This window comes from Phalaenopsis equestris, unplaced genomic scaffold (genome assembly GCF_001263595.1).
Source record: "Phalaenopsis equestris unplaced genomic scaffold, ASM126359v1 Scaffold001321, whole genome shotgun sequence".
Classification (NCBI taxonomy): Eukaryota; Viridiplantae; Streptophyta; class Magnoliopsida; order Asparagales; family Orchidaceae; genus Phalaenopsis; species Phalaenopsis equestris.
In genome coordinates this window covers 31,383-82,448 of record NW_018165760.1, presented here as the reverse complement: position 1 = coordinate 82,448, position 51,066 = coordinate 31,383, and the positions used below count along the sequence as shown (strand labels likewise).

The following is a 51,066-nucleotide window of genomic DNA, read 5'->3' as shown; positions in this document are numbered from 1 at the left end:
GAAGTGAGAGCTGATATCCTCCCAGCCTAGCCACAGATTTAGTAAACAAACGTAGGATTAGTCAATGTTCTTTATGCCTGGACCAAAGGGTAAAGAATATGTATGCTCCTATTTGGCATAATACAAATTGAACTGATTCATTTTATCCATTCACTATAATTTCTTGACAAGGAGAAGAATGTTTTCTTATATATTGAATATCACATTAAAAATCTCATTAACATAATTAGTTATTTAAGAGTTATTAAGAAAATTACATATTTATTTCAATTGCATATTAGTGACAGATAAACAAATTGAATTTTGTTGTTGCGATTAAAATATTGCTTTTCTAAAATCTTAGTTCGTAGCTTCTAATCTTACTCCCTGTGGGATCGATATCTAGGACTCCATTAGAGCCATTTATTACTTGAGCGATACATATACTTGCGTTGATAAGTGTGACTTTACAATTATTGAATATTTATTACATCCATATTTATCGAATCTATAACTATTATTATGTTTTGGTACAGTTGCTGAGGAATTAATACTTTTAGCAGCAGTATTAAATACTTGTATTTTTAAGCATATATAAAGTCACGGTGAAATATTATTGCTCCTATTTGACACAACACAATTTGAATACTTCCACAACATAATTTATATACTTGTTACTAACTCATGATAAAGAATAAAATATTTTATTTATATTACCTTAATCTTACAAATATCTAGTTAAATTTAGTTAGTTGTTTATTTTCAGTTATCAAAAATTACCAAAAAAAATCGAACTTTCATTCCTATTGTAGCATTCATAGTTTGCGTAAGAATATTTTGCAAAGTAAAATTTGTTATCTAATTTCTTCTGACTTAATTAAAGATTGAATTTCTCCATGTGGATTTGATATTTGGGGCTTAATCAAAAATTCTAATATTACTTTATAACGATACACATATTTGAGTAGTATCCCATATTTAAATATAATAATTGCATTTTTATTTGCTTCGAAGCCAAGTTTTTGCCTAGTCGTTGCTCAAGACCAAGCTTTTGGCTCCGCGGACCAAGTTTTTGGCTCCGCTGCAAAGTAAGAATTATAAGGAAACATTAAGAATATAACCGCAAACATCATAATATTATCATATAAGATCAGGATCAAGTTTTTGGGTCATTGCCGGGGAGAATAAAAAATTCTGAAGAAATTTTTAGAAAGCAAATTTCTATTTTTATAATGTTTTATTTAAACTTTTAGATTTATTATAGGAATATCGTATTGTTGTTTTTATATAAGTTCTTGTTTGTGTGATTTTATTTTATGTTTTTTTGTAGTAATGTATGTGTAGTTCAGGCTCTAAAGGACTAGAGCCTTACATTCTGAATTAGAAAGAATAATTAAAAAAATAAAAAAAATACAAAATACAGAAAAAGATAAAAAAATTTAAGAAATGACAAACCAAAATAATTAAAATGCTTAAATTAATTAAGAGTTTAGACCTTTAAGAGATTATGCAAATCCTACAGTAGATGAACTTCATTATAATATTCAAAAACATGTTGTAGTGGATAATTCATTTGAACTTAAACCTGTTGTTATCCAATTAATATAAAATAATCAGTTTGAAGATTTAAATTTACGTCCTACCAATTTTTTAGAATTGTGTGCTACATTTAAATATGATAGTGTATTAGATGATGATATTAGACTTAGACTTTTTCCCTTCTTACTGAGGGATAAGGCTAAGATATGGTTGAATTCGTTAACACATGTGTTTATCAGAACATGGAGTGATTTAGCACAGAAATACCTTGCTAAATATTTTCCACCATAAAAAAACTACGAAGTTTAGAAATGATATTACATCTTTGAGTTCCAACTTTGAAGCATAATCTATATATGAAGCATGAGAACGATTTAAAGAACTACTAAGAAAGTGTCCACACCATGTTATACCAGATTGGTTCATAATTCAAACTTTTTAGAATGGATTAGCTGGATCTCTTAGATCTATTATCAATGTTTGTCACTGTTAGTGGTTCAATAATGTTAAAATCATTTCACGACGCTTATACTTTAATTGAAGGGATGACTACTAATAATTTCAATGGCCTTCTGAGAGGGTAAATCCTAAGAAAGTAGCCAATATTTATGAATTTGATACTTATGCAATGTTAGCAAATCAAGTTGTTATAATTTCAAGGAAGTTAGACCAATTTGAAATGAATTTTTCTCAACTAATTTCAATGATTGAAGAGAATTTATTAGGTCAAATGATAGATTTTCAAGCATCATTAGAAATTGCGAATGTCATAAACTAGGTCAAATGATAGATTCTCAAGCATCATTAGAAATTGCGAATGTCATAAAAAATAAGATAAATAACTCATATTCAAACTATTATAACTCAAGTTGGAAGAACCATCCTAATTTTAACTAGAATAATACTTTGGGTGGTAATAATCAGCAACGGGGTAACAACCAAGTAAACTCAATAGGAAACTAGAACAACCAAGGTAATAATAATTATAGACCTACTTATCCTACAAGTTTTAACAATAATTCACAATTCGAGGAAAAAAATTATCTATAGAAAAAGTGGTGTTACAAATGGGAAATCAGTTACAAAGTTAAGGAGCTATAATTAGAAATATTGAGAATCAATTGGGACAAATAACAAATTCATTAAGTAATAAATCTCAAGGAACACTTCATAGTATTACAGAAATAAATCCCCATTAAGTAATAAATCTCAAGGAACACTTCCTAGTATTACAGAAATAAATCCAAAAAACCAGAATAAAGAACAAGTAAAAGTCGTTTTCAACTTAGAAGCGGAAAAGAGTTGAAATGTAGCTTTCAAAAAGAGATTCAAGTGGAGAGAGAAGAAATTGAAGAGCCTGAAGAGGACGCTCCGAAAGGTTTAGAGAGAATTATTTTTTCACAAAGAGGACGCTCCGAAAGGTTTAGAGAGACTTATTTTTTCACTTAAAATTGACTTGGAAAAACCACCACCACCATTTCCTCAGAGACTTTGTCAACAAAAATTGGATAAACAATTTTCAAAAATTTTGGAAATCTTTAAAAAGATTACGATTAATATTTTATTTACTGAAGCTTTAGAAAAAATGTCAAGTTATGTGAAGTTTATGAAGTATATTCTTAACATAAAAAGGAATTTCAAAGATAACGAGACTGTTGCACTTAATGAGGAGTGCAGTGCTATAATTCTGAAAAAGCTTCCTGAAAAACTTTGTAGCTAGCTCACTTTGCAAAATCATAAGATGTTGTAGAATGGGAAAGGCTTCGTAGCTAGTTCATTCCACACATTGTGGAGAGTTTTCTTTTGGAAATCCCAAGGTAATGCTCCCCGCATGCCTCTCCAAAACAAGAGGCAGCTATGCAGCATGTCCATGTGATAAACCCTTGGTGTCTATCTAAGATCGTTAGATGAGTGTGGGTCATTATCGAAAGTCTCTTTCGCCTTCCTTCGGTGACCAATTTATCCCAATTTTATCTTAAAACAATCAAAACTGCCCAAAGTCAATGTCAGGCGCCTAGATGCTAGTTTGAGCACCACCTTTCTTAGTTTGAGTTTCTTGGCTGCCAGTTGAGGTGTTGAGTTTCTATCTTCTTTATTCTTCACATGTTGTCTAGTTAAAGCATTATTGTGTCTCTGTCAAGAGATTGTTTTTCATCTTCTTAATTTCCCTAGTCAATGAAAACAATCTTTTGCTGCCTCAAAGATTGGATTGGACATCAGGGCGCCTGGAAGTGACTTAGGAAATATTTTCTCCAAATGCTCCTCCTTACTAACCTGCAAACTATAACTTGCAAAAACATCCTAGAAAATAATAAAAAGGATACAATTAATAAAGAAAAAATAAAAAAAAATAACACCAAACATTTCTTACACATTAAGTGCCCCAGGAACAGGATTATAGACATCGAGTTATTAGGTTGGGTCGGATCTAGGCAATCACTAACCCATAAAAGTTCAGCACTTCCACCAATTCCTTACATAAAGGGAGCCGAAGGCCCAAACTGAACTAATCATTATATAACTCAGTTCCCCTTCATAGATAGTATTTGATGCCACACAATCTCAGACCAGTCGGAGAAATGTGGAATCATCAAAAACATTTTTCACTTGAAGTTTAGCTAAAGTATAAGCATCCAAAATAGACCCAATCACGTACTTCGTGTTGAGATTTTCCTCCCTTACATCATTTAGATTGATCTTGTCGGACTGGAGTGCCTGACTCAAGCTAGTCTAAATGGTTCAACTCAAGTCGTATTTAAAGGAGAGCAAGTCTGGCCTCAACCTCTTCCAAATGCTATCAGTTTTCCTTAAAGGTCTTCAGATTTTCCCCTAACATCACTTCCAATTCAACAATCAGCTCTTTTGCTTTTGAATCAGTAATATCCTTTAACATTGCCTTCAACCCGGCAATCCACTCTTTAAATATCAAATCAGTAACAACTTTCTGAGCTTCTATATTAGCAATGCACTATTCAGCCTCCTGGAGGCTTGGATGGCCTCCACACCATTGGTTCTCTGCTCAAAGCCATGAATTCATTTCTCTCCTTGTATTTCTGCAAGCAGCAAGAGATCATACTCAACCAGGAAAGAGGATTTAGTTTTATTAAAAAAAAATTATGATTACTTCAGAAGACATATCTACATGAAAATTCCCTTGAACTTCTCGTGTACTCATATGTGTTCACCAGAACTCCCATCTTCAGTGTTGACGAAATCATCGAGGGGAATTGATTGACCAGCTCATTAGTCAACTGATATGTCTGAATATAGAAAAAACATGAGAAGATCACGCTAAGGCCATTTGGTCTTTCTAACCAAGTCTATTTCTAAATTCAAAAAAACAATATCCTCACTGCCCACACTAATAGGCTGACGATGCCAGAAGTTGTAAAACCTATCTGTCCATGACCACTCTCCATAGGGAAGCCAAAGTCCCCAGGCAAAGAACAATCCTACCCTTACTTTGATAATAAGAAATACTACTTCCTAAAGAGAGCTAAGGCCCTTGGGTGAATGACAATCTAAGCTCGATAGTCGAGAAAAGAGACTTCTTCCTACAAAAGAGTTGCAGGTCTGCTAGATGAAAAGTCAGAACTCAATATAGGTATCATCGAGCCTCGTCGAACTTGAGATTGTGAGTTTAAGCAGGGTGAATTTGGAGCATATTCAGTGATCATCATGGTTATGTCAACAACTATTCTACGATCCAGCTCCTGAAGAACATTAGTAAACTGAAAAATATTATAAGAACACCTTAACAAGGTAGACATGTTGATAACTAATAATATCAAAAAAGTGATCAAAGACCAGCCATATTCCCCTGTAACATGTATCAGAAGACACGACTTTCGTCAAAATGACATGTTAAAATGATTCGCCAACCTTATTCATCAATGTGTTAGCAATCAAGTACTAGCTGTCGAGCTAACATATTAAGCAGACCCACCATATTCCCCTGACGAACTGATGAAAGACCAACCCAACACACCAATCTAATAGATTGATTATTCAAACCCCTCTACTGAGCTCACCTTATCAGTGATCTTCAAAATTAACATACCACAAAAGTAAAGACATGCATCAAAATTGGCATGTCACATTCTCATTTATGAACCGCCTAACATTCGCATCACAATCTTTTTATCAAGATATTGTGAACAAATTTTGTACAACACGACTTATATTTTTAAATCTTTTTCAAGAACACATATAAGGAGATAACAAAGAGATTGACATGATCAACACTACAGGATTTTTTTTTTTTTTTTTGAAGGATCTCACGCTATGACTCTCATAAAGCCTCTTTTACCCCTTCTCGTTGAATCTTCTCCACTCCGTCGAAAGAGAATCGAAAAGCAAAACACAATTTAAACTTCAAAAATACATCTATCATCTTCCTTCACCTTACAAAAAATTGTATCAACTCACAAACAATGCAAGACCCGACATCCTAGGAAAAAAAAATTAAACACACAATATTACATGCATGTATATCTTGCTTTTAACTTAATAATTTCCTCGAGGATGACCTAAATTACAAAAACTGTATTTAACTGATAGAAATACCACCATCAGAAATTTGAAAGCTTTTAGTTTTTGCATTTTTCTCATTTGTGTGTGTGTCTATATATATATGTATATAAACTTTTATGACAATGTAGTGGAATTGGCTATCTTCATTTAAAAAAAATCAAAATACCAATTCCTAGGCCATTACAACAACATATAAAACAAAATACTCACATCCGTCAAAATTTCCCCCCACCCCCAATCTCAATATCCGCAAGTTAGCTTTTTTTTTGTTTTCCCGACCCAAGCACAGAAGCAGCAGAACCTAATCCGTACTCCTAGAATATAAACACATTTAAACCCTAAACAAGATTCTCCGAGAAGGCCTCTCTACATTCTTAGAATTAGATTTGCTCATTCTGCGCGTCCTCATCCAATTCCAGATCGATAAAACGGTCGTTATAGCTTGATATGTTGAGATATTCCTGCAAGCATTTTCCACCATTTCCAACCTTAACCACCCTCTTCTTGGATTGAATGCTACTCTCATCAAAGTCGTCATCATTTGCTGCAGATTCTCTGCAAGCGGAGCTTCTTCTCCTCTTTGTTAAATCATTGTCGCTGCTACTGCTGCTGTTCTTGCTTCCTCTATGTCGCTCTCTGATTATGGATTCTATGGTTTCCAAAACGCGATCGCCATACTTGAGCAACTTTGCCCTAGTTATGTTTTACCATTTGATAAGCATGGATTGAAAATTTATGGGAAGATTTACATACATACCACTCAATTCCTATGGATTTACATATTTAACACCTAACTTCAATTTTGACATGCATGCCACCTTGTCTATGCATGAAAAAGGTGTATTTTTGATGTGATGAAAAAGTTTTGGATAGCATACATGTAAAAAATAAAGTTTAGGTGTTCCATATATAAATACATAAGAATTGGGTGGATGTATGTAAATGCCCCAATTTTATATAAAGACATATACATGAATAGCACAAAATTTTTATGTATTTACATTAGTCCCAAGAGTCTATAAAAGTGTCAAGTGAGGACATACTCTTTTAATATGCGCTGAAATAATCTCGATGTCAAACTAATTTAGTTTCAATTAAAAGGTCTAGAAACTAAATTGATACTTTTATACAGTTTGAGGCTTACAATGAACCCCTACAAAGAGTCAAAGACCATTTTGACACTTTTCTCAAAATACACCATTCATGCACAGGCTCACGACACTATGTAAATATGAAAGTTTAGGCGTGAGATGTGTAAATACATAAGAATTGTGTGGTATGTATGTAACTTTCCCGTTAATGTGTGGCTCCAAGATAAAAAAGACTTACTTGCCAATGCCGTTGATCTCAAGGAGTTCTTCCTTGGTTCTTGGTATTCTCTTGCTAATTTGCTGTAGAGTAGCGTTTCTGAGGATAAATAAAGGTATTAGACGCGTTATTGCTGACCAAAACAGTATTACATGGAGGAAGACGTTCAACAAGACTAACCCAAAAATGTGGTAAGCCATGACACCTTCCCCAGCCTCTTTTACAAGCATAGTTCTGAGCGTACGCAAAGCAGCATAAAGTTTGGCTGATAAATTCTGCCCACAAGAATTTGCTATGAGAAGCCAGCAACTTAGGTCAAAGATTTGGAGCATTTACATACATACCAAACAATTCCTATGTATTTACATATGTAACACCTAAACTTTGCTTTTTAGATTCACACCACCCAAATCTTTCATATCAGTCATATGTAACACCTAAACTTTGCTTTTTAGATTCACGCCACCCAAATCTTTCATATATCACATCAAAAGTACCGCCATTTTAATTTTTAAAATTCATGCATAGGTAACGTGGTATGTATGAAAAAATTGAAGTTTAGCCATCAAATATGTAACTACATAAAATTTGAGTGGTATGCATGTAAATATTCCTTTAATTAATTGAAGAGGATCAACGTTTACAAAGTCAACTTCATTTTGTGCTTGAACAGGAATGTTCTGGTGAGAGCTCGTAGTTTCTGTAAAGGATGAAGCCTTAGTAAGAGGCACCTCAGACTTGCTCTTGTATGCCTTTGCAGGTGATGGGAACCTGCAGAGAAAAATTGCTTCAAATCAGTTATGTAATCAATTCACAAAAATAGTCATAGGTATTCTGTAGAAACTGTGCAAAGAAAAAATTTACTGGCGTTTAATGATATAATTAGTCAACCACATGGTCAGTATCCAACCATTTGGGGGAAAAACGTTTAGTGAAGGATGATAAATTCAAGTATTTACAGCAAATCACAACAAAACAATTTGCAGAGACAGAAAGGAAGCAGTAATTAAAAGTTTACAATGTCTTGAACTCTGGTATCTAATTAAGGTAGCAAAATGACAGAAACACCATTAATCTCGATTAGACATTGGATCATAGGAGCGAGAATTTAAAAATTATATGTTCAAAATAAACAAGGGACAATTTGAAAATTTGAACCTCAATATGATCCTTTGTTCACCAGAATAAAGTCTGCTTGCTTTAGACTCATTCACCTGCACAAATATAATAACTGAATGCCAAAATATTCTATGGAAAAAAGACACTGAAACTAAGTAAGAACTTTAAACATTTTACGACTGCAAAAAGCATTTTGCATACCCTCAACACAGACGAAATTGACCCATAAATATCACTTTTCTTGACTTCCTCCACAAGAATGTCCATAATCACTAAATGGCGAATTATTCTGGATGCTTCACCTTTCTGCAGGTGTTTACCAGCTCCATGAAGTCTCAAAGTGTCGTGTTTGTATTTCTTGATCTGCATTGAGAAGAAGTTTAAGCAGTTTGATCCACCAATAAAGCAGAATATATATCAACAGGTATATAAAATTAAATTTGTGTTTCCGACATACATTTAAGCTCATTGAACCTCTGTATACTTCCAAAATATGTGACAGAGAAAACTGCTGATCTGTTTCTTTAATGAGCTCCACCTGCACCAAAATGACTGAGCGTTGGTGCTTAGGAAAGTAACAGACTTAAGAGATGGAGATAGAGGAGAATCATGAAGTAAAGATTAGAATAAAGAAATATCTAACCAGTTGCCTAGAAATATCAGTGACATCTCTCTCAATTGAATCCAACATTTTGGAACAACTATCACATGTCTTCTGGCAGTCTAAAGGGTTGAACTTTTCACCAAAATGAATTAATTGCAATAAGCGTCTACAATCTGAATCATTTTCACAATAATTAACCTGTAATTCATGAATGGTTATCAGAAATTAAGGATTTTTTAATTATTCCAAAAATTAAGGATAGCCCTAAACAAGCAGCCTCTAAAGATACCATGCGCAACAAATTCTCAATATTTGTTTCGAATACTCTATCAGTGCTAGAAGGAAGATAGCGCCTCGACCCAGCAGAGAAGGGACTTTGGTCTATGACTCCTTGAGTAAGCATGTGCTTAACTCTTATCTTCAGTGACCCAAAATGAATAAATGAATGGTTAGAAAGATAAATATAACAAATAATATATAGGTAAAAGTGCCAAAAGAAAAAGGTTCCAGAGATGGCAAGGTCATTCCTAAAGAAAGGTGGGGTTTCTTGTTAATTACATAATCACTATAGTTATAATACAAAACACAAGATGATCGGAGACCATCTCTGCCAGCACGCCCACACTCCTACGAAGCACAAAGAATGATTAACATTAATATCGCAACCAAATAATCTGCATTTGACATTAAGAAACAATGTAAAATTACACTAAAACTTACTTGATGATAACCTTCTATAGACTTGGGTAGAGAATGATGAATCACAAACCTAACATCGGGTTTGTTGATGCCTAAAAAAAAGGTTAGAATATCATGTCTGATTGACGAGTTGAAAGCCCAATCATGAAAGAATATAGAATACCCATGCCAAAGGCTACAGTGGCGCATATTATGTTGATTTCATCTTTACTCCACTGCTTTTGAACATAAGCTCTTTGTTGGGGATCCATACTGCCATGGTAGAAAGAAGCTTTGTGTCCACATTCCTATTAAAAGACCAAAATATTAACTGCAACTGCAGATAGAAACCATGATCTAGCAAATTTGCAAACTACCAATTTATTTAATAATTTCATCCATAAATCTATCAACAAGTCTAGGTATTCTTCCGCAAAGCATTAGGGAATTTCAATAAACAGCAAGCACTTGGTACAAACAAGCAGAAATTTCAAAAAATACAAACCTCAACATGAATTAAAGAAAAAGTGTTTGTCATCTTTTCCGCAAAGAGATGCATAAGACAAATAAAGAGATTAAAAGTTGATACAAAAACAAATATGCCAATCAAAATTTAAAAATTCACTTAAGTTCATTAAATATGCATAAGGACTTCTTAACCCGTAAGATTTTACATCTAGTTAAACTGCTCACTAGATTTGAAATTTAACTACAGGGCCTAACTGCTTAGATGCCTTCATGATCCTTCCAATAATCATATTTTGTAAGGTCTAAAAAATACTGAACAATCCAACATAGAATGTGATTCTTTTCTGACCAAACTCTCGATCCATATAAAACTCGAGAATGCATCAGAAACTCATCTTCTACATGCTATGATAAATAGAGGACAGGGAAATAACTCAATACCAATTAAATTCTAATAAAATTAAACTTAACCCCTTTTAGACTCTGTATACACCTAACTAATCCAAGTGATTCCCAGAGATGGATTATATACTAAAAATTGGAAATTAGTGACCTTAATCAAATAAATGAACGTGATACCAATTTAGGGCTCCTGAAGGTTTGTTGGAGTGGGGTTTAGCGAGGAGGTGGTTATAGAATAATAAGAAAAGAAAATATGGGAGGTTTATGGTGTTGGGAAGGAATTACGGGGAAAATCCTGTTTTAGGGCAGTAGGTCCAACGTCGTCGGCAGCAGTCTTGACAAGAGAAAACTTCGAATAGGCAACATTAGGGCGGCAAGAAGTTCCACCATCTGTTTCTGGGAAAGATATAGGCACACCACTTGTAAAATAAATAGAATAAAACTCTCCATAAGTATAAAACAAGTATTACAATCTCAACTCAAAAAACAAAAGTTTCTCAAACGAGAATAAAACAATACGTAAATAGTCTCCCAAATAAAAACCTTACTTAGAAATAAGAAAAATAGGAACTAAAGAAAAAGAAATAAGTCAAAATAACAAGGTTTCCAACATAAGTTTCCAATCAGGCAAAAGTTGTCCCTTAGATCTACCTTGCAATCGTAGAACTCCCGTTCAATGGAATCGCGTAGCTTTTGTGATCGGCAGTAACGGGATCTCCGTGACAGCAGCGCACAGTGCCCCCATGTCATTCTCCCCGAATAAGAGAGGCTTCTTCCTTTCTCTGGAATGACCTAGGTCCCACTGTCGGATGCTCTTTCCCATAAAACACCTATCAAGATTTTTGAGGTAGCATCTTACTACTCCTACCTAGCTATCTATCTGGGACAACATTCCTAAACTGAACAGAAATTTAACACTCATATTACTCCATATAGCCTTCCAAGAGTAGCTCAAATTTTTTTTATCTGTACATTGGGCATCCCTCAACAATGGAAAGTTAAGAGATAGATTGTATCATCTGTATGTCTGAAAATTATAAAATTATCTTATTTGGATTTGTCACGGTTTGATGCAAACTCAATGAGCTCATGATCTATTTGGACAACCAATGTCAATCTTATTTATGCTTCGTTTAACGCCTGCAAAAGGTAGTTTGTAAACTTTGTTTGAACACATATTACCTCAGACTCACCACCTTCTATAATAATTAATATTAATCCAACTGAAGCCTCTCATGGGCTCAACTTGAATTACCGGCGTCTCTTTCTCATTAACTAAAAGGCGAGACTCCTCTTTGAAGACTTCATCCTCTCCTGTGTTACTATATATTGCTTCAACTGATCCCTAGTTAGCTAAAGAAATCATACACATGTTTGGGCAATTTGATGAACAGTGCTCAAAACTGTGGCACTTGATGCACTTTTTGGCTATGAAGAATTTGGGAGTGTATGTTGGCTCTAGCTATCCTTCACTCTGAACTAATTTATCCTAGTTGGGCCTGCTTGGGATGTTGCATTGGGCGTACTCTTATTGTCTAATCTGATGGTTGAACCCTGTTTTGTAGCGTCCCCTTTCTGTTTAGCCGAAAGATGAATCGAAACGTCGAACAGAGAGAGGGGGTGGGAGGGACGAAACGATGAGTCGAGAAGCCAAAAAGGGGAGAGGTGAAATGAGAGGATCGGAAACTAAGGTGACGAGTTCACCCATAAAATGATACAACCAAAGAAATTTACTTACCTATAAAAACGAGAGAGGCGATGCCACTGTCTAGCATGGGAGTGGCGTCGTCACTCAGAAGAGGCGAGAGCTTTCGGTATCGGTGTCGGTATAAAAACGAGAGAGGCGATGCCACTGTCTAGCATTCGTCACTCAGAAGAGGCGAGAGCTTTCGGTGTCGGTGTCGAGCAGTGGAGGAAGAAACAAAAGGAAGAAGAGGCAAGACAAAGGTGACGTCTGATGCAAATGTCGAATGAGGCGGCGTGATGAAGGAGACGTGCGAGAGAGTCGAATGTCATCCTCTCCCATCTTCAAGAATAAATGACCAACTAACCATGACAAAGATAGATTTTAGAGAAGATCAGAATGTCGAGAGCATACCAAGAGACTATAAGATTTCACGACATTCTAGAAAAAACTAGAAAGAATAATATTTCAAAAAAATTCTAGAAGGTTCCACATAATTTCAGAAATATGTTGAAAGAAACAAGTTTCAAGAAAACTCTAGAATATTCTGCAAAGTTCTAGAAGCATGTATAAAAGAACAATGTAGAACTATCTAGAAATTAGTATATTCTAATGTAATCTATAAATTTGTCTTATTCTTGGAGAGGAATATAAATAGAAGCCCCCTCCTCATTGTATATCCATCCAAGAACCATCCAAGGTCCCCAAGCATTCAAGTGTTGTAATCACTATTTCTTTCACCAATATTTCTCCCTATTATTCTTCCTATAGTGATTCGTGTTTACAATTCCAAGTGTTATGAGGGTTGGGTTGATTTAGTGCAAAGAAAGAGCATTAAATTCGCACGTGTGACTTTAGATAAGTTATTTTGTGAAAGTTGGTATCAGAGCCTCGATTCGAATGTATGACAAAGAAAGTCAAGGGCGCATGAAGAAGTCGAAAGCCACTATTGTGGAATCATCTCTATATCTCTCAGACATCGCTATATTGTAGTGGAGAAGATGGAGAGATATAGAGAAAGGTATGCGCATTGTATCCACCTTTGATAACTTTAAGAAAGAGATAAAGAGACAATTTTATCCCAAAAATAAAGAGGATGAGGCCAGAGCACGATTGCAAAAGCTCAAGCAAACTGAATCGATTCGAGAATATATTAAGGTGTTTATTAACCGGGTCCTTGAAATTCCTGACATGACTGACAAAGATACTCTTTTCAACTTCCTAGATGGACTGTAACAGTGGGCAAAGACTGAGCGTAGGAGGCGTGAAGTGCAGGATCTTGCTACTTTCATTGCAGTTGTCGAAAGATTGATTGACCATGCAAAGGAGTCTACAAAGTCAAAGGATTAGAAGAGTGCCAATTTAAAAGATGATAGAGAGAAGGGCCAAAACAAGAAAGATACTAGCTATGAATTATCCTCATCCAAGGGTAAAAATAAGGGAAAGCAAAATGATAATAAAATCAAGTCACATAACAATTGCTTTCTTTGTGATGGACCACATTGGGCAAGAAATTGACCAAAAAAGAAAGCTCTAAACTCTCTCCTTGCAAGCCATCACAAGGAAGAAGGTGGAGATACAACGGCACAAGTAGGGTCTATAAAACTGTTGAATAGGATGCAGGCTCCAAGAAAACTCCAAGCAAAGGTGTTACTCTGTGGAGATGATAATAGGCGGGAAAACCAGTAGAGCAATGGTGAATAAGAGTATTTTTCACAACTTCATCTCCACCGAAGAAGCAAAAAAGTTGGGTTTGTGAATGACTGAAGGAGGCTCAATCAAGCTAGCCAATTCAGCAGTAAGGTCAATAGATGGAATAGTCAAAGGAGTAACAATGGAGCGTGATTAGTTACCTTAAACTTCTTTGTCATTCCAGTGGATGATTTTAAAGTTTTTTTAGGGATAAAATTCTTCGATCAAGCAAGAACATTCTCAATACCCTTCGCTTATAGCATGTGTATCATTGAAGGGAATCAAGCTTGTCTAATGCCAACAACAAGAACTAGAAAGCAAGAAGCTAAAATGCTATCAGCCATTCAATTCAATAAGGCCATCTGACGAGATAAGGACAATTACTTGGCTATTCTTCATAACTCAAATCAAGAAGGAAAGCCCCGAGAAGACATGCTAAGGGAAGTGGTGCAGTGCTTGAAGAATATAAAGGTGTTTCACCACCAAAATTACCAAGCGAATTAAAGGAAGATAGATCAGCAAACTGGGGAAGGACCAGGGACTGAGCCGCTAACCATGAAGCCTTAATGCATGATGCCCGTCTCCCCTACAACCAGGTAAGAGAGAGAAAGCCCAACCTCTTTCAAATTTGTCAAATTTTTATACGAGCAAAGGGAGTTAGCTCGAACCACATTACATAAGGCTGTAAGAAGAATGAAGTGGCCAGACAAAAAAATGAAAGATGAAGGCACATGGAATAAGAAAAAACTGAAAGTATCAAGTGGATGTCGCAATGAGGGCATTGCGAGCTTAAGTGGGGGAGTGTCACACTCCCCCATCTTTGAGAATAATTGACAAGCTAACCATGGGAAAGAAAGATTCTAGAGAAAACTAGAATGTAGAGAACAATCCAAGGGACTATAAGATTCCACGATATTCTAGCAAATAATAAAAAAAAGGAAAATATTCTAAGAAATTCTAGAAGATTTTACATAATTTCAAAAATATGCTGGAAAAAACAAGCATTAAGAGAACTCTATAATATTATGGAAAGTTCTTAAAGTATGTATATATAAAGAATACTATAGAACTATCTAGAAATTAGTATGTTCTAAAGTAATTTAGAGGATTTCCTTAGTCTTGAAGGACTATAAATAGGAGTTCCCCCTCATTTTGTATCTATCCCTCCAAAGTTCTCAAGCATTCAAGTGTTGTAATCACTCTTTCTTAGTGAAATGTTTCTCTCCAATACTTCTCTCAACTCTTCTTTCTAGATTGTTTTGTGCTTACAAGCCCAAGCATTGTGAGAGTTAGATTGATTTAGTGCCAAGAAAGAGCTTTAAAGCCGCATGGGTGACTTGAAATAAATTATTCCACAACACGAAGCATCGGCTGCGTGTGTGTGGCGTTCAATCGAGGAAGATAAAGTATGTTTTATAATTTTAATTATGTGATTTATGTATAAAAAATAAATATATATTGAATAAAAAAGATTATAAAAAAGTAAAATAATAAAAAATTTATCCTTAATTAATATAAAGTTAATAATTAATTAAAAGAATATAAATTATCATATGTATATATATATATATATATATTTATGTGTGTGTGTAATAAAATAATAAATAATATTAAATTTTAATATGAATATTGCATTTATTTTAGGAATCAAAGTAAAGGCAAATTCAAGCACAAATTAGTCAGCATCGGAGTGAGTAATTGTACTTTTAATCTATATAAATAATTTATTTCTTCTCAATTATTTTACATTTAATGAACTTTCACATGTTTTATTCTGATTGAGATTTTCTTTTGTTTATCGAACATATCGATAAGAAAATTTACCTCGGATCAGGTTTTCTGTCTCTTCTATAAAATATTTTCTCTTATATTGCTCATCTTTTAATTAATTAATTAAATTAAAAGAGTTAATTTAAAATAAGAATGGACAAACCATAGTCATTAAATACTCAATACTCCTAAACTATAGTAACACTATAAAAAGTAAATTATATGCATGTCGACTAAATTTTATGTAAATTAACTTGAAAGCATTTGAACATTTGTATTATCTAATATGATCATTCAATGTGATTATAAATATTAATTGTCTTATCATATCGTTTACATATCAAAATCTTTTTAATTTATATACAATCATTAAAGAAGCAGCATATAAACTTGTAACAACGAAGGTACATCAATATAAATATCATTTGTCATTTACATTCAAGGGTATTTAGTATTCCCCTGCTAATATCATAAATGAGTGAATTTCATCATAGTCAATCTTGCACATACAGTCATTTTATACAGTTCATATCATTCATATGTATATTTCATTCAATTCAATATATTAGGTATACATAATGCATAATATTTATCGCTAAAATGTCAATAATATGTCCAATAAAAAGAAGAGCATATGAATATGAATAAAACTTTACAATCAAATTTATAGGTAGCATTAACTATCAATGTAACTGATTAAGAATAAACAAAAAAGCTACTACATATTAAAATTAAAGAGTACTCATTTTAAATTCACCTTATAAAACAACCCCTTTCAAATCCTTTAATTTTCTCTTTCACAGCTTCACTTTCCTCACCTGTTAAACTTCATAATATTCTAACATTAATATGTAGCAATTTATATTTAAATTTACTATAAATTATTGTTAAATAACCATTAAATTTATCTCAATACCTCTTCTTTTGCACAATATGACTAATATGACCAATATAAACAAGAGCATATGAATCTGTATAACACTTAACAATTAAACTTATAGATAGTAATAACTATCAATGCAACTGATTAAGAAGAAACAAAAAAGCTGCTACACATTAAAAGTAAGAGTACACATTTTGATTTCACCATATAAAACAATCCCTTTCAAATTCTTTAATCTTCTCTTTCACAACTTCACTTTTCTCAACTGGTTATATTTCATATTATTCTAACATTATTATATAACAATTTAAAATTAAAATGACAACAAACTATTATCAAATAAATACTAGATTTATCTCATTCTCTTCTTTTCCACAATAATATATCGATTTTATTGGTCCTTTAATTCAATTGATTATCCAAATTAAATTACTGAAATTAATTCATAAAGTTTAATATAAGTTTAATATATTATAATAACATTTTAATTAAAATAATTTACAGAATTAAAGCATAAAATTATAAACCGTTACCTCTTGATAAACTTTTGGTTTACCCTTCCCCACATTAGAAATTAACAAGCCAGGGCTCGGTCTCACGCACGAATTCCTTCTTCCTATGCACAAAACAGCTCACAGCCCTTTCTTCTACTTTGGCTTGATCACAAGCGGACTATCACGGACAAAAAGTCTTACATCGGCTAGGTGTAGGGCCGAAAAGCAGTATTTAAGTCTTGGGCTGCCCACCACCCCTAAGAGCTCTTTTGGGAGGTGACAGGACGCTCCCTTCTCCCACAAGATGCAAAAAGGCAGGACAGATGATAAGACGATGCATCTTTGTGTATTCTCGTCTGGATATATATATATAGGGGATCGAATGCCTAAGAACCCCCCTCTCTCTTAAAACTTCTGCCTTCAGACTTGCCTTTCTTTCCGGCCTGCTCTTAGTTGAATGCCTTGCTTCGTCCTACAGCTAGTTGGGAAATTGATTTCGTTCCTTCAGTTGCAGCAAGGCGATAGTTTTCTCTTCTTCTGCCGTAATTCTCAAAGTAGGCTATTCCGTCTGCGCCATAGTCATCTGTGCCCTTCCATTTGTCAAGGTACATGTTGAGTTCTTTCCTTTGAAGCATTCCAATCCTAGCCCCTCCCTTAAAGGGTTCGAACTCCTATCTCCCGCAGGAGAAATTTTTTTATGCTCCCGTCCCACACACGGAGAACTTCACATGAAACGCTATCCAACCTTAAGCGCATCAAACCTTCTCCTCGGTTTGAAATCAAAACCACGTCTCTCCTTGCACGCAGCAAAAGTACCCGTAGGCCTCCCTGCTTCGTCGCTACTCTTCACCTTCACAAATGTAGCCTTCGGCGTCGTCTTTTACAAAGTGCGCCCAATATCCGATAAGAGAAACACGAAACATTTTCTAAATATTCCTTCTCCATCTCCAAATCTTGTTCTCTCTTATTTGGTTCACTTCTTTGCATTAATGGGACACTCGCCTCCTTAAAACTAAATTGTCGAGACATTGCTGCCTTCAAAAAGACACTAAACGACTCAAATTTATTTTCTTTTATTTCTTTTGTTATTCTACTTTTCAATTATTACAATATTCCCTTATAAAAATTTAGACCACAAAATTTATAAATATATCACAAATAACTTGGCATTAATTAGGTAAAACTTAAATTGTCCATAAATTTTCATGAAGAAGTTTAACTCTCACTCAACAAGATGAAACATGGATACAAAAAAAAACAATTGTCCATTACAAGATAGCTAACTTCCCCATCAACTGAAACAAAACAGCATCACGTCTACGGCAAGGTAACAAAACAGCAACACATCCTCTAAAAATAAATACAATAGAATGAAACTCCTATAATATGTGATAAAATATAACACTTGTCAATCCCTAGTAAAATCAACATCAGCGGAAACAAAACAGCATCACGTCTACGGCAAGGTAACACAACAGCAACACATCCTCTAAAAAATAAATACAATAGAATGAAACTCTTATAATATGGGATAAAATATAATACTTGTCAATCCCTAGTAAAATCAACATCAGCGGTCGGCTCTTCAGGTTCTCTACGAGTATAAACTCGAGTTTGAAGAGGTTATCTTCGTGGACTTTGAGTAGGAGCTTAAGTTATAGATTATATCCTTTTGTGTCCACTTGCAATCTTCTGTGAAGGAGCGCCAACTAATTTCGTTCTATTTAGATATTATAGCCAAGGGCAATAACTTGCTATGTGACCAAATTGACGACACAAGTAGCATGTATAATAAGACATCAAATATTCATCTTTATATTGTTTTCCACTTTTGACACAAGTAAATATGATACTACGAGAAGTGCAGCCACATAATCTATCAAAAATGAACCTAGGCTTCTTCATATTAAATTTCTTTTATTAATTCACATGCTCTCCTTCATCAATACTCTTTTTCTTGTGTGTCTCTTACGCTTTAAATATGTTGAAAATCGATCTCTAATCATTTAGCTTTTTCTATTAACACTAAGTAATCATTAATGCCTAATAGCACTAAGAGCTACCTGACTGAATCTAAAAAACCTATAGTACTTTTTTTCTGTTTTAGCTATCAACTGTGATGCATACCTCAGTAGTGCAGTAAATTGTTTCATACTACATAATTTTCTCGCTTCTTGCACCAAATTGATAACTTGTCCTATAACTGCCTTCAAGTGGACGGAGGAACAAATCAGTCTCTGAAAAGTTCCACAAAATCCTCTCGACTTATCATCATATTAAGTATATTCCCTAACATGTCCTGACACTGCCCACGCCACCACCTTTCGACTTCAACATCCAGCATAAATGTAGTTAACGGTATTCTTCTTTCATCTGAACGGGGACAAATCCAATATTTTTTCTATCATCATTAGAAAATTCTTCATTTCACTCATCTTCAGTTATTTTGAACCAAACTGGATGCAGATCTTGAAATATTTTTAAATACTTATAAACAACAATTATATCATTCCTACCAAGGTGCAGTCTGAACTCTTAAATCATTTGTGTAATCGCTACAATAATCAATCAAGGCATTCGTGCTCACAATTACAACTAAGATACTTCTTCATTTTCTAAAAAACTCCATTCTCCTATAATCTTGGATGCAACCATTTATTTGAATTAACATAATTACTTAGAGCTTAAATTTTCAAAAAAAAAATATTAATTTCTTTGCAATTATCCTATTGACCCCTTCATCAAGATTATATTAATTAATTCTAAAAAATGTTTTAATATCACATTTGTCACGACCCGACTCGGGCCTGGAATTAACCAAGGTAGGGACAAATGATTGAATGGTCAAAATTAAAATTTTTATATTCATTTCTAAAACATTTAACAAATAAAAGAGCTACTACAGATAAGAAAATTAAACTAAAACAGATATAAATTTACCGCAGGTCAGGTTCTTTATGTCTTCTACAAGTATTTTATTTATTATAGCTCATCTTTTAATCAATTAACTAAACATTAAACAATTAATTTAAAATAATAATAAGCTAACCAAAACAAGGAAAAACTCCTACAAAATTATAGTAACACAACCAAAAAAAAATATGCATGTCAATTAAACCCCATGTAAATCAATCTAAAAGCATTTCAATATTTGTACTATCTAATATGATCATTCAAAGTGCTTATAAATATTAATCATCTTATTATATTATTTACATATCAATATCTTTTTAATCTGCATATAACCGTCACAAGAGCATCGGCTAAACTTGTATCAATGAAAGTGCATCAATATCAATATATTTTTCCATGGGGCTGACGTGCAAAGGTTTTCATCAGAAGTTTCCAATCGATCAAAAGTTTCCTATTTGATCTTCTCTGCAATTGCAGAACTCCAGTTTGATGGAAGCACGTAGCCCTTGCAATCGGAAGTCACGCGATAGGTTCCGTGACTATAGCAAGCAGACGCTCCCACATCAAAATGGCCTAAATAAGTTAGCATAGACTAATTATTTGGTTGAAATGCTTACAATAGATCTCCCAATTAATCATTCTTTTCTTTTATTGTCTATACATTAGACATGATTCTAAAATTTTTTTTAACGAAAGAAGAAATTGATGTCTAACATCCATGTCAATAACCGCATATTGGCCAAAAATATTCATTATACAAATAAGATTCTATAGGCAACCCCTACATCTTCTATAAGTAATCCTGCCATGTAACATTTGCCCTAAATGTGCCAAAAAGATGACTCCTATCACATAGCACTTGTAACATATCACACATAGCCCCATCATGGGGCTAAAGGATACATATTTAAATATGCCCAGGGCCACATATGTTGCATAGGATCTAAACAAACATTGCAAGGGATCTATTATGTTTGGAATCCCTTTATTTTGATGAGACATGTGTTTGAAGCATAATAGAGCCTGCAATAATTCAAGATCATAAACTTCTCAATTTTTCATGCATGCAGGGTCCGAATAGAAAATATATTTGATATTCATACAAATAATTCAAGTGGGATGGATTCAATGAGAATGAGATCTCTTACAATGTTTGGGCGTGTTATTCAATAATAAATAACATATCTCAGCCTTCACAATTAACTAGAGAATATTAGGAAGCGAGATAAAAAAGCTCTTCGGGCTTGAGAGATATTGAGCTGCATGGTAAGCACCTCTCAATTTTCGAGTTATATCATGTGAGCACTAGTGATGGACACAACTCTCTCACAAGTATTACTAAAGCGATGGGCAACTGAAGGGGAAGAAATTTTCCACTGTGTTGAGATATTAAACAGGATATCTATGGATTTCCGCAAAAGATCTCCACATTCTCCTGAATTGGTATATCTCTATTTGTGCAGGTTTTTTGGGCCTCTTCATTGTGAGGGTTGAGTATACTCGTGTTGAAATGGCTAGTGAGTGTTTTTTTGTTCTGTACATTGTTAATAGTAATTGATATTTCATATTTGTGAAGGTTGATCTGTACGAAAAATTTAGGGCCAGTTATATACGGATCACAAACTTGCTACTTATAGATCAACCATCCTCTTTCATCCATTTTTCAAATTCTCTCTCAAATATCCAAATTCACGGTAAAATCCCGACCCATATTTTTGTGTCAACATTTTTAATGGATTGAATATTACCTCCATAGATGTAAGCTCATTTTAAGCTGAAAGATCTAAATCTTGGTGTCTACATGCGTGCTTTATCTTCCTGTGCTACTTTGCATTTCATTTTATTCATTCTCAATTAACATTTATGCTTAAACGATAGATGAATTTCTTGATAATTATTATAAGGGCAACATTTTTGAAGAATACAATGTCCGAAGATTAAGATTTTCTAGGCTCCGAAGAACTAAAATGAATGGCACTTTATTCTAAAAGAGATCCCAGAAGAATGTTTTGGGATAAGCAGATATGATTGATATCATTAATGAAGAAAACAAGACAAAAATGGACTTTTTTTCCTATTACAATTCAATTATGTTTAGTTTATGAGACTTTGATAGATGACTTAAAAGAAACAACAATGCAGGGATTGTGACTCAAGCTTGAGTGATTAAGACTCTCCCAACATGCTTTATTAGATGCAAAGCTTGTATTTTCTTCATATGCAGAAAGGTACACAAATTAAATGATTCCTAAGTTGTAAAGAAATCTTGTGCATTATAAGGAAAACCTGTAACTTTTCAGCCACTTTCTCACAATCCATTCTCGACAGGCAGTAAATGATCCCGCATTCATCAAAATGATTGCCTTTGATAAATTTGTCAATATCATCCAAGCATTTTTTTGTCTTGGGCACCACAGAATACCTGAAAAAATTACACTATATATTGATACAGGTACAATTAAAGAGTTGACCATTATTACTCACCATAGCTCACCATAGATTTGACCGATTGAAACTCTGTCTGAAAACAATGCAATTTGCAAGGCCTAAAGCCTGCACAACATCTTCCTTTACACTAGCTGTTGCAGTAGCTGTTAGAGCTAGCACTGGAGTTTTCGGATACTTCTGCTTCAAAATTCCAAGACCCTGATACAGTACAAGCTCAAATCAGTGAAAATATCTTCTACAATTCCCAATTAGGTAAAAAAATAATTGTTTATACCTGATAGTCTGGCCTAAAATCATGTCCCCACTGGCTTACACAATGTGCTTCATCAATAACAATCCTAGAAAGTGATCCCCGTGAATGTAAAGCATCCAGGTTTCTCAACAAAGCATCACTTCTGCGCAGCATGATTAAGAGTTAAAAAGACTTAGAAACTTGAAAACATAGGAAGTAAAAAGATTTTCAAAAGATTTGTGGTTCTGAAGTTGATATATCTTTTTATGTTCATATTTTTGTGTACAAGAATTCTGCCACGATATAATTTTAATGTTGTAGAAACTTACAGGTTATCTGGTATGAAGCAGGTTATAAAGCAAGTTCGGCAATTACTGTGGCAACGGTGGGGAAAAGATTGACACAAATGGATCCACTATGTTTCCAAGCCAAGGCCAATTATATTTTGTTAAAAGCTTAGATTTCACGCAAGAGTTCAAGTATAAATTAGGGATGATGAACATGGTTAGCTAATTTGCCTTGATTGTGTGCCAATTTGAGTTTATGAAATAATCTCAAACCATAGGCCTTTTTTGGTCATGAGGGATGGAGAAGGCTAGGTTAGCAGAAATTAGAAAGATGGTTCTCAATTCAAGGATGCAAGGTGACCATGCTTTTTAAGATTAAGAAGGGGTAGAGGAAATGCCTTGAGCAAATTATCCAAGTGTGCTACAATGCTAAAGTAACGCATGACATACCCTCAAGTAATGCTCTAACAACCTTACAACAAGAGGGTACTATACCCGAAACTGATACAGGAGGGTACGTAGAGAATAATTAGAGGCGTGAAACAACTCTCTCTAAGTAACCCCATAAAATAGCCCCATAACTTGGGGAGAAGATGTATATGTTTTTTCTATATGAATCGATATCCTTACATTACAATTCCTTCCCAATACCTCTTAAGAAAAATCCCAAATTTGATCCAAAATGAACAAGCTAGTGTGAGTTTATCCATGCAGTTATGCAGTCTTCAAAAAAGAATCTGTTTTCTTAATGATCCTAACTATTTTGATTTGATAAGAGCCTAACAGCACATCTTCACACATCAAACACCACAAGATCACTCCTTTCATTATGGGATGTGGAGGCATCCTACGATTTGTCCCTATTTATGTCGGAGGTCTAAAGAAAGCAACAATTAATAGGATTTCCTAAATCCTTCCTTCCCAAAAGGAAGAACGTGAACTTTTTACTTTCCTCAAGAACCAGGAGATTGGATCAAGCTATAATATAAGAAGAATGTTTTGTAAAAAAAACACAATTAACGGTTTTTGATCCCTGATACAATATGAGTGATCGTCGAATAAGATATGAGGTGTGTTTATTTATTTATCTCTCAACGCTTTATTTTTTCTTCCCATCGAAGTGATTTCAAAAAAACTTGCTATGCTAAGGGAGAAGGTGAAACAAGCAAACTTGAAGAACACATCGCAATGAAGAGATGTATGTAGTGTTCGAGAAGGATGAATCACTTCTTTAAAAAAAAACCTATGATTTTCTCCCAATTGGTTGAATTGTACGTGCAATGATTTACTTCAAGAACAAGGTCTGATTCAAGCTCAAAATGGCCTTGTTGCATCAAGGAAAAGAATTGAAGAAGTATGTGACTCTTTCATGATCTTTCAACCGATTCAGAGAGATATAGCTCGGTTGGTAGAGCTCCACTCTTGCAATTTCGTTGTGATTACGGGCTAGACATCTAATTGTCCAAGCATAATAGCTGAAATGTATGATCTTACACATGAACCGACAAACTCATTTTTACAAAGGAAGAGAAAGAGGGTCCAAACATGTCATTGAAAAGACTACCCAGACAAAAGGTTGGGCAGTTGATCAAATTGTGCATTTACAATAGTTGGAGTTGAAGACTCATCAAATGTCCTGAGATGCAACCAAGTAATTCCTTCTACCAAGGTGCATTCATCAAAGGAAGTGCATCATTTCCACCTTGCCAACCCTACAAAACTGAGATCAATAATAGACTGAAGACTGATTGGCTTCCATCACAAATCACCACCTAATGCTAATGTTTGAACTATAAAGTATTGATCAAGTTTCAAAGTGTCTAATGCCATACTCTTAGAACCAATTCCATCATACATTTCAGCTATTATGCTTCTCATTCCGACAAAAAAGAAGTCAATGCAGAAACAACGACAACAAGAGCAACAACAACAAGCCATTATCCCACTTAGTGGGGTCGGCTGCATTAATCATTTTTTCTCCAATGTGTTCTATTGAGTCTCATACTTCCATTTAATTCTAATAAATTAAGATCATTTGCTAGACAACATGAAAGTCTTTTAGGTCTACCTCTACCTTTCTTAACATAAGTCAAACCTAACTGGGTCATCAGATGGTCGACGTTTAATGTGACTAAACCATCTAAGGCGACTCTCTCGTCTTGTATGCCCCGGAGCTACTTTAACCCTTTCATGGATATATATTCATTTTGTATTTTTTCTCTCAAGTGTAATGCCACTCATCCACCAAAGCAATCTCATCTCAGCAAGACCTAATTTAATGCTTATCTTTTACAGGCCAACATTCAGCATCATAAAACACATTGCAAGTCTCACCATCAATCTTATAAAATTTTTCTTTAAGTTTAAGCGGTAATTTTCTATCACATAATTGGCCTGATGCATTCGTCCACTTCAGTCATCCAGCTTGAACTTTGTTCATAACATCACCATCACTTTGAACAATAGACCCGACGAACTTTGTTCATAACATCACCATCACTTTGAACAACAGACCCGACTCTAAAACGTTCACTCCTTTTAATGACTTGATCACCCATTGTTACAAGTTGCAACCCCACCACTAGCTCTGCTACTACTAAAATTACATTCCATGCATCCAGTTTTAGATATACTCAGATGAAAGCCTTTAGACTCCAAAGTTGACCTCCATATATTAAGTTTTCCTGAACTCTCTTTAGTTTTATCCATAAGAAAGATATCATCAGCAAAAAGAATACACCAAGGTACATCCTCCTATAAATGTCCAGTAATCACATCCATAACTAAAGCAAAAAAGATATGGGCAGATGTAATCCAACTGAAATAGGAAAATGCTTAGTCAATCATCCTTGTGTTCGAGCACAAGTAATAGCTCAAGTATACATATCTTTAATAACTTGACTATAAGTCATATCAACACCTTTATTTTCCAAGAACTCTCCAAAGTATGGAACCATATCATAATTTTTTTTTTTTAAATCAACAAAAATCATAGGTAGATCCTCCTTACCCTCGCAGTTCTTCTCCATCAAACCTATCAATAATGTATCGCTTACATAATAGATTTATCTGGCATTAATCCAAACTTATTTGATGAATTTTTGTATCGCGTCGTAACCAATGTTCAATTACTCTCTCACATAACTTTAATGTATGACATATTCATTTATAATTTACACACTCCTGTGCATCCCTTCTATTCATAAAAATAGGAACCAATATACAGTTTATTTACTCATTAGGCATCCTTTTATTTTTACGATAATATTAAAAGTTTAGCAAGTTAAATAATTTCAAGATATCCTAAACATTTCTACACTTCTATTGGAATAACATCAAATTATATTGCTTTTTCACTTTATTTTCTTTAAAATATCTATAAGTTAATTTTACTAATCTGAAGATAGAAACAAAAAATTATTACTATTTATGATCTTAAAGTCATTAAAGTAGATCGTATTTTCACAAATTTCATTGAGGGTGTGTTTAGGGCAGCGGAGCGGTTCTGCAATGCACTTTTTTTGTTTGGCAAAATTGTGTTTTACCTGATTTTTTGAAAAGTTATGGCTGAAAGCTGCATTTTGCAACCAAATATAACTAAGTGTGGTGGTTGCTGGAAAGTTGTTGTTTGATTTTTTGAAAAAAAAATATTGTAATAGCCACCGCTATTTTTTGAACAGTTACTTCTTCTGCAACAGCTCACAGTTGTTTCTTCAAATAACTGCAACTGGCCTTAACTGACCCAGAATAGTTTATCAAAATATATCACCCACCTACGTTGAATATACTTATCTAAGAAAACCACTTTTTCCATTCTAAAATTTTGTTGAAGTTAAACTTTACTTTTCTTATCTTTTTCTTTGGTTAATTTAAACATATATATTTCACACTCTTTAGTATCCATTTTATTATAAATATCACTAAAAACAAAATTCTTAAAATCACAAATTAATCTCTTAAACTCCATATATGCCATCTTATATATTTCCTATTTCTTCAAACTTTTACATCTAAACCAATTTTTATACCAAAATTTCCTATTTTTTATTCATTTATGGGATAATTAAATACATAACACCTGAAACGTAGCTATTTACAAAATCTAGCATCCATGTCATATTTTTTGAACTACAGAACCGATGTATTTATGCACACCACGAATGTGCTATTGAGAATTTTATAAAAATGAAAAATAAGGGTTAAACTTTTATCATGAAATTTAATATTTGAGTGAGAATTCTCAAATGGATGAAAGAGAGTGCTTAACTTATAAATAGCAATGTTCCGGGTCCTATGTATGTTAACAACCCATTTTTTTACATTATTATTTCACCGCTAATTATTTTTATTCATAAAAGATTTTCCCTTTGATTATAGAAGAATCACTTTTACAACATGTTTAATAGTACTTGTTACTTTATCCCGCACCGTATTAACTTCGCCGTGAACGTCGCAAATTTTAAGATCTTAAGGTTTGCTCATAAAAATAATTTTATGTCTTTTAAGTGCATTCATCTAACTCTATGACAATATTTTATTATATTGTTAATCTTACAACACTTCATTTTAAAATCCAAAATTAATAATCAATATCGGTTATTTAATTTTTTTACTTGGAATAACCTTCTAATATTTACACTCTTGACGATCTTTTTCCTCATAAGAAAATAATAATTTTTTGCTTTACTAGATCCATTCTTATAAGTGATAATATGTTCATTTTTTTCTTAAATAAAATTAGTAATAACAAAATCATATGCAAAAATATAATCTAATATAACTATCTTTTTTATTAGTCACTCCAAAACCATATTTACCATAAATATTTCTTAAATATTCTATCAATCTATCAAAATGTCTATTTAAACCTCCAATAATTTTTTTCTTTAAGAGGTATTGTTTATATTATTTTTTTTAAGTCATTCAAAAAAATTTTTTGATATATACCCAAATTTACTTAAATAGCATAACCACTTATAACATTATGAATCCTAAAAGCAACAGTAATCTTTAGAGTCATAACTCTATCTCCAATTTTATTAATTTTTATAGCATTATCTTTCAAACTCTTATCAATAACTATATCTACGTCATTTCTAATACGACTTTTATCTGAATGCCAAAATTTAAAACCTAACCTATCAATCTCTTTAAAATTTTCTCCAACACATTAAGTTTATTGAATGCATAAGATATTTATCTTTCTATGAATCATAATATCTACTAAATAATTAATTTATCCATGAGAGTGCCTACGTTTCAAATTTCTATCCTAAAATTTAGTTCATGAACTAACTTATTTGCTTGCATCCGTCAACAATATGGAAACTCGCGCTTACTTAACATTACGCCCAGATGTCTGTACAATAGTTATTGCACATTTTTCACTGTATTCAAGACATTCAACGCATCATTTTCAAGAATTTCTTTAGTATTGACACAAAAATCTAAATGAATCATCTCATAACTTTTCCAAAAAAAAAAAAATTTATTGTCTTCCTTTACCAGCTTGTGAATACTTTAGATCCCATTACACACTTGTCAAAGAAACTTGTCTCACAAAAACTGCACTCAAGAATAAAATTTAATATATTAAGGTGATATTCGACTGGATGGATTAAAGTTACATGTATTTTGAGAATGCAAATTAAAATGAATATGATGCAACCTAATAGCTCAGATTTATTCAATGGTTGTAAAATAAATATAAGAAAATCATTTTGTTGCTTTTTTGGCTATAAAGTATTCCAACATTCTCCCTCTTCACTTATATTCTCCTCCATTCTACAATCATCAATGCCAAAAGAAAATTATAAACATTATTCAAGCTTATGATTCTTCACCTTAAATTTCATACACCTGCCATTAATTAAATTGAAACTTTGATGAACTTGAGCAGTTCTTGGTGAAAAAGGTTGGAGGACAAAAGGCAAGTTTGGTGACCACAATTGAATGCAAATCCCTTGTCCTCCATGCCTTCACTAATAACATCTCTCACTTTATGTATTCTCTTCCTCTCCTACCTTCACTCCCTCCTCACCGCACTCTCAATCCCTTCTTCCGCCTCATTGCCAGATTCATTGGCTCAATCCTCTCTCTCTCCACCATCTACCTCCTCTAAGGTATTACTAAGTCAAGCCGACTCAAAAGCCAGCTTAAGCACAACTTGATAAATGGCTAATAAGCCGAGCTTATTGACCTAGCTAGCCATAACTCGGCTCGTCAACTTGTGTGTCGACTCATTTAAAAAATATTAATAACAAACACTTAAACTATATAAGAATTCAGTGATTTAAATATGAAGTTTGTAAGTTTGTTAAAAGCTATACTTTGCTTTCCTTATTTCAATGTTTCTTATTAATTCTTACCTAATTTCTTATTATTTTCATCATTTTATTATAATAAATGCTTGAATAGAAACCATTTTTTTCTTTCATAATAAATGAGTTGGCTGGTGGGTAAAGGTATTTCTATTTTTACAAATTCCTTTTGGTCACAAAGGCGCAGTTTCAACTCTTCACTTCAAGGCAAGAAGCACTCAAAATTTTGCATGGTCCTCCTATCTTATTCTAATCCTCTTCCCACAATGATGACCAATGTTGCACGATAACTTCTCCTTCACTTCAACTTTACAATTTAAGAACAAGTTTTGCAACTACATCAAGCATGCAACAATAAAGATATCAAAATATGCTCCCATTAGTAAAACCATACAGGAAAAGCCATTACAAACATAATTTAGCATAAAATATGTTTGTTAAAGCAAGAATTTCAAATGACTGTAAACCCATGAATAGTCAATAAACATGAAGGAAAATAGAAAGAATGGATTACAAAACCTAAAGATTTTGAAAAAAAATGTCTGGACCGTGGAACTGCTCATAAAAAATTTGCAAAAAAGAATAACTTGTAGAAAAACCCTAAATTCATTGTTCGTGAAAAAAAATCAAGCACCAAATGAATTAGGGCGCAAATATATTGTACAAAACCTTATACAAGGTCATAATATTGTTAAAAAGCATTTTAAACAAATTAAAAAAAAGAAAATTATATAAGAAAATATTCAAAGCAGCTATGATTGAAGCATATATGTAATAATTTGTCATGTGACCTCTGAATTAAACTTTCCACCGTTGTTTTCCCCGAAGTAGAGAGCTAGAATCGTCTACATTCTCTTCAAAGACTCTATATTGAGAAGGGTGGATTCGAGCTCCAACCACAATCTCTTACTTTCATCCCTGTCATAATACATTATAAGTGAATGATGGTTTAGGAATCTATAGAACTTTTAATTAGTTTGCTGCAAAAGGACATATTTGACCCGCAAAATCAACCTCAAGCATGTGTAAGAGTTAATGTTTCCATTAAAAATTAAGTGATTTTCCCAACCATCATCTACCACATAGCCACCAACCATCCTATTAAATTGCACTCCCCAAGAACCAACTACCCACCATCAACTGACTCATTTATTTGGCTAGAAGTTTATGTATAAGGCTGCAAAATGCATTGATACTAACAGTTCAAAGAAAAGCTTAAGGATGTAGGAGTGAGATGTTCAGCTTGTTTGGGTGTGAGTTCCCAATAAAATGGGCAAGTGAATCCCTGTTTAGTTGTGTAAATGAGTCACCAAAATTTTTATAGGAATGGAACATGACTTATCTCATGTAATTTTCCTTTCATGATAATTAAATTCCTATCAACATTCAATTTCACGTTATTTTGTGCCTACACCAAATTAATAGGTATGAGAGCGAATTTCAACATAGCTTACATAAAACATTTTCATAGGCATTGATTGACAATGATGGAGAAAGTGTCTCATCAAATATTAAGCACAAAAACGAGATTCTTCTATCAAAAAGAAGAAAAATGAAATATAAATTTGAAATTAAGTGGTCTTCCTATCACATACCATATATCCAACCACCTCAATAATTTGTAATTCAAACTACTGACAACCCCCACCAACTACCATATATATTAGCTATGAGATTATTTTAAAGCCATAAAAGGCATGGATATGAAAATACTTTAGGGAGAGCATAAAGTTTAGAACGTGAGATGCTCCACTTTATTGGATGAGAGAGTTCTCAAGATAATGAATGAGTGAATCCCCACTAGTTATTAGTGAGCGAGTCCCCATTATTTTGGGTGATGAATTTACACTTACCTCGTGTAATTATTTTTCACAATAACAAAATCCTCTTTTGATCTACTTCGTTTTTTAGGCTATACCAATAAAGTTTTCTTAAAATGTAGACTAATGTGAAGTGATCCAACACCTTAAGAACCTAAATGTAATTTACCCTGCATAAATAATAAATATTTTATCAAATTTATTAAAATATATATTGATAAGGGTGTCATATAATCATATTGCTACACAAATATATGAGCTAAGAAAATAATATATAGATGATGATGATGATTGGTTAAAATCTAAAATGGTCCCAATGCTTATATTTTGTCAAGTTAGTCACAAAGTATCACTTTTCTACAACTTATTTCCTCACCTGTATAAAAGTGATTCAAAATAGTTGACTAAATTAGGATCAATATTTTATGTCTAGAGGCCAGATTGAGATTAAATTTGCATCCCACTATATGAGAGACCATTTTGGATCAATTTTACATAATCAATAGACAAGTTTGAAGAAATATGATACTTTATGGATAAATTAGTCACATATTTTGAAATTTAATCTTAATAATAAAATGCATAAAATCTAAATTAAATTTTAGAAAAATTTGTAGAGTAATGATTAAATTGCCTTCACTAAGGGATTTGAATGATATAATACGTTATTTGTAATATATTGGTAGGCCTGTCTATATTAATCTTTTCCTAAAACCATGGAATGAAATGGGGCCTCATTCAATAAAAAAGCTCTTCATATAAGATGTAAATTTTTAAATTAGAATATCATAAAATTAAACATTATGCGACTACCAAAATAAAATAAATAAATAAATAATCTAGAAGAATACAAAAGAAAATAAGGAGCTTGCATATTGCCTTATTTGAGGAGAGCACCTAAGGAAACAAAGAATAAAATATAAGATTGCAATTGTTAATACAATAAAATGATACAAGCTAGTACAATCACAACATAAATTTCACATCATATACCATATCAAAGAAAAAAATGAAATATAATTGATTTTAAAAATTACATTAAGGTGACAGTATCTTAAAAAGTAAGTAGAAAATTTTTAAGAAAATGAGAATCGGGAGGACCAATAAAAATTTCATCTACATCATGGGGGTTGGAACCTCCTACTGATTAGCCTAAACTATCAACTACTTCTTGATGAGAGAAGATGGAAACCATATTCCATAGTTCGAAAACCTTTAAGACTATATTATAGGCCTCAGGTGTCATTCTTTGGCATTGTCTGTGGTGAAATAGCGCTTTCGCAATGTAGAATAAATCCTCTTAAACTGCAAGGGTGATAACGGCAGGAAAGATATAAAAGTGTGGGCAGCTTCATACCAAACCAAACATGCAAAATATTATTTAAATTGCATTCTCATAACTAATAGCTGGTAAACTCATCCAAAAAATTTATGAAGAAAAAATGGAAAATAAATAACGATGCCATAATGAGGAAAATAACAGACTTAAGTTGGATGAAAGGTCTGAATAAAGACTTGAACTCAGATAATCTAAGAAAATAGATTGGTTACTTCTGAACTACTTATGGGATAACATAAATAAGCTTAAAACTTAAAGGTGAAAGATAGAAGAAATAAATGCGGTCCAACAAAATTATCATAGCAAAATTGAAGGTTAATGGGCTCCAAATTTTATGTTAATCAAGAACATTCTTAAAGCCACCAAAGTTTACCACTTATAGACTTGTACGATGGCAATTACACTTATTAAGGTTGAACTAATCACCTAAGAACTACCATAACATAAAATATCATGACAAAAAATGATGATGTAACATATGGCCACTCACTTTGCAACTTTTTCTGGGGTGACGTATAACAACTTGTATTTGCAGTTATCGGATTGTAATTCTCTAAGAATCTCTTGCTGTTCAGCCCATTCCATATTGCCGCTGAGGTAAGCAGCGGGAATATTTGCCTGTGAATTTTGTATCACCATGAAAAGCGTCAAAAATAATCATTATGCATGAAACTGTAACAAACAACTGTTAGGTAGAGAATACTACTTGTAGAAGATGCATTATTTGGTCCTGGATCAACGAAACAAGAGGTGAAACCACCAATGTCAATCCTGGGCAAATGAGGGCTGGAAGCTACAGAAGATTTGAAATCGGGACATAAAGGTGGGAATTCAATGAGCATAAATAAATGAAATAAATGGAAGAGTACATTTAACAAGTTTGCCCACAAAAAATTCATATGTAAAACATCGCATGTAAAAGAGAATAAAACTAGTATAGAAACAATTGTATTGGTAAACTACGGGTCTGTTTGGCGCAGCTTATACCTGCGTTCGGCGTTTTCGGAACACCGGGATACCGTTTGAATAATGTGTTAGGGTCGGCGGTGAAAGAACGCGCGTAAGGGTTTATGTTATTATTCGTTCTTTCATCCGCCACTCTAATTACCCCGCGTTCCGCGTTTACTCACAAATTATTATTCGGCTGCCCCTCAATCCCGTCTCGCCGTCGTTGCCCTACATCTGCGATCAGACTTCCCTGATCTCGGCTCTGTTCCTCGATCCCATTTCGCGTTGCCCTAACTTCTGGAATGAGGAGGGGAGGATCCAAGAGAGTTCCAATCATTTTGTACTCACCACCAAGAGGGAGTTGCAGGCAGAGACTTCCCGTCAGATGCTTTTTGGCGACTCCTTTGATGTTTGCTTCAAAAGGTATTAAGATTCCTTTCTGTAGCTTGATCTTTATTGCTGCGCTTCTATCTTCATCGTATTGGTTTCTTCTCAAAATTTATTTTCTTTTACTGCTTTCTGTTAAATTTGTTTCATCCCTTTGATTTCTATTATGGACTCTCAAGTGAAAGTGTACTTTTATTGTTGGGGAAAATTAAACCAAAGTTCTATAAGTATGGCCACTATCTATTTTTAGTTCTTTGATTTGCATCCATTGCTTTTAGTAAAATGATATGAAAGTAATCTTTTCGACCTGAATTATCTTTCTGTAGTGATGAATATATTACAAGGGTGCACAGGATTCTGAAACCAGTAGGTAAAAATAACCTGGGTAAATTATCAACATATCGATTATTTACTTTGTACTGTTAAATTACTCTCCCAGACATACAACCACACTTTCTTTCTTTCTCCTTTTATCCTACTTTCCTAGACATACAGATCTTTTTAGAGGGAAAAAATTCTGCACCAATTCAAAATTATCCCAACACCAATCTATTTATATTTTGATCTTAAGACACAGAAGTATAAACCAATCGAGTAGATATTAATTATTTCAAGCTTGTTCAACTATTTTATTATATCATATTCAGGTTGATATGATAAGTGTATTCTATTTTTTTGAACTTTTCTGTAACAGTTTGAGGTTTCTGCTCTGTGTATTATTTCTCCCACACAGTTCTGTTGCAAACAATTTCACCAAACAGGAGCAGAATGATCATTTATCCAACAATAGCTATCAATAAGTTATTTTGAATAAGCTCCCTCAAACAGCAAGCCAGCTTATTTTGATAATCTGCAGATTATCAGATTATCAGAATAATATAAATAATCAACAGCTGCCCCAAATAGACCCTACAGCAAAAAATAGATGATGGACCATCATCCTGTGTGTGTGTCAATATATGCACGTGTGGTGTGTGCGTCAATATATGCACGTGTGGTGTGTGTGTGTAGAGAGATAGAGAGAGAGAGAGAGAGAGATCCGATCAATTAAATTACTAGACAAAAAAGATCAACCTGGTAGGTTAGGCTCTTTCCTCCACCAGTTGGCATTAAGACAAAAACATCATAGCCACTCATTGTCGCATTAATAACCTCCCTCTGATTAGGGCGAAAGGAATGGTTTCCAAATACTTTCCGGTTGTAGGCCTAGTCAAAAAACAAGCACAAAAATGTTGACAAGAATAGTGAAAACATAAGCAAGGAATTGTCAATTATCAGTGAAATGGCACCTCAAGCTTTTTGCTCCAAGAAAAGTCCACACGTTTCCACCTTTTATCACCAGATCCTTCAATGTACGTAACATCAAGCAGCTTTGGGGTAAACACTTCCCTTTCCACGGGAGCAAATGAACAATTTGGCCCATCTGTGGTTGAGAATGACACTGGAGAATTCCAATTTCCATAATTACTGAATTCATTGCGCACATGAACCTGGGAATCAAATCTGACGCCATCATGGGTTCTACTTAACGGGGTATCAATTAGAAAACTCTGGACAGGAGTGGTTGAGGTCATAGTTTGTGATCTTCGTTGTCCTATATCTTGAAGGTACTTCTCTAACTGTTGGATTTGCTTATTCAAAAGCAATCTAGACAAGAAATGACCAAGCAAAAAAAATATGCATCATAGATTTATTGACATATACGTAAAGGTAAATTACAAAAATTTTAAAATATAGTCAAAGCAAAATATGAATACCTTTCCTGGCGAAGGACTTCAAATTGCTTAGGACTAAGATCACCAGCATTGTCAAGAAGCTCATTTGATATCGTAATCAACCTGTCCTTAATCTCCTGCAGATGATTTGATGCATTCGGACAAAGTGCTAGCTGCAACATTTATGAAATAGCGGTTATCATTATTATGTAAATAGAATTCAAAATTAAAAGAAAAAGGGGACTAATTACACTTATCTCCCGTACAAATAGTCAGCACTACACATAACTTTCATTTTTTTTGAAATTACTTACCTTTGTTTCTTAAGTTCAATCTTATCAGTTTGGGTTCAACAACTTAAAAAAATGGATTGAAGTTAACGTGTGATGTAATTTTGAACAACAAAATAGGCAAGTTTGATTTCATGAAAACAAAGAAGAGCTGTGCAATATTGACTGCTTTATAGCAGGCAAATGAAACTAACCTAAAATAAAAGGTTATATATAGTACTCACATACCTTAAAGCCATGTTTACATAGTTCACATAGTTCTTGGGGCAAGGTATGCCGGCTGAAAGCTGCAACATTACTTTCACTGCAATTTGCAGATGATGGCATATTTTTTGATACAGGTCCCTGAGGTGTACCTACAGCTTGATAATGGCTCATGACTATCTGGTCAACATCAATATTCTGTAACAAGTTGTCAATCATGTGAATCAACAAAGTATCATAATTTTTTAAAAAAGCTTAAATAAATAAGCAAGTACTCGATTCTACCTCTAAAATTTCATCATCTGTAGCATCTACATAACTTCTATCAGCACATCTGTCCACGCCTGAAAACGAGGCCTCGCAATTTTCCAAACTGGAGTTGCTACAAGGCATTGAAGTTATTTTTATATTCTCTCTTAACACATTAGACTCCTCATTAACCTTACTAATACCAATGCTGAAGCTTGAAGAAAAATCAGTGTGTTTTAAGGAACCACAGTTACCGGCCTCTGAGTCATTAAACAAGTTACAACCCCCTTGGTATGTTGAAGTATTTCTAGAGGCTAATAAACCAGCTCTTTGGAAACTCGAAGGTTCCTTCAAAGTTTTACAAGAACCTAAGCCCTCAGTTACAGTAGCATTTCCCCTAGAATTCTTTACAGGAGCAGTGATTCCAGGCCTCAGGTAATTCTTGTTTTTCTGTTGACTATTAAAAAGAGCTTTCCAAGCCTAATAGAAAACAAAATTTCAAATAGAGCAAGACAATAACATAGCAACAATATCAAATGAAGAGAAGCATCTTCTTGTGCCAACTTAAACAGCATTCAATCAGAAGACAAATTAGCAGAAAAGGAACATTTTTTATGATAGCAGGCAGGATAGAAGTTCGAAAACTCCAATCATTTATAAAAGAGAGCTCTAAACCTACCTTCTCAACCTGTGAGCTTTGTAATGTTCTAATTTTTTTAATGTTGCAAGCCATTGGCCTAGAAAAAACAAAGAAGGTAGATAAGAAATAAGATTACGAGCACACATTGATGCAAAACATCTAGCATAAGAATATCCGCAAGGTCCAGAGAAATTAGTAATTATTATTTTCTTTAAATTTAAGCCTTTCGGTGATCATTTTTCATCTTCAAAGCTGAAGCATCCGACCAACAAACTATTAAGCAGTCAAAGCAAAAGCTTGCTACATATTCTTTTTGAAAAAATAAAATAGACAAAAAGACAACATGTTCCCATAAAGAAGAAATATTAGAAAGAACAACTTACATATAAGAAAATAATTAACACAAATAGCGACAAAAAGATATAACCAATGCCTCTTTAACAGGAGCATGTGAGTCTGCGAAAGTTCTTGAGAAAAATGCAAACTGCCTAAGAGACTATGTGGTCGGCAGCACCACCAGTGCATTGGACTCTTAATATAGAGAATTTGGAACTGCAGCTGTTTATTTAAAAGAAAATGAAATTCAATGTAAAATAATAATGTATTTAAAATTGAGCCCTTAGTTAATCTCTTTATATTTGAAATTCAACCAATCTGACAGATTTCCAAATGCACGCATTAATGTAAAGTGTGCCCCCCGCCCGTCAAGCATGTGCAGTGGATAGAAGAGACTCATATGGCATTTAAATAAAATCATGAGCACGTAAGTCAATATCAATTTATGTAAATGAACTCAAATCAAAAAAAATATTTTAACAAAATAAAAAATATGTGGCACCCACCAAAACAAGAAGACAAATTTCCATGGAACTAAGTATAAGCATTTGTAACACACTGGAAAGAATCATATATATCTAACTAATAAGGTTGGAAGTGGAAGAATACAATTTCATTTATTCAAAAATAATATTCCGTATGCCTCATAACTTCTTTTGATGGACCCCTAATTCTAAGTTTAGGATATATAGTTGGCACAAGCACGATGCAATTAGATTTCAAATAACATTCAACTTTATCCAAAAAGCACAAATTTAAAATGACTACACATAACTCCCTGAGAAAATCTCATAAATAAGAAAACACATAAAAACAGCAACTTTGTAAGTAGCATTAGCGAAAAACTAAACCAATGAAACCTAATATAGTCCTAGAAATAGTAAATTGCTACAGTCCTATGTCAGTAAGTCCTGTTTACAAGAATTTCGCACGAATAATATGAACTTCTACTATAACAAATTAATAGAAATCATAGGTAACACCTGTACCATATAGACTAGCATAACAAAAATAATTATCAAACTCCAATAAGATCGACTTCAATGATCTTAACATCGTAAATAATAACAATTTTTTTTTTTATTTCTACCATTGCATTAGTAAAACAGAAGTTGAGGATGCTTTAAGAAAATGAAGTGTGAAAAAATAGCAGGACATGATGATATTTCAAAATAAGTGTGAAAATATTTATGATATCTTGAAATTTATTGGCTTACCAATCATTTTAATATTATTTTCAAAACTAAAAAAATGTTTAACAAATGGAGATAGTCTATTGCTTCCTTTTTTTTTAAAATAAATGGGTTGCACAAGAGTGCAAATTATATAGAAATTAAGTTAATGTGTCATACATTAAAGTATGGGAGACTAATAGAACATAGGTTACAACATGATACAAAAATTTCTCAAAACTCATGCCAAGCAAGTCTAGTATGAAAATTATGCATTTATTGAGAGGTTTGATGGAGAGCACAGAAAGAGTAGGTAGGATCTACATATGATTTTTGTTGATTTAGAAAAAATTTGTGATATGATTCCAAGAGAAATACTTTAGAGAGTTTTAGAAAAAAAAGATGTTGACATTGGTTATATTCAAATCATTAAAAATATGTATACCAGAGTTGTTACCTTTGTTCGAACAAAAGGAGAATTGACCAAGTTTTTATTATTTCAATTGTATTACACATGGATCAGCTTTGTTTTAGTTATCGTTTTGTTTTAGTGATAGATGTTCTTATTGAACATTTACAGGAGGATGAACATTGGTGTTTGTTTTTCACTGATAATATCCTTCTTGTGGATAAGAATAGAGAGAGTTCAAAGAGATTTGATTTATGAGGTCAACATTAGAGTTTAAAAGCTTTCATTTGAAAAAATCTAAAACTAAGTACATAAAATATAATTTCAATAATAGTGGATCAAGTAGCAGGGTTGTAACAATGGGTGATCAAGCCATTAAAAAGAGTGAACGTTTAACAATGGGTGATCAAATCATTAAAAAGAGTGAACGTCATAGATATCATGGGTTTATTGTTCAAAATGACGATATATAGATGGGAATATTGTTAGTATAAATCAATTTGGATGATTGAAGCAGAGGAATGCATCGCATCTATTGTGTGATAGAAAAGTACCACTTAGGCTTAAAAGAAACTTTTATAAGATGATGGTGAGACCTATAATGTTTTGTAGTGCATAATGTTGGCCAGTAAAAGAGAAGTATAAAAAAGTTAAGTGTTGATAAGATGAGAATGCTCAAATGGATGGTGATTTCACATTTAGAGAAAACAAAATGTGAAATGAATATATTCATGAATGGGTTAGAGTAGCTCCAATGATAAAAGAAGATTAGAGGATCAACTTAGATGATTTTTATCACATTAAACATCAATCATCTAATTAAGAAAGTACATGTTTTAGATTTCATATATGTTAAAGGTAGAGGCTGAACTAGAAAAGCTTGGGTATGTTGTGGGCATGTTGTATAAAAAATTTTATCATAATTTATTATAATTAAATGAAAATATGACACTCAATAGGACAAAATGGAGAAAAAAGATTCATCTAGTCAATCCCAATTAGTGGGATAAAAGCTTGATGCTGTTGTACATGACCACCATATAGGAAAAGATGGTACTAAGTCAAGTACCAGCAAGGTATGCTAAACCCTGAAATGGAAACTAATTGTTGAACATGAAATCAAAATAATTTTCAACGACCAACCCACATCCGTTGTCAACCTACCACACACTACGGTTGATGAATCTCCATCTATTGCGCCAAGACCATCAGTAGAGTCTCCCTCTAATCCACAAAAAACATTGAACACCACCATTAAAGCCCTCTTCCAAGCCACAAAATAAACAAACTTACAAGCTATTTAATAAAAAATTAAAAAAAATTACATATATATTTAAGATATTAATCCAAATTTTATTTCATATCAAAATAAAAAAGTGATTCTAAATGGCCACTTAATTGTTGGGAAATTATAAACTGTGAGTTTTGTGAATTTTGTTGTGTCTCATCTAAATTTGTATTAATAAATCATAAACCTTAAGATATCTTACATTGCTAACAAAAATTAGAGTTCTCTTTTTTCGAGAACAGCTCGTGTTCAGCTTGTTAAGTAGCTTATAATTGAACCGTTCATGAAATAAGCGAGTCAAATACGACGAATTTTTTTAAGCCCGGATTATAAATGAGCAGAACATTGACAACCCTTTGTTTGATCATGTTCAACTCGTTTTAGCTCGAGTTTAAATCATTATAACTAATGTGATTATGTGATTTTGCATCTTCTATTGCTTATGAATGATGCAAATTTGAATGCAGTACCCTACAAATATTTTTCTTATTGATTCAATTAAATAAGCCAATTCGAGTCAAACACGCATAGACTAATCACGAGTCATTTCGAACACGAGATAATTACGAACAAAAAATATATATATAATTAAGTTGACACAAACACATGTTCAACTCTCTCTCAAGCTTGGCTTGTTTATAACCCTTGCCAAGATGAATAAATAAATGAACCGCTCTTTGTTATTTCATGTAACAAGAATATGCATGATAAATGTATTTACCTTGTTGATAACATTTCTCTATCATTACTTTCAGGACGAGGCTTTTGTGTGGACAAAGAGAAGAGAAAGTTTGAGCTTAAAAATTTATACTGGGATGAGAAGTTCTCCAAAGCAGTGGCATGTTGCACCCAATTGACTTTGGGAGGCTTGTCCTTGGAAGGGCATTCCTTCTTAATCACATTTCTGTCACACATGAAGGCGAGAGGAACATGTATTGGACTATTAAGAAAAAAAAATATTACAGCGCATAGGAGAATATGGATTTTTTTTAAAAAAAAGAAAATTTACATATGTAGCATGCAATAATGATGTATTTGTATATCTCACACCCAAACGTTCATATTTACATACAAAGCACTTTGGTGTTTTAAACATATGCATAAAATGTTTAAAAACTTGAGTGTTGTGTTTGTAAATATGAAACTTTAACTGTGAAATATGTAAATAAATAAGAATTGCATGCTATGTATGCAAATGCCCCTGAAAAAATAGTACCTAATGTCGTCAAATTTTAATAATAAATTGCTGTATGCCCAATTTAGTGTACCTGGATCGTTCCAAGTTACTCATAAGCAGATAATTGCATTAGCAATGAGGGGTAGAATGCCCAGTAATTAGTAAAACCTGCAAAAAGTAGGAAAAATCATAAGATATACATGCTAGCCAAATAAAAAAAAAACAATTCTAATTAAACCAATACAGAACCATGCCAATAAAGTAATGTAGGAGCCAAGTTCACTAACTTAAATAGTAGAAAACAGAAAAAGGAGTGCAAACCTTATGCAGGCAAACATGTCATTTAAACAATAACATGTTCATTCTTTATTCCTAAAAAGAATTAGATAAGAAGAGTACACATGCTTCAACGTAAAGCACATAACATGAATTTTGTACTGAAAAAGCTTGGCATAGCAACAGGTAACAGGCTAAACCGTACTCAAGTGCAAGAGGTTGCCAAGGTGAACAAAATTTCATATTTTAGTATAACATCTCCGTATGTGAGACGCAGTAACGTATGCCTATATAGCCACTCATGAATTCCATTGTTCTCAAATTAACAAAAACTAGAAAGACACGACCTATCAATTTAGAAGCATGTTGGTGGTGACATAAATGCCAAAATAATATAAGCTTAGAGAAACTAATCGTGATTCTTTAACACAAAAATTTGAATTTTGGAGTTGGGCGCATGTTGAGGATTGGGAAATAGACTACTCAACCTGCACGCACTAATAAGATATAAATGCCCGTCACTGACATAGCAGGCTTCATTGGCACTTAGCAGCTGCAATTTTCTCCATCAGCGGATAAGTCTAACCGCTGCTAAAAGCAGCCAAACAAGAAGCTAAAAACCTCTCACACCATACTAATATAAGATATTATCCAGAATCTCGATAAAAGATGTTGAGAAATTAGGGCGAAGCAAAATAAAAATTGACACAAATCCAGAAGAACACACAGAGATTCACAAGGTTAGATAAAGATGTCTATATCCTCGGGAGCAGAGCGGTGACTTTCTTTTCAATATTCAGAAAAGAGTACAGAATGCAAGATTCAGAATCTCAGGGTCTCGTAGACTCGCCTAGAGTTACAAGTAGGACATATATATAACCCTATAGTACAATATGTAATTACTTAAATTATCCCTGTACCAAACCGCGGGGTGTTGCCCCCGCACCCCAAACTCACATAATGAAACTCCCCCAATTGGACAGATACTTCCGCTCCACTTCGCTCGTGGGCTCCGCTCCGCTCCAGCATTTGTCTCATTTATGATATATAATTCATACTTAACAAATCTCCACCTTAGCGAATATTCAGCCTCTTATGAGAAATACATATGCATAACAAATCTCCACATTGACTAATATCCAGCCCCTTAGGAGAAATACATATGTCTAACAAATCTTCACCTTGGCGAATATCCAGTCCCTTAAGAGAAAATACATCATGAAATTTCTTATGCACCAATGTGGGTTGAGCCACCACGCTTTCGCTGCACTCTCGTTGATCCCCCAACCCACTAAATTTCAAGAGATATTTCTTCATTTCAAGAGACTCCAAATTCTTGTATTATGAGTCATGCCTAACAAATCTCCAACTTGACGAATATCCAGCCCCATTAGGAGAAATGCATATGCTCAACAAATCTCCACCTTGGAGAATATCCAGTCTCTTAGGAGAAATACATATGTCTGACAAATCTCTACCTTGGCGAATATCCAGTCCCTTAGAAGAAATATATATGTCTGACAAATCTTCATCTTGGCGAATATTTAGCCCCTTAAAAGAAATACATGTGTCTGACAAATCTCCACTTTGGTGAATATTCAGCCCCTTAGAAGAAAATACATCATGGAGCTTCTTATGCATCAATGTGGGTTGAGCCACAAATCATTTTAAATAATCTCTTAATTAAGATTTCCTTAATTAAGTTTCTCAGAAAAGCAACATAATCTTTCCAAAAAAAATATTAAAATATTCTCTTAATTAAGTTTCCTAGAAAAGCAATAGAATCTTTCCGAAAAATGATTGAAATATTTTTTTAATTAAATTTCCTTAATTAAGTATTATTTCCTTAATTAAGTATTTCTCAAGTATTTCTCTTAATTAAGTTTCCAAGAAAAATGACTTTTCCTTAATTAAATTTTTCTTAATTAAACTTTCTCAGAAATCATTTTCCTTAACTTCTCTGTTTTTTTCCCAGAAAAGCTCCAACTCTGCTTTCTAGTAAAAGCTCATTTTTTTCCTTCTTAAAAAGCTCCATCTTTGTTTTCCTTCCAGAAAAGCTCTTGCAATTCTGGAGCCTGTGCCTGCAATTCTGCATCCTGGAACCTGGAATATCACAAAAGGGCGAATATTGATTTCCTTCCAATCGGGCAGCCCCAGCTTTCATTTTCCGAGTGCAGCAACAGATTCTCTTTCCTTGCGTTTCCTGAGTCCTGGAATATCTCCAGAATATCTCAGCGCTAAATTTCCTTTTCCGTTGACTTTCCTTTTCCGCGTGAAATTTATTTTCCCACGTCCTCCCTTCCAATTCTCTCCAGAATATCTCAGCGCTAAATTTCCTTTTCCGCGTGAAATTTATTTTCCCGCGTCCTCCCTTCCAATTTTGCTCCTCCGCCGCTCCGTCCAACAAAGGAAATAAGATTGGAGGAATATTTCATCGCCTCTAGTATAGGAAAATCCCCTCCAGCAGCAAAGGAAATCGGAAGCTCTTCCTTGTCTGGTTCGTCTCCTTTCTTTTCTGGTTCACCTCCAGCAAAGGAAATTTGAAAGTTCCTTCCCGCAGCTGCGGAATCAAATGAAAAATCAAAGATTCCTTTCCGATTTTCTCCTCCACTCCAGGCTGCAACCAAACTTTCCTTTTCTGGCGTCCTCGACTTCGCCTGCCGCAGAAAGAACTTATTGAAGTAATTCTTTCTTTTTAATCTATACACCAATAAATTATAAAGCACAATAAAGCTCGAGGTAAAACCACTCAATAAAAACAATAATATGAACATAGCAGCATGTCGAATGCTTAAAAAGGCTTATTTGAATCATTTGTCTGTTTTTTCAACGTTTTATATTGCATGAACCTATAAAACAAGATTTAAAAATCTAATAAGCATACCGCAACGATGGTTTCTATGAACAAGCTAGCACTCCAGCCTTCCTAAAAAAGTTTCATCATAAATACAAATGGAGATAATACAGCTCCGAATCCCTGCATGAAGTAGCATTCCGCCTGAAGGAGAAACAAAAAATCAACGAATCCAGTATCAATTGACTGAGAACGGGATCGGAGGGTAAGAAATGTAATCCAAACCAAGTTCCTAAATCGATAACAACAAATGCCTCAAAATCCATGGCGGATAAGGAGGCAGTGAAAATAACAGAGAGCAAAAGGTTAATGGAGACTTACAGGAATCCAACGACAGCAGAAGAACCCCATAAATGGTGCGCCCGAAGATGGCAGTGCGCAAAATGGATCACTGAGAAGTCGAATCGCGTTCGGATACAGAGAAGGAAGTGAGGAGGGTTTCGAAAGGGTTTTTTGAGGGGATAGGAGTGAAAGAAATATTTTCGCTTCGCTCCTATTCTCCGTCTTCAAATTTGAGCGCGCAAATCGCACTGGAGGAGGCGTATTTTATGAAGATGCGAATCCAGAGGATGTGGACCAAATCCATGAGTCGTAATGGACGAGATTAGGTCACAACCCTGCCCCTCTTACATTACAACGATGGTGCTTCAGCCCGAAATTTTAAGAACTTAACATATAGCTAATGAAGAGAGTAAAACTATTTTTCATTTTTTTTTCCTTTTTTGTATTACATATATATTGATCCGACCTTCAAATTTTAGGGGCATATTTGACAAATTTTTTAACAAAGAAAGTAGAATAATATGATAAATGTTTTATACTAATTTAATCTTTTTTTTATTATTTTGTAAGCTTTATCAAATTGAATTTTTAGATGATCGAAAAATGGTATAGATATTTCCAAAACTAATTATTTTTCAAGCCACTCAAGGCAAGTGTTGGTTTACTTTGTATAGTTCATGATTGATTCGTTTCTGAAAGCGAATGAGTTAAATACTAATATTTTATTTTAGTTTGATTTATAAATAAGTCGAACATAAAAATATATGTGTTTGATAGTGTTTGATTTGTTTTGCTTTGATTAATTAAATAATTTAAAATGATTATATATACAATATTAATGTATATTAAAATTAATTTTTAAGTTTATTATGTTATAAAAAATTTAGACTAAATAAAAATAATTTATATCATTTTAAGTAATTTAATCTCGGAAACATGAGCTTACATTGATGGCCAAGATTAAAACTACTAAAACCATAATAAATATAAAAACTGAAAAAATCAAAGGCTCCAAGTCCTACCTTGCATCCTACAGTCATTCCTCGTGGTTTTCATTTCGAGCTTACAACTGAGAAATCGAGCGAAAACCTTTGTGTTTCTGCTAGGATTAGAGTTTGCTTGTCTTGCCAATATCGTTGTCATGCGAGTCGAGACCAAGTACTTGTCTCATTGATCGTCCCTTACATCTCTCGCTCTTGCTTGTGGCTCTTGACTCATATCTATGAACTTTCTCTACTCCGAAATCATATCCTCCATTATTTTGTTTAGTCATTCTCCTAAAATTTACTTGGTTCACCCCTTTCTCGTCTCTCATTTTATTAATTGTATAACATGTTATCCCCATGGGGGGGGTGGGATACGAATGTGATTGCTTCATTCTCAGTTTTGGGTACAATGTTCCAGCAAGTCTTAAAATTTATAATTTCATTAAGTCTATGTAATTGCAAGAGCAGGGGTCGGTTATTGTATGCAGCCTTACCTTGCATTTGCTGTGAGGCTGTGAATCAAACGAACAAAGTTTTTACTCATTGAAAATATAAGATGTGAACATGAGCATAAAAAATATTCGAAGAATAGTTTTCTACGATTTGAACTCAGTAAATGTATATATGTATCTAAACATAATACTGCACATCTTTGCCCCTCATTTTTCCCTCACACAGCCATCTTCCTCTCTTCTCTCCGCTCTCCCACGTGAAACTCTTCCTTGAATAGGCTGTAGCTCCTTCTAGGATCTCCCCATTTTCGCACCTCTCTTATCCCGCTGTAACACCACTCCCTCCATCCTTTCTTCACCTATAAAGCAATCCACCTAGCTGCTCTCACATGTGATAAAGTCCACACCCAAGCTCCATGTCCATTTTCATCTTGTTTCACATAGCTTCCCAATGCCCATTTGGCATGCTTCTCATCTTTTCACTGGTTGAATTTGGCAACCTAGCTGAGCACCACAGTGTCGCACAGCAGCACCACTATTACTATAACCTTGTTGACACACTTACCCGCAATTCCAGGTCCCATTCTCCATTTCCCCTTACCAAAAGCTGGAGTACATATTCTCCATTCTCTACCTCTTAAAGTTCAACATTTACACAACTCCTCTTAGTACTCAAGAGTGGATCCCAACCTCAAATTCGGACTTTGCCCTTCGTTGTCCTTACCCTCCCACGTTGGGTCTACGAAGGCAGTTTGCCAGCCTAAAAAAAGGAGCAACTATTAGGTGTGGAGTACGCACATGCGGATTTTGTTGTATTTTAGCTTTATTGGTTGTATTGATGCAACCAATACAATCAAAATACAACAAAATCTAGATGATAATGTGTAGTGTGCGCATGTGTTGTTGTGATTGGGTGTGTGGAGGGTTTATGGAGGAGTGGTGGTGTGTGTGGTGTGGTGTGTGTATGTGTTGTTTTGGTGTGGTGGTTGTGTGGAGGTGTGATGGTATGTGTGGTGGTGTGTTGTGGTGTGTGGATGTGCTATTATGGAGGTGTGGGGTGGTGTGCAGATGCGTTGTTGTGGTGTGGTGGGGTGTGTGGAGGTGTGGAGGTATGGTGGTGTGTGTGAAGGTGTGGTGGTGTGTGTGGTGGTGTAGTGTGTGGATGTGTTGTTGTGGACTGGTGGGGTGGTGTGTGTGGATGTGATGTTGTGGACTGGTGGGGTGGTGTGTGTGGATGTGCTGTTGTGGACTGGCAGGGTGGTGTGTGGAGGTGTGGATGTGCCGTTGTGGAATGGTTGGGTGGAATTGTGTATGGTGTTTTCGTGGAGTGGTAGGGTGGTGTGTGGATGTGTTGTTGTGGTGTGGTGGGGTGTGTGGATGTGATGTTGTGGAGTGGTGGGGTGGTTTGTGTGATGGTGTCTGGTGTGGTTGTGTGTGGAGGTGTGAGGTGTGGTGATGTGTGTGGTGGTATGGTGTGTGGATGTGTTGTTATGATGGAGTGGTGGGGTGGTGTGTGGATGTGTTGTTGTGGTGTGATATGGTGTGTGAAGGTGTGGTGGTGCGTTGTGTGAATGTGTTAGATTATTGCATTCTGATTTATATTAATTTAGCTTTTTCATCATAGTAATATAATGGTTAAGACTAAAGAGGCTGGTTCACATGCAATATGGGACAAAGAAGCAAAAATAATATTTTGTGACCTTTGCCTCAAGGAGATCAATATGAAAAAAAGGCCTGCGACCTATTTTAACAAACAAGGGTGGCAAAATATTATAAAAAGTTTAAGAAAAATACAAATAGTGAGAACGATAGGATGTAATTAAAAAATTTATGGGATCTGCTGAAACGAGCTTAAGGTGAGATCTGATGAGGCAAAAGATTGATGCTTTACGGAGTGACATGCCGAAAGACTTGCAGTATAATTTTTGAAATATCCACTAATTTAGTGAAATTTCATTTTGTTTTTAAATTGACGTAGATGTTATATGAATTTGTAGGTGGTTCTTGCTGCCAAAAAAAAAAATAAATTCGATGGAATCGATCTTGACTTGAAGGAGAAGTTGGATCATATGTTTGAGGATGTAATGGCAACGAGCAACAATGCTTGTGCCCAAGTGAGACAGGGTTTGGTGGCACCTCCAAAACTTAGGAGCTGACCAATTGGGTGATTCCACCGAAGTCCCCAGCCCATACCTCCATGAACTTGAGTTTATCTGTCTTTCTAAGCGTTCGCACATTAAGAATAAAAAGAATGTGGGATCTGCTTTCTTTATAAGCCACATCTCAAGCAACTTTTTTCGACCAAATTCTGGAAATTTTGAATGCAACTACAAAAATTTTTGAGAACTTGTCGTTGTGCTTATTTGTGATAGAGTTGCTTGAAGATCTAACCGGGAGAGATTTTTTCGTCAAGATACCCGATGACAGTAGGGTGGCATACCTAAGATATTTTTATGATCGCAAGAACATTTGAGAGAACTGTTTCATTTATAATTGCATGGGAAATTTATATTTGTTTTTGGTTTTTCATTTTGCTTTTGATATTTGAACTGCATGGGACATGGCTTATTTATTCATGCTTATATGTTTATTATGTTGTTTGTAATGATATATGATTGTAGCTAATTCATTAATGTTTTTGTGTTAGCTAGTACAATACTGACCAACATGGATGCAACCAGAGAAAACACAGAAGGAGAGTTGCAGCTACCGTATGCTTGATGTACGAATATTGTAACTCGTACATAGAACGCTCTCCTTGCATGAAACCTTCACATGTTGGGGACAAATGTGTTGGAGAGTTGCTTGTAGGCCACCCAACAAGATATAGCAATATGTTTCGCATCACACAAGCAATATTCAATGATTTGTTTTAGGAACTACACAGAAATCATAAACTTCATGGCTCTTTCAAAACAACTTCGTGAGAGGTGTTGGTGATAATCCTCTACATTTTATTGCAAAATAAATCTATGTGAGAAGCAATGAAGCGATTTCAACACTCCTCCAAAATAATTTACAGATAATTCTCAATGGGGTTAAATGCACTTGTAAGTTTTCTTCACAAGTCATAAAACCAACAGATCCTACGTTCGAACGGGTCGCCACAAAGTTTTCATACGATGCACGGTACTGCTGACCTCATTTTTAGTGAGGTCTAAATTGTTTTTCTACAGTTAGGATCTAGTCATAGTACTTTCTTACTGACTATCCTAAAAGACAAGCGAGGGAACCCACATCCCTTAGAGATTCAAAACATTTCTTAATTCATTTATGAAGACTCATATGGATGGTCTCAAGTCTTCAGCTCTTGGTTGAGATGGCTACAACCAACATGTGTAGGCTCAATAAAAGAAGTTATTACAGGACTACGAGGCTTTAGGAGGCCTTTATAACTTAGACACTCACCTCACACTACATACACAGTCACCTCACTCATACACACCACCACATACACATTCCATGCCTCACATACCCCATCCGTAATTCACACACACTCATACACTACCATAATTCACATCACCCCCATACCTTATCCCTAGAATTCACATACATCACATACACTACAATAAACTCTCACCATCGAAATCCATTCAATTTACCATAACCCCAAAAATAGTCAAAATTGCTCAAAAACCTCAATTTCACTCAAGAATCCACCAAGACCAATCATAGGCACCAAATCTACCCAAATCCATCCAAATCCAAATTAAAATTAAAATTCCCCAATTCCAAATTCAAATCCAAGTTCCTTGAGCCATAAATCTAAATTCACCACGAGTTCACTTTGAACCCAAAAGACACCAAAATTGAACCCACATGCCAGATTCAATTTCACCAAGCCTAAGTCCTAAATTCCATCATGGCAAATTCAAGACTTCATGAAACCCATTATGATCAATTTTCAATGCTATTAACATTAAATTAAAGCCCAAATTCAAACCTAAAATAACTCATTCATATCAAAATTCAAAAGCCCATGACTCAAGCTCAATATCCAAATTTGCTCTAACCAAAATCCACATGAAAAAATTTAGCCCCACATCATATTTAATCAAACCTTTTCCAAAATTTTCTTGATTAATCAACCAAGGTGGAAACCATGAAAATATTTTCAAAGCTTAGAATTCTATCCCACCCCCCCTACTTCTTTGATGTAAGCCATGTAGGTTATACATGAGCCAAGGGCAAGCCATGTGGCTTCATCCAAGCCACATAGAAGACATGAAACCATGTACAAGTTCATGTGGGCCATCATGCCAAATATAGCAAAAGAGGGAGCCTCTTTCAAGATCCCCAAAAAAACGCTTAGCCACTCTCATGACTCACTCAACCAAAAATTAATCTAAATCCACATGATGGGGACTTGAACACACTAAAACCACTTAGCCACTCTCATGACTCACTCAAACCAAAAATTAATCTAAATCCACATGATGGGGACTTGAACACACTAATCAAGCTTATCACCGCCAGCCTTATCCACCATGGTGGATGCACCTAACCCAAATGAATGATTCAAACCCAAAATTCCCCAAAATCAATTAAAACCCATTCCCCTTAAATCCAACCCTTAGACAAATGGCACCACACAATTGACTTCAAAACTCTCCACCCCTGAGCTCCCTCAGCTAGATGGTGAGCTCTCATGGCCTGCTTGCCCACCATGTCTGCCAAAAAAATCTAAACCTGAGAGCTACCAAAAGGGGGCAAACTCAAATGGCACCACACAATTGACTTCAAAACTCTCCACCCCTGAGCTCCCTCAGCTAGATGGCGAGCTCTCATGGCCTGTTTGCCCACCATGTCTGCCAAAAAATCTAAACTTGAGAGCTACCAAAAGGGGGCAAACTCAAATTCTACACATCCAATGCGGCTCACCCAACAAG

At 34.2% G+C, this 51,066-nt stretch overlaps 1 protein-coding gene across 2 annotated transcripts; it reads right to left on the bottom strand.

Moving 5' to 3' along the window:
• Positions 1–6,232: 6,232 nt before the first annotated feature.
• Positions 6,233–45,096, bottom strand: LOC110034002 (ATP-dependent DNA helicase Q-like 4A). 2 transcript variants are annotated; one of them, XM_020738218.1, is made up of 27 exons: positions 44,779–45,096; positions 44,488–44,601; positions 41,419–41,495; positions 40,872–41,054; positions 36,985–37,042; positions 36,342–36,785; positions 36,081–36,254; positions 35,605–35,735; positions 35,137–35,494; positions 34,922–35,053; positions 33,219–33,305; positions 33,003–33,130; positions 22,789–22,909; positions 22,561–22,712; positions 22,353–22,488; positions 9,945–10,068; positions 9,803–9,873; positions 9,641–9,709; positions 9,372–9,500; positions 9,122–9,280; positions 8,936–9,016; positions 8,680–8,841; positions 8,518–8,573; positions 8,004–8,130; positions 7,540–7,634; positions 7,381–7,458; positions 6,233–6,744 (listed from the first exon to the last, which is right to left on the bottom strand). In XM_020738218.1, exons 3-27 carry the CDS (start codon positions 41,439–41,441, stop codon positions 6,432–6,434), a joined length of 3,591 nt encoding a protein of 1,196 aa, XP_020593877.1. In that variant the 5' UTR covers positions 41,442–41,495; positions 44,488–44,601; positions 44,779–45,096; the 3' UTR covers positions 6,233–6,431. The 2 variants fall into 2 exon arrangements, with proteins under 2 accessions (XP_020593877.1, XP_020593878.1); XM_020738219.1 differs by having other exon boundaries at positions 8,013–8,130.
• Between the last annotated feature and the right edge of the window lie 5,970 nt (positions 45,097–51,066).

What these genes read in the sequence shown, in the direction of transcription:
- LOC110034002 (XM_020738218.1), bottom strand. Translation starts at nt 41,441, where the DNA reads ATGAGTAACTTGGAACGATCCAG. An exon ending in CACTGTAGCCTTTGGCATGG is followed by an intron (nt 9,874 to 9,944) that starts GTATTCTATATT and finishes CCTTTTTTTTAG; the next exon opens with GCATCAACAAACCCGATGTT. An exon ending in TTGAGAATTTGTTGCGCATG is followed by an intron (nt 9,281 to 9,371) that starts GTATCTTTAGAG and finishes CATGAATTACAG; the next exon opens with GTTAATTATTGTGAAAATGA.